Source organism: Cajanus cajan, chromosome 7 (genome assembly GCF_000230855.2).
Source record: "Cajanus cajan strain Asha chromosome 7, NIPB_CcT2T_4, whole genome shotgun sequence".
NCBI classification, from domain to species: domain Eukaryota; kingdom Viridiplantae; phylum Streptophyta; class Magnoliopsida; order Fabales; family Fabaceae; genus Cajanus; species Cajanus cajan.
Window position 1 is genome coordinate 12,241,726 of NC_138523.1, and position 72,089 is coordinate 12,313,814.

At 29.7% G+C, this 72,089-nt stretch overlaps 2 protein-coding genes and 1 non-coding gene across 3 annotated transcripts; all 3 read right to left on the bottom strand.

Annotated features, from left to right (window-relative positions):
* Nucleotides 1–24,515: 24,515 nt before the first annotated feature.
* On the bottom strand, nt 24,516–25,436 carry LOC109805848 (dehydration-responsive element-binding protein 1B). The gene has a single exon (XM_020368101.3). It carries the CDS (start codon nt 25,376–25,378, stop codon nt 24,854–24,856), a length of 525 nt encoding a protein of 174 aa, XP_020223690.1. The 5' UTR covers nt 25,379–25,436; the 3' UTR covers nt 24,516–24,853.
* A 7,841-nt stretch (nt 25,437–33,277) lies between these two features.
* LOC145950196 (small nucleolar RNA R71) lies at nt 33,278–33,384 on the bottom strand. The gene has a single exon (XR_014428303.1). It is a non-coding gene; the product is annotated as a small nucleolar RNA R71 (small nucleolar RNA).
* Nucleotides 33,385–49,449: 16,065 nt separating this feature from the next.
* LOC109807282 (uncharacterized) lies at nt 49,450–53,302 on the bottom strand. The gene is made up of 3 exons (XM_020369801.3): nt 52,478–53,302; nt 51,029–51,224; nt 49,450–50,169 (listed from the first exon to the last, which is right to left on the bottom strand). Exons 1-3 carry the CDS (start codon nt 53,129–53,131, stop codon nt 49,694–49,696), a joined length of 1,326 nt encoding a protein of 441 aa, XP_020225390.1. The 5' UTR covers nt 53,132–53,302; the 3' UTR covers nt 49,450–49,693.
* Nucleotides 53,303–72,089: the final 18,787 nt, after the last annotated feature.

The following is a 72,089-nucleotide window of genomic DNA, read 5'->3' on the forward strand; positions in this document are numbered from 1 at the left end:
CTAAAAGTCTTTCATACATTACAAAAGAGCTCAAATCACTTAAACTATGGAAAAAGCAAGAGTCTCTTCAAAGAGAAAGAGATAAAATTGAAAGGGAAGGACAACTTGCTTATCTTGAGGAAGAATTGAGAATTCTTAGACAAGAAGAAGAAAAATTGAAAGAAGATATGAAAAAACAGAGAAAAAAAAAGTAGAAGCTTACACTCCTAATACACATCTCCTAATGAAAGCCTTAATGTGGGTAACCATTATCAACCTTCCCCTAGAATAACTATTAAACCTAGGGAATCCAAGGTGGATCTCCCTCAATTTTTTGGGAAGGATGATGTGGAGGCCTACCTTGATTAGGAGATGAAGGTAGAACAACTCTTTGCTTGCCATAGGGTAAGTGAAGAAAGGAAAGTTCCACTTGCAACCCTTAGCTTTCAAGGGCATGCAATGTATTGGTGGACCTCTTTGGAAAGAGAAAGACGTCTCCACAATGATCCTCCTATCCAATATTGGAATGATCTTAGGAGTGCATTGAGGAGGAGACACTTTCCCTCTTACTATGGTAGGGAGCTTATGAATAATCTCCAAAGGCTCCAACAAAAAGATATGACTGTTGAACAATATAGGCAAAAAATGGAGCTATACATGATGAGGGCATGTATTAGAGAAGAGGAAACCACCACTGTAGCTAGATTCCTAAGTGGTCTTAACTTAGAGATTAGAGACCAAGTGGAGCTACTACCCTACAGGGACCTAAATGACTTGGTCCAACTTTGTGTAAGGGTAGAACAACAAATATTGAGAAAATCTTCTAAAAGAGAAAGCTCCCACTCTAGATCTCTTAAGAAAGACTACATGGAGGAGGAAAAACTTTTTGAAAAGAAAATTATTTCAGAACCCTCCAAAGAATTGGCTAAAAAGAAAGAGAAAAATAAAGATTAGGATAAAGATCTCATCACTCGACACACTAGCACAAAAGCTAGTGATATTAAATGTTTCAAGTGTCTAGGAAGAGGCCACATTGCTTCTCAATGCCCTACAAAGAAAGTCATAATCTTAAGGGGGCATGACACTTATAGTAGTCAAGAAGAGACTACTACCTCCTCTTCTAGTGAGAGTGAGGTCGCGCTTCAAAGGTCCAAAGTGGAGCCAGTTTATGCTTATGAAGGAAAGCTCCTAATGCTTAGGAGAATCCTTCATAATCAACCTAGTGGTACCCTATCACGAAGAGAGAACATTTTTCATACAAGATGTAATGTTTTAAATAATTCTTATTCTCTCATTGTTGATAGTGGTTCATGGTGCAACTGTTGTAGCACTAGGTTGGTTAAAAAGTTGAGTTTAATTACTATGCCACATCCTCAACCTTATCATTTGCAATGGCTTAATAAGGATGGCGACATAGTAGTTGATCAACAAGTGAAGGTTAAGTTTTCCATTGGGAAGTATAAGGACCAAGCTTTATGTGATATAGTACCAACGGAAGCTTGTCACATTTTGTTAGGAAGACCATGGCAATTTGAAAAGAAAACTATACATAATGATCTTACTAATGAAATTACCTTCACTCATAAGGAAAATAAATTTGTGCTTTATCCTCTCTCACCTCAACAAGTGGCTGAGGATCAAGCACAAATGAAAATCAAAAGAAAAAGTGAGAAAGTAGGGAAGAGTAAAGAGGAAGAAATGTCCTCTAAGGGAGTTATGAATAAGGAGAATTACTTTATTACTAGAAAACCTACGAAAACTATTCTCTTTATTCATAAAGACCTTAACTGTTACCCTCACACTGCCACTAGTCTTGAAGAAGAGATTCACAAATCCATTATTTTTAAAGAAAAAGAATCTCAACTTCAAGATATTGTGAAGGAGAAGTGGACTTCACTTAGTTTTACTTCTCATGCTACTTCCTTGGTGGTGCCCAAGGTAGATAGCCTTACTTTGCGTAAGACTTTTCCTACTTTAGTTGTGTTAGTAATGCACCCAATTTGTGGAATATATTATTTGTTGGATATAACATATGAACCTTCAAGGTTCCTTGTGACAAATTCTTTTCATAACTATCCAATAAATAATATAATCCAAAATTGTTTAGGAAATTTCTTAGTAGTATTTTCCTTATTTTCTAGGAAATGCCTAGGTTACCACATAGGGTACTTTAGGTAAGATGTTCTAGTTTTTAGGATTGAGTCTCTAGTGTGCTATAGTTTTAGTTTTAGCACATTTTTAGGATTTAGTAATATATCTAGTCTATGTTTAGGAGAGGATCCTATTCATTATATTAGAAGGTCTAGTTTCATTGATTTCTTTAGGTTCCATGAAAGGGTTCCTTCTAGGATATACCTTTCACATTTATTCGTTGATAATATCACCTTTAATGAATGGTATTATATATTTGTAGGAGTGGCCAATAATCATGAAGACTCTTGAGATTTGAGGTCAAATCCTTTTCAAGAGGGAGGGAATAATAGACTATGGCCAAGGCCAATGAATCCAAGAGGTGATATCTTAAAAGAACCAAGAGGAATAGGATGATCTTGAAGACCATTTCATATATTTTGTGCATAGTTCCTTTGTATAGGTCTAATTTTGCCTTTGTATTTGTGAGACACTTTACTTGCTTTTAATTAGTGATTTTATATTGATTTTAGGGTGGGTTACTTGGAGAGTTTAACTCCATTTAACCTCCTTTGTTGATACATTCATTTTATATTTTTTCAGTAGGGAAAAAGGGGTGTCATTTAGCAATGCTTGAGGGTGTGACTAGTAATTGGGCCAGAACTGGGTCTAGGCAAAATTTTGCATATTAGACTCATTTTGCTCCTAATTTTTCATAGATTTGATTTAGCTAGGTCTCATCATCATATGATGAACCTAACTAAACCAAATCAAATATTTTTGAAATAAATCAAGGAGCATTTTGGAGCCTTGGCCGCCTAGCCTCCACCTTTGTTCTTGGCCGAAAATTGCTAGCTTCTCCTTCAAGCTTTGAAGCTTGCTTTCCAAGTTTCTAAACCTTGGTAGGTTAGGCTGACCTTGACCATGGTTGACATTACCACAGTTCTTAAGTGAACCATGGTCAAGGTTAGCTTCTCCTACAAGTTTTAGAAACCATGGATGGTTAGCTACACCTTAACATGGTTCCTAGTGAACCATGGTTAAGGTTAGCTTGCACTACAAGCTACCTCTCCCTATATATTTGTAATCTCTTCACTTGTATTCACTTTTGGACATTTATGAGAAATACAATTCAGAATTCTCTCTCATTTTTCAAGATTCAAAACCGTGAAAACCTAGTTCCTAGTTCTCTCTCAAGGTTCCTTCTCCTAGAAGCTTGGTTCCTCAAGCTTCTTCACTTCTTCAAGAGGTGACCGAACCTCCTTAGGTGCATCTCCTCCATTGGAGACTTCTTCAAGGAGCTTCCGCTGTTTTGAAGTGTTCAACCTCATTGAGCAAAGGTCTTGGACGGTAGAAATGTTGAAGAACATCAATCTTCTTCAACCTAGTTCCATCAAAAATAGTGCACAACGCACAAAGGCACACTATAAGGCAAATACACAAACCTGTGTCTCACGAGCGACCTCTTCCACGGCCACCCTAGGTGACCCCTCAGGCAGAGGGCTCCCGGTGAGATCGACCGGGTCGGCGTCGGTGGCCCTCGAGGTCACCTCTTCAAGATCGCGAGGGGCCAAGGTCTCCCCGACCCTCTTATCTCCCCTTTTCCTCTTTCGGCGAGTCTCCAGGGGAGCAACCTCCTCCTCGCCAGGCTCAGGAACCTCGAGCTCCTCCGTGTTGTAATGAGCCTTCATCTCGCGCCATTTACTTTTTCCCATTATACATGCAAACACAAAGAGCCCAACACATAAGAAGAAGAAAAAAGACAAAGAATCTAACAACTAAGGATGATGAGGTACTCACTCTCCAAACCCCTCTCCTTATTCGCCAAGTTAGCAAGCGAGAGGATGAGCTTGCATTCCAAGGGACGAGGAAGCGCGGCCAAGTCAGCGATGGTAGTAGTATCAGAATCCGACAGTTGAAGGCTGCTCGACCCATTAAACTTGATCGGATTCTGCTGCCAGAAGAGGGGAAACCTCGGCAACCCGCCGAAATGGAAGACTTCGTCGACCAGCGGGTCGGCCTCAGCAGGCCGAACTTGAAAGAACTCCTTCTTGAAGCTCTTATACGACTGGGAATAAAGCTGGCACAACCCCCCAGCCTTACTCCCACTCAAGACACCCAACCTAGGGGAGGTTCACCCAATTTGAGCTGGTAAAAATGAAGAAAAATGAGCAACGACACCCCTACCCCCAAGGCCGAGCACAAGACTTGAAAAGCCCTCAAAATACCCCAACTATTGGGGTGCAGTTGACAGGTGGCCACATTGACAAAATTCAAAAAATCACACTCAAACTATGTAAAGGGAAGACACACACCTAGATCTCTGAAAAAGCATTGGTACATGTAGAAAAAAGGGGTATTCGGAGTACCCGCCATGTACACGCGCTCACCGAGTTGGCAGGGCTCAACCCGGATGAGCTTGGAGATGGAAGACTGATAGATCCTATGCAATTTCCACATCGCGTTCACTTCAAGGAATGACCTGAACACACTCTCAAAGTCTCCAACATCCCCCCTAACCCACTCGTACCTAGGGACAGAGATGGAGGGGTGCGAGTCCTTGGGCTACGAGGCGATAAATGAGGCCCATAATGACGGGTACATCCCATCATTATAAACCGTCACCCCTCATTAACACACCGCCCATGCGTTTCGGGAAACGAGGCGACACTTATGACACATGGCGTTTCGCCAAAGAAGCATAAACGAAGCGTCGCGACCCTTCACTAAACTAGGCATTAACTCCTCGACCCACGGTCTTCGAAGCTTGGAGGGCTAGTGTACTATCCATATTACAGAACCGAGCTTGAGCTCGGCACTGAAGTGCTAAACGACATCGGATGAGCGCTACAAGACATCGGCCAAAATAAAGTCCCACTTATCTGAACGGATCATAACCGACCTCAGGCCCAAGGCCCAAATAAACCCTAATTCACACTAAGGTACGTGCATTACATATACGAGACCCATACAACCACAAAGCCTAACTTTAGCATCAGAGTCTCTTTTGTAGGTATCACCCCCACTTCGGAGCAGCCGACGTACCTAGCGAAGGAGGGTCACCAATCTTGCCTAGCAGATCGTCTCCCTTTGACTGATCTCCGATAAGAACAATATATATATATATATAGTTATAATGTTTGACTATATGCCTGCGCGTGTTGTTGAGCGTATCTAGCGAATCTGGCAAAATGGATGTTTATTACAAGACAATAGGTACTATATGATGATTTTAACATTTCTTTACCTATTTATGCTATATTGGAATGGATTTTTCTCTAAATATTTATAAAATAAAAAATGAATTGAACATTTCTCTTAAACTTTTTTTCATTTTCTTATAGGTATTCTCATCCCACTTGATCATAAACTAATTTTGTTCACAGTAATATATCAGCTGCTAGCTGAATGAGTTTTACATCTTAGAAAATATTATTAGAAAATGAGAGAAAAATAGTATTATATTTATTAGTGCAAAAATTAGTTTTAAAATTGGGGTTTTAAGATCAGTTAAGAGATAACCAATCTTAATAGTGGCGCGGTGACAATTTTTTAAATAATGTGAATACTTTTAAGATCGATTAAATTTTAATTAATCTTAAAAATACTTTTAAGATCAGTTATTTTATGACCGATTTTAAAAGGTATGTCTGATACAACTTTTAAGATCGATTACAAAAGAATCGATCTTAAAAGTGGTATACAAGATCGGTTCTTTTAATATCCAATCTTAAAAGTTGTATCAGACATAACTTTTAATATCGGTCATAGAAGAACCAATCTTAAAAGTACTGTAATTATTTATAAAACACAACGCTCTCCCTTAGTCATTCTTCCTCGCATGCGCCTCCCTTACTTGACCTACCTTGCTATGCAAACACAGGTGCACCCTTGCGCCTCCATCTCCCTCGTTAGTCATTCTCCCTCACACACGCTTCCTTCACTTCACAAGGGTAGCCCCTTGTGTCTCCGTTACTTCGTTGTTCCTCGTTTTAATCATTCTCCTTCGCTCTGCAAACGCACCCCTCACGCCTCCGTCGTTCTCCTAAGATTGTTCTCTCTCGTGCGCGCTTCCCTTAGTTGTTCTCCCTTACTCGGCAAATGTAGGCCCTTGTGCCTTTATCGCTCCCCCTTGTTCGTTCTCCCTTGCACATGCCTCCTTCTCTCAGTCTCCCTCACTCCATGAATCTTACTTGATAGCATGTTTTTCATCTCTGACAATGTTTCACCCAAAGCAACCCTCCATTGGCCACCGTCGTTCTTCTTAAAAATTGATACTTTTAAGATCAGTTATTTTGTAATCGATCTTAAAAGCTGGACTTTTAACATCGATTAAATAACCGATCTTAAAAGTAAAAAATAACCGATCTTAAAAGTCTTTTTTCTACTAGTGATTGTGACACTAATCATTATCTTAAAAGTAAATTTTGGTGATCTTCTAGTGTAATCCAAAATCCAATTTTAATCCCCTAGGTTTACACAACATCGTGTTTGAACTCATGTACTCGAGGTCAAAATATGTTGGAGTCTCATGCACAATACCTAGAACAATAGAAATAGAACAACAGAGAGTATAAAAGAAAATTTAGAAAAATATATAATAGTCTATCACTCTATCACCTTTTTATATAATGTAAAAGGAATTAGTTTGTTGGCAAATAATTAACAAATATTTTTAATACTAACAATAACAAAGTAATTAATATGTCAACGGTAACATTGAAATAATTAGCACTTACATATCATTCTTCTCACAATTCTCCACTAATGACAGATAAGTGAAAGAGAGATGAATCAAATTTTAGACAAAAAATAGGTACATCAAATCAAACTACTTAAATTGAAAGGTTAAGTTATTGACTATTCACTATGTTGTTGATATAAAACATTTATCAACAAAATTAAAGTTAAGAGAACGAATAATTTTATATTTTTTATTTAGTATTTAAATGATGAATTTCTACTTTCATTTTATTTCTATGAAACTGCTATCCTATTACACAATTTAATATACACAACTTGTAAGAAATACCAGCAATAAGAGTAATTTTTCTTTTCTCTATTCCTGTACATTAAACACAACCATTTGGTTCTTTCTTTTTCTTCATATATGACATTGGAATATCAGATTTTTCATATTGCAAGTACATGAAGTAGAGCTAGCTAAGACTCTTAACTTGAGGATCCGTTATCCAATTCGTGTCGCTTTCAACAAATTTTAATTTCAAGAGGATAAAGAGTGAACTTTTATTCCCATCGATCTCCTTTTACTTGATTATAGAAGAAATATCAAAACTGATGTGCTATCATTTTGCTATCAAATATAGTAATCTTAAAAGTATGATGGGCCCTTGGCTAGTTGTAGTTTGCTGTTCGCAAAAATGTTGAACGCACTCCTTAGTTTTAGTATTGTTAGGGAGTTTTTAATATTTAATTGTATGGTATCAAAAAATATATATATTTAATTGTTTATTTTCGTCGGTAGAGGGGTGCGTATTTAATATTTATTTTGTCAAGGTGACAGACTGGAGCAGAAAATTAAAATTTATAATTTATAAATCCAAAAAACATGATGGACCTTGGTTGCCCAACAACGGTTAGTTTTTTTTTTTCTTCTTCTATACAAAAATAAATAAATAATAAAAAAATATTTACTTTAACTAATTCTCGTTTTATTTATGTATATGAGTTAATTGAAATTTAAATTTAATATGAAATTAGCAGTTTTAGAATCTAAAAAGAGATATGATAAAAAAAATTAATATCATGAAGTTCAAAAATTTAATATTTAATTAGCTTCTATTAATCGGATAAAAAAAATTAACTTCTATTAATAAGCTTTGAAGATTAATAAACTACAAGTAAAGAATAATTTTAATGATGATCAAGATTTTTCCAAGAAAATTTATGAAGACTCTTTTATATTTTTTTATTATTAAATTAATTATTATGTTTAGGCATTTTACGACTTACTCTTACCACAATTGAAATTAAAATATTTGTATTATTATTAGTAAAACTTAACTATATAGATAAACTCACTAGCTAAAATCCACTTAAAGGTATAGGGATTAAATAATATGTATGAGATCTAAAATTTTAATTTTATTGTCCAAATTATGAACATAAAAAAATTATATAATCAATTTCTTTGAGACAACTCATTTAAGATTATCTTTTTTGATCAATAAGAACAATTTTTTGTCAGTGTGAATTTGTTTTGATATCCATAAAAAATAACTTACCATGAGTCTTATTAGGATATATTAATTATTTTTACATTTTACAATTTATAAGTAATTATTTTTCCTAACAGTGTAACTTTATAAAATCTATTAAATCAGACTAATAAATTATCTTCCATCTTTATTATAGTATTATTATTATTTATTTATTTTGTTAAACAAAAAAATTATTTTTTTTATTTCCTTATTTTTCTCACATGGAATCATACCTTATAATTTTTTTATACATAAAATTATAGATAGAAGATGACATCACAATATTACTGAATTGAGAGTCAATAAAATATTAAAAATTTTCAACTAAATATCATTATTTACTTAGTTATTAATGAATTATACATATAAGATGTAGTTGTTTAATTATTTGGGTTGTCACAGGTGAGATAACTCATTAAAACTGTTTTAATAGAACTTATGTAACAAGCCAAGGGTATGAAAATTTTCAACTAAATATCATTATTTTCTTTATTGTTAGTGTAGACTCTTTTCGGATTCACCATTCTGGTGGTGGTCATTTTTCTAAAAAAGTAAAATAAAAATGTCTACTACATAGACCTTGTAAATGGTTTGAGATATCACATACTAGACACTCAAACTAAATCATATATGAAGAAGGAATAGTGGGAGCATGGTATGACCGAGTTATTTTCTTGAAAGAAATAAGAAGAAAATGATTTACGATGGATGTGTCTCAAAACTACGAGCTATATCTAATCACAATAAATGAGTTTAGGTACAAAATGAGTGCAGCAAATATTTTACCACTGATTAAGTGTTTATTGTTATGATACAGTTGTAAAATGGGTTGTACAAATCTAAGAAAAGGAACTTGTCATTCGCGGCCATGAAAAGAAAGCACAAATAATCATAACAATATTCAATAATGGAACGGTGATAATTAACCTTGGTGCTTAAACCATTGCTTATTACCTAATAATTACATCTTTTGACTGTGTCCATTAATTTCTATTCCACTGTTCATGTTCCGAAAAGGAATTAGATAACATACAGCAGAGATTCTCAAGGTTTTAAGTTGACGCACTAACTCCTTCAGTTGGTGGAAATTAATAATGATTAATGAACTTCACTTGGTTACCGGGTTTAGGCAAATTTATAGTTTTATAAGGATTGTTTTATGAGTTAATCACCTATACACTGCCAGTGTAAAGATTTTTTATACTGACAACCAATTATATCTTTTAATAGTGTTATGTCAGCTATTTATTTAATGAAATAATAATAAAATAAGTAATTTTAAAAGATATGATTGGTTATTAGTACATTGATAGTGTGTGGATGATTAACTCTTGTTTTATTTGATGTTTTTGAAGGAAAAAAAAAATCTCTTTTTAATTATTATTTTAGAATATTAATGAAATATTAAATATTTTCTATTCTATTCTTAAAAAATATAATTAATGTACAAAAATAAAATGAAATTTCATAACAAGTGTTATAAAATCTAAAATATTACTTACATTTTTTTAGTTCATGTGCCAAAATGTTAAACTATAAATGTTTATTTAGTTGTCAAGATAAGATGTAAAATTAAATAAGAATATAATAAAATAAAAGAAGGACAAATTTTATTCTTATTCAATATTTGTCATACATTATATAACACTAATGTTATCATGATTTGTATTTTACATAGATCAAACAATAATGATAATAACGTCTAAGAGTTGAAAAGTTTTTGAAGTTACTAAACTAGTTCATTGAATAACTAGTATATGAAAATATGTTAGCTTAAAAATTATTAGCTTTTATTTTCTCACTTATTTGAAAATTTGTCATACATTATAAAACATTAGTGTTATCATGTTCTGTATTTTACAACAACACCAATAATAATGATAATAGTGTTAATAGTTATATGTTTAATTAAGAGTTGAAAAGTTTAAAATTACTAAACTAGTTCATTGAATTACTAGTTTATGAAAATATGTTAATTTAGAAATTATTAGTTTTTATTATCTCACTTATTTGAATTTTTTTATGTGAAATAGTTAAATATGTTATTTTATGTAGTTTTTCATTTATCAGCTAATTTATTAATTAATATTATCATATAGAACATGTTTGGCAAGTTATTTTAATACTTTATAAGTTGCACAACAAGAAAAGATCACATTAGTGACTGAATTTAATCAGTGAAAAAAGTAATTAGCTATTATGAAGAAAAAAATAATTAAAAGATTTTAGTGAAGGAAAAAGCGATCAATTTTGTCGTCACGATCAACTAAAAACATATTGATCACTAATTCTAAATGTTTGCGTCAGCATTAAATATTTTGGGATCCATAAGTTCAGTCGTCAAAAAATATTAATTTTGAAAATAGTTAAATTGATCGCTAAAGACAATAAAAACAAAAACAAAAACAAATGTAATACTTTGGGACTGATAATTTAGTCGTTAAACCAATCATCAAAAGAGAATATATTTAATATAAAATTGAATATATATTTAAATATTTCATATATCTATCAAACATAAATAAAAATAACATAATAAATATATTTTATTCTAGCTAGCTAGTACATTTTTTTATATTATATTTTTATTTTAAAAAACTAACATAAAGATATCGTATATTATATATATATATATATAATATCTTTTATAAAGAATAATAATAATAATAATAATATATAATTAAAAATATCAATATTAATAATAATATTTTACAATATTTTTTATAGATCAAAACTCAATTAGACCTAATTATTACAGTAATTGATTACATTAATGATTGAACAAGACCTAATTAAATCAAAGTATTACAATGATGATGATCCAAGGTCCAACCATAAAATTCATTATTAACTAAGATCAAATTTTGTCTAAGTGTAACATTAGTAATTGACTCAAGGTATATAAAGTGCAAGTGTAATAATCAAGGATCAATTAGGTTGAAATGTTATACAAATGATTAAATACGGCCCATATATGCCCGATTGTAACACTACTGATTGACCAAGACTCAATTAGAGCAAAGTGATATTTTAACAATAGACTAAGGCTCAAGTGTAATGTTGGTACAATAGACTAAGGCTCAATTAGATTGAAGTGTAATGTTGGTGATTGACTAAAGCTTAAATCTTTTGTTTCCTTTTCTTTCTAATCATTAAATATTTTATTAATTTTTTAACTATTATAGTATAATAGTTGAAACATAAATTAGTTGCTAAATTGGTACATAATGATTGTTATTGGTGGCCAAATAATGCATTTGCCTACACCATTAGTCATTGAGTAAAGCCAATATAACCATTGATATGTTCAACTACAAAAATAACTACATTTAGCGACTAATATAATTTCTATTTCTAATCAGTTAGTGACTGAGATTTTAGATACTATTTTTCAATTGTTAAATAGGTCGCAAACACATTTAGTAACCCAATTTATTAAATTTGTGACTGATTTTGCCAATGGCAAACCAGTCGTTTGTAACATTAGTTTGATTAGTTTATAAATTAGTTTAATCAAAATAAATTTGGTGTGTGTGGATGAAAAATCTCTTTACTCTAAGAGTAAGTTTTTATAGAATTTAAAAGTTATTTGAAACTTTGTTACAATTATTCAAATTAACGTATATAAATAAAAATATATTGTACGTTAATTTGAATTTATATATCGAAGTATTGTATATTTATCAGAATTTATAAAAATTAGTAGACTTGATTTATTTATTAAGAACTTTTAATTTAATAAGAGAGAGACATAAAATAAGTTAGGATTTGTTGACATCAGGTGCTAACCTAAAAACATACACCAAATATTATGCAAAAAATTATTGAAGATGTAAGATTTAATGCATGTTTTTAAACTTATACTTAGTGTTCATGAATTCTGACACACACACACACACACACACACACACACACACACACATATATATATATATAACATAGATAGGACAGATCTATTTATTCTAGGAGTAAGTCTAATTAGACTTACTTTATTTAATAACTCATATTTTACATCAAATTTCAATGATCTAACTTCTAACCATTGAATTTAAAATTCTTAATGCATAGATCAAGTTTACAAATTTTATAAAAAATTGAAAATTATTTGATACTTTGTTTCATTAATTCAAATTAACGTATAAAATAATTTTATGATTTTATGTCCATTTGAATTAACAAAATGAAGTATCAAATGATTTTTAAATTTTAAAAAAAAATTGTAGATTTAATCTATGCATTAAGAATTTTAAATTAAATGGTTGGATCATTAAAATTTGATATAAAACATAAATTATTGAACAGAATAAGTCTAAGTAGACTTACTTATAGAGTAAATAGATCCCTCTTCATATATATGTGTGTGTGTGTGTGGGGGAGAGAGAGAGAGAGAGAGAGAGAGGGGGGGGGGAGGCAGAAGGGATTTACTTACTCAAAAAGTAAGTGTTGGTATATTTACTCCACTTAATAACTTATGTTCTACATCAAATTTCAACGATCCAACCATTAAATTATGTGTTACTTTGTTATATAGATTCAAATCAACGTAAAACATATTTTTTATGATTATCCTATAGTTTGAATTAATGAAATAAAAGTACCAAATATTTTTCATTTTTTAAAAAAAATTGTGAACTTGATCTATGCATAATTTTTTTTTAATTAAACGGTTGAATTATTAAAATTTGATGTAAAACATTAGTTATTTAGTAGAATAAGTTTATCAAAACTTACTCTTGAAATAAATAGATCTCTTTTCTCTCTCCCTCCCTCTCTCTCTCTCTCTATATCTATCTATCTATCTATCTATCTATATATCTATCTATCTATCTATCTATCTATATATATATATATATATATATATATATATATATATATATATATATATATGATTATTCATATATTTACTAATAAATAAAAATTGTAATATTTATTATTAGTATATGTATAGATAAACTAATGACTTAATAAATATAAATTGATATACATTAATATACTTTTTTTGAAAATATAATACATTAGTAGGAGTTAGTTAAAAATATGTGAGATATCTTTAAAAGTGAGGTCTTTTTACCCTCAATTAATTTTTTGGTTGGTTCATCTTTTTATAGTTTAAAAGTTATTTTAACTTTTAAATTTAAGATATTTTTAAAAATAAAGTAAAAATCATTTCACAGCTTTAACTTAAAGTTTCTATAAAATTAAGATTTTATTTTTATATAACACAAAGAACTGACTAAGTATAAGGTAAATAAATTTATTGTTTTAGACCTCCTTAAAAAAATTATATTAATATTTATATAATTTTCATAATTTAAAGTTACTTTTTATATTCTTAAATATTTATTCTAAAAGATCCATTTATAAAAGATATACAAATATATATTTTTAAAAAAAAAATTATCTCTAAAATATTTTTTTTTAACAAAAATATTATTAATTTTATAAAACTTAGCTTTAAAAATTGTTTTGCACTTAATAATACGTTAGACAAGTATTGATCACATATCAATTAAGTCCAAATGAAAAGAAGTCAGAGATTAAGATATTATTCTTAAAAGTTACTTTTTTAAAAGAAAAAACTATTTTTCTTCTCTTTTCATTCATTAAAAAAAATATCGTTAATTTTCTTAAGAATTATTCTTTAAATATGTGTAACCCAACTTTTTCTTTAAAAAATATATATATATATATATATTTTTGGTGTAAAAAAAAAAAGAGATATTTTTTCGGTCCAGAGAACAGATCACCCAAGAAAAAAAAGGCCCAGGTGATCCACTCTCCCCCTCGTGATTACAAATGAACCTTTTAAAAAAAAAATCGTAAATGAATCTTGACTAATTTCTTAAATGGGCCTCTTTGTTTAGCCCATATTCTTTATATAGTCCAATATTTTGCTAACAATTTTCAAATCAAGAAAGTTACAATTTTTAGGTGGTTGAGTAGTTTATGTTGAGACAACTCAACCTAATGTTTTCATCTCACCTGGATTACAAAACTTCTAAAATATAATCTATACGATATTTAAATTAAATATATAAATATAGACATCATGCAAAATTAAATTTTAAAATTAAAATTAAAATTAAGAGTATTATTTACTATATATGACAAATTTGATAACATGGATATGAATGTCAAGTTATACAAAAGTTACTGATCAAAATTAAGAAAATTTAATAATCGTGAAAATGTTTTAAAAAATCATGCCACTAGACACGGTTTAACATTAATTGTTGAGAAATTAATAAATAAATAAAAATCAATCATCAATGCATCTATGTAAAAGTCAAGATGTGGATTCCAAAAATATGGTTCTTGCAAAACCTCACTTTCATAATGAAATGTAAAGTAAGGAGTCATGAATGAATAGTCAATAATGAAGGATCTTTCTATCCCTGTAAATAGGGAGACTTCAAACTTGTGATGAGAGTAATTACCACTCAAAGGGGGTCATAGATTTCATCCAATCCATTTTAGACTCCTTTTTGTGAGAAAGAAAGAAGTAGATTGATAAAGTTCTTATATTCCTATTTAAGTGAAAGAGAAAGGTGTTTCCACCACACTTGGTGAAAATTGAAACGTAGACCTTTGAAAGGGATGAAATTCTTAGAGTAATTATCTTAGGGGAGGTTTTTTATTAGATTAGGTCACATGTTTTTTTTTCCTTACTCACATTGAAAAGGTTTTCCATGTAAGAATTATGGCATTATCAAAGTCGCTTGTTTGGATGAGGTTTTTAGCCTATGTAACTCAAGATGGAGGAAGTCAAGTGGCAAGTCCTAATATTATGGTGCAAATTTTTGTGTCGAGAGTCTTCTTGACAATGGGTTCAAGCGATGTGTCTTGGAAGCTAACGGTGGTGCAAGTGTAAGAAGTGCACCATCAAATAATGGTGGAAGAATGTTAAGATTAACAAGATGTTGGAGCCTTAATCCAACATTGGCCTTATATGTGAATAATTATATATTAAAGACACTTAAGGTTATGTCAAATTAAAGTGATCTAATGACATAAATTATTTTGGCAATTATGCATCTGAAAGATTATGAGACTTTTAATATATTATAACTAAAGAGTAATTCTATTTTGTGATGGGTACAAATAGAAATATCAAAAGACCTTATGATTGTCTATAAATAGGTTAGGTCCTCATATTACACTACTTTCTTTTCTTTCCTGACATCCCACTATCAAAGAGAAACATAGAGATAACTAAAGGGTTCTCTTAAAAGAGTATATGTTGATGTAGAAGGCCAAACTGCACAATTCTTTTATCATCGTGAGTTCAGATACGCTTTCACTTATTGTTTCTAGTGATTAACATGATAGATTTTGTGTTTTATATAGATGATAGTTTTCATCAGAGATTTAAGTTTGGTTTTAGCACAAGATGGTTATGAGCACACAAAATTTTAAGGAATGGAAGCATGATGTAATAATAAAAAAATGTGAAGATGAATATTTGGAAATTGCAACTGAAAGAAGAATTGTTAGGATATCAATAAAAAAAATTGAATCATGAATGTATGTATGTGAAAAGTCAAGTAGATTCCAAGCGATATGGCTCTTGGAGAACCCCACTATATCATAATGAAATATAAAATGGAGAGTTATGAATGAAAAGTTATAAATGAAGAATCATTTTATCCACTATAAATAAGGATTAGAGTAGTGACAACCCAGAGGGAGTCACCACCTAGAAGAGGTCATAAATTTCATCCAAATCCATTATAAACTTCTTTAATAGAAAGAAAGAAGTAGCGTGAAAAAATTCTTATATTCTTCTTTGAAAGAAAGAAAGAGTTGTTTCACCATAATTAGTAAAAATTTAAAGATGGATATTCAAGAAGGGTAAGATTCTTGAGTGATCCTCTTGAGAAAGAGAGAGTATTTATATTCTTATTTTCATAATGGAGATCTTTTATTAGATTAGGTCTTTAATCTTTTCCTGACTCATCACAATAAAAAAAAGTTTCACATAAGAATTATGATGTTATTATTTTATTTTTTATTCTTATTTTCGCTTTTGTATATAATGCCTATTTTGCATTCAGATAAAAAAAACTAAATATGTTAATTCCAACATTAACTAAATTAGAAAGGTGAACTAGTTTATCTCAAGCATATATACTCAGTCTAACTTTCACTAAAAAGGTAAAAATAGTGTAATTAGCTTCAGGTGGGTTAAGTTACGTTGCAAGTGGATATTTTTAAACTTGTATCGTCTTGATATTTAATCGAGAGTCCCTACGACAATCACTTCACCCTTTTGTACTCAGAGTTGGGGGTAAGTGGACTGTCTCATTATTTAACTAAGAGACTGAATGATAGTCCCTTCATCTTTACATACTCAAAAATAAAAAGGCAAGTGGATTGTCTCGGTGTTTAACTGAGTAATCGTATGACAATCCTTTTACCCTTACGTACTCAGAACTCAAGGGCAAGTGAACCATCTCGATATTTAACCGAGAAACTATATGACAATCCCTTTGCCCTTGCGTACTCGAAATTGGAGGGCAAGTGAATTGTCTCGGTATTTAAACGAGAGACCATATAACAGTGGGCAAGTAGACCATCTTGGTACTTAATCGAGAAACCATATGACAATTCCTTTACCCTTACATATATACTCAAAACTCAAGAGTAAGTGTATTGTCTTGATATTTAACTAACATACTAATTAACACCCTGTTAGGTCCAACAAACAAACTATGATCATATATTGATTTGGAGTTGATATGGACAAGATTCATTGGGAAAGGGGATCAATTTATTGCCGATATAAACCCTTTATCGGGTGAAAAATCTAATTATTAATATTAACATACGATATTCCTTATCATGATTGTTTTCTCCTTGAATTTTAAAATTCTCGAAACTCATAACCCATAACTATCAAGTATAAAATCTCTAACTCTAAAGTAAAGACAAACATCTAGACACTTAAATGTTTTGGCATTAGTCTTACACTAAGTCATGTCCCTAGTTGATGCCCTTTATGGAACAAAACCCATAATTATAATAATGTTCATAAAACCTTGATGTGGAAATTTAAATTGTGTAAACATACACAACAAACTATATACAAAAGTAATATGTATAAAGAAAAGGATAGAAAATTATGTAATAAGAAAACTAATGTAATAGAAAGAGACAAAATGATTAAAAAAATAATATTTATGTAAAAGTTATTATAAAATTTATTGTGTGAATAACATTATTATTTTTTTCAGAATAAATTTGATTTGATGGGAGGAAGGGAGTTTTAAGTGAGAATTGAATAAGTGGTACCAAAGATTATACATATAATCTCATAATTTCCAAGAGTAAGATGACCAAATTTGTAGAGATATTTCAAGATCTCAGATAGACATGCTAAAAGACGTCTTATAATGGTTTTATAATTGACATCTTATAATCAATGGATGGAAACAAAGCAGAGAATGAGAAAAGAGAACAACTGAAACACAAGTTTGAAAGCTTTACTTTTCACCTGTGCGTGCATGTGGAGAAAAGTAGAACATACACGAAGATGAGAAACTTGGAAGATTGAAGTTTGAGGGTCACATGTGATGACAACTATATTGCTATCTCAATATTGGCATCTCTGCTCTTCGTTCCAATGTTTGGACTATTTGTCAAACAATGGAAGGAAGAGCAAAAATGACAATACTGACACAACGCTTCAGGATTTTGAGCTAATGCCCACTTTCTGTTGCTGTTACTTGCCATATATAATGTTGAGGTTCAATATTCAAATCAAACACTATTCTTTTTTAAAATACATGGGGTGAAAACCACGTAACTTATTTTTCTCGTAATTTTTATTCATAATAAAAAATGAGTAGTGATAGTTGACATTTTAACTGCTCCAAACACTTTGTTAATACCAAATTACCAACTATTGTTTCTCCATTTTTTTAATCATATTGTATTGTCCATTATGTAAACACTTTTTTTCAAATTCCGTGTGGTTCAGCGGTAGGGGTTGATTCACGCTTAAGCAAAGTTAGGGGTTCGAATCCTACTATCGACAGTGGATACTCCAGGACGAACCAAAAAAAAAAAACACTTTTCTTTCTCTTTCTGTCTTTTAAATTGTTATTTAGGTTTTGTACATATATAATTTAGTAGATAATTGAATTTTTTAAATATGTATATTATATGAGTCCAATTTTCATTTATGTATCTTATTAAAAGAGACAAAATTTATCTCGATAATTTTTATATATTAAAAGAAATGAGACTCTAACTATTAATATTTAGAGATATCACGTAAAAAAAAATCTAAAATTTGTAGTTCAACGATTATTTTCATATGAAAAAAGTATATTAAAACATAAAAACGAAATAAATTAATAATTAAGACTCCTCTCAAATCATGTTAATTAACGAAGTTAAATAATTAATTAGTCTATCAAACTTAACTCACAAGGCACTGTTGTGAATTATATACATCAAGGACGTGTTCAACAAGTCGGCTTCTACGGGTGACTCTTTCTTGATGTTACTCTCCTACGTTTATATAGTGAAATCTTTTAAAAATAAATAAGAATAGGTATATTTATTTTTAATTTAATTTAAATTATAATTAAATTTAATTTTGTAAAACTATAAATATTATTACTTATCCAATTCAAGTTTAAATATACATAATATTTGTGTGTGTTCCAAAATCTTATACCACAGTATATCATCAAATTTGTTTGCCGGGTTTTACTACAACAGAAAAAATGTATAAAACGGTTTAAATTATTTTCTATATTCTCAAATTGCCTTCTAAATTATATGTCTCACATAATTATAGTTAAATTTACAGAATTTAAAATTGTTTTACTAGGTCCTTGTAATTCTCAAATTTTGAAAATAAATCATAGGAACAGAGGCTTATGAAGAATGGTTGAAAATTTCTAGCTTTGCTGACAAATCATAAACGTCGATCGACGTGTTCAATGTAGGGGTGGGCAACGGGCGGGTTCGGGTTCGGGTGAAAAATGTTCAACTCGTTGTAAACTGATTTTGGAAAAATGTGACTCATATCCGACCGACTGAGCTTCCGGTTTGAGGCGGTTCGGGTTGCAACGGATTCGGATTTGTGCGGGTGGGTACAATCGGGTTTGAGATTTTTTGTGGACCAAGTTATTTTAACGAAGGTGAAGCTTAAAACGGTAAAAAAATATTTTTAAAACAGTGTACAAAAATAGAATGAAGGTAACAATGGATGATGTAAGTAGATTTGTAGATGAAACATTTACAAACTAAAGAAGCAAAAACAAAAGATAACAAAATCTATAATTGTTACATGCAAAAAAAATCTAAAGTTAGATTACAAAATCTATAAGAAACTACTGTCGCACAAGTTATACTCAAAATAGAGATAGGAAGATGGAAAAGAAAGATATATAAAGAAAGAAACAAAAAGAAAAATCTAAAAATAGACTAGTGTGTTGAGAAATTGAATGAGGAAGGAGAAGAAAAAAGAAATATCTAGATTATGAAAAAAAGAAAGAAAAAAGTTATAAATTGATGTATATATTATACTTGAAATAAAGACTTTTAAATTTGGACCATTGTTGTTTAGTTATACAAAAGTAATAAAAATATAAATTTATCTCATTTTCGGTTGGATTCAGTTTTTAGCGGGTTTAAAAATTTAAAACCAAATCCGCCCAATATAACCCGTATAAAATCAAAATTTTAACCCGATTTACCCGTAAAACCCGCCCGAACCCACCCAAAAGTAATATTTTTTTTCGGGTTTTCCGGATTCGGTTCGGGTCTCGGTTTTATGCTCACCGCTAGTTCAATGTCATGTCAATATATTAAAACTTGGCATAATTTTCACGCTGTCATAGACGTTGAGGGGCTTATTTAAGAAGAAAAAAAATAATACTACACATGATTAAAATAATTTGTGCTACATATCACGACGTTTCCAATGAATAAAAAAACATATAGCACTACGTTATCAATGAATAGACAGGTGTGACAATTAGGAATTGATTGACACTTATGGAGATGGGCTCCAAATTATCCTTTTTGTGGACGGTGGGAGTGTTGAGGAGTGGATATCATGTGATGAACGTAGTGGGCTTGATTAAGAAACAAGGCCCGAGATGTTCAAGGTTGATTAAGGGTTGTGGGCCAATCCAGCACTGGACCTTGTGATGATAGTGATTGATGGTGGATTGCTTAGCATGTGGGATCCAAAAAAAAAACATTAAATTGATATCCTTGTCTCTTTGGCTTTTTGGGAGCATGTGATTGGTGGACTTAAAATAGCATATTTTTAATAAGAAAAATAATGAACATTAAAAGAGGACAAACCTTGTACACAAGTGTCAACTAGACGGAAGAAATACATAAATTGGGTACACTAATCCGAAAATAAACATCGAGACTATCCTATGGGAAATTTATTTTTGAGTGATATTTATTTAATTAGACGAGTTAGAACACTTAAATCAAGTGACTAGTAAAGTTAGTAGGAGCTTTAACCTTAAAATATTTTGCTTAAAGATTTGATGTTTAGAAAAACACTAGAAGTTTTTTTTTTGTTTGTTTGCAAACTTTAATACTGTGAGATTAAATATTTAAAATGATTAAAGGTCAATTTTAATAAGTTATTAGCCTTTGTAAAAAAAAATATTGGAATAAGAAGTCTACAAAGAAAAATATATTAAAGACTAAAGAGGGCAAACTGGAAATTTGTAATTAATTTCAAATGTGATTTAAAATATTAAAAACTATTATTTTAACTTTCACAATATATAAAATAAATTTTTATTTTATAAAATTAAAATTTATAATAAATAAATACTTTGATATATAAATTATATTATAACTTAAATTCAATGGTGCTATCATGGACTCATGGACTCATTTCTTACAACACAATAGTGCTTTTAAGGGGAAGAAACCGAGAAATGTAATGTTGTACTCCATACTAGATTAATAGTATTTTAAGTCAAAATAATAAATATTTTTTAAGTGACCCATTTCGTAATTGAAAAGCTCATCAATGAACAAGGTTTAATTTTATTTTCCTATTTACCTTCTTCATTTGCCTACTCTGGTGGAGTGGCAAGTATGGGAGAAGTTATAGACTCCTTTCCATATTTTGCATTTGGAGTTTAACTTAATTTCTTGTGCAGGTATATGTTTGCTTTGCTATAGTTTGATTATTATGAACACATAGAAATAATATTATCTTCAAAATTGAAACACCTGACCTAGAACATTTTTTCTTTTTTTTTGAGTTGATAGAATTTAGGTCTCGGTTATGGTTGGACCAACAAAATGAAGGAATTTTCTTTCTTTTTCTTTGAGTGGTCAATGAACCCAATGATATGTTTGAAAGGTCTCTAAACAACTTTTTATGTACAAGGATATGCAAGCATTTGGATTGAGCACATATTGTATATGTACTATGTATAAGGTGTGTGACACCCTCTACCCCAACATACATATAGAAAAATTATAATTAAAAAAAACATATTCTTGAGTTAAATAAAATCTTTAGAATTAAAACAATAGTTCCATTAACATAAGAGTAGAGAATTCACATTCATAAACTTAAATCATGGTCAAATGCAGAATTTATAGCAAAAAGAAACATGAGTCTTTCTAAAACAAATACAATAATGAAATCCTAAACTAAGCCTAACTATGCCCCGATGTCACATATTCTATCAGAGCATATCCAACTGAAGCCTAAGCTTCATCACCAACATCATCATGCTGATGAACACCTGCAACACAATTTAAACACATACAAAGAACAACAAGGGAGTGAGAAACATCTCACTCGGTTTCAGATGTAGAAATAACAGTTATGTAACACACACACAAATCATACAATCACAGTCATAGCTACTCATTAATCAGATGCAAATTCAATTTTTACATATAATACTAGGGATGAGCAAAATGAACTGAACTGAACTGAACTTATAAAAATTACACTAAACTTAATATTAGTTCAGACGAACTAAACTAAACTAAATATTAGTTCAGACGAACTGAACTGAACTATTTTTTTGTGTCATTGAATTGATCTTAACTATATTATAAAAACTTGAACTTAACTGCAATTTAAACTGCACTGAACTGTTATGATATTTTGAATTGAACAATTTTGACTCATTAATCTATCAAAAATAGGACACATTTGCCAACTTTACTTTATTTTCCATTTTATTTAAATTTTTCAAAGAAAAATAAATAAAAATTAAGTCAAACAAAATTAGTGAATTTTAAGCCTAAAAATAAGTAGTCCAACATAGCTCAAATGATCCGTTAAGTTTGATAAAATTGATACAATTTTTTTATCACTTTTTTTCTAAGGTTTTGATTATTATACTATCGAGTTAATCCATTAAGACATAACATGTTAGACACATTTAATTTTTATCCTTTTATAAAAATAGTTTAATTTTTATAATTCAGTTTAGTTTTATAGTTCAATACAGTTAACTTTCCAACAGTTCAGATCAGTTTTTTGCAATATTTTAATAATTTTGCTATGTTTTTTGTAAACTTTATAAAACAATAATTAATATTAATTTAATAATTTTTCTTACAAGTTTTTTAAGGTTGAAGATATGCTTCTTCTTTTTTTATAGGTGGAGATATCATAAGTTACTTACTATACCAAATGTGTGTCCCATATCAAAATTTATTTATTTTAAATGTCACCCTATAGCTATATATACTTTTTTTTTATCTATTATTCTTTTATTTAAGGTGAGACTTTAGTTTTGAAAAACAATTAGATATTATCTAAATATATTTTTTATATGTTATTTTTACTCGATGTGAGATTTAATTTTAAAAAATAATTATAAAGAATAATATTAAGATAAAAAAAAAGTTATAATAATCTATTAATTTAATTTATAATAATATTTTAAAAATATAAATAAACAAATATTGCTAAAAAAATGTGAAATATTGTAGTGTAACTATGAGATATAATGTGGAGAATTGGGAGATCTAGTTACATTATATGAGATATAAATAACAACAAAAACGTACTTAGTAGAACTATGGAATCAATGTTTAAAAAACGTATATAAAATTAACAAAAAATAAAAATTCATTTACGTTGAAAATAAACACTCCGCAAAAATCTTTTGTTCGTGCGGTTACAGAATTTGGCATGCTCCAAATGTCGTCTGTTTTATAAGACTTTTTGATCACACTAAATTTGTATAAATCGATAGCAAATTTATAAGTGCCTAGTAGTTGATAGGAATTTCTCAATAGATTATCTATAATAATACATTTTATGAAAAATTATAAATTTCTGTGAATATTACTTAACAAATTTTGATGTCATTATTCTTTTGTAATTTAACTAATTAATGAGGTGTGTTAACTGTTAAGAGTAGCATGATATAAACAAATGTGTCGAGAAGACCCCCTTTTAGACTTTAATAAACAAATTTTGTAATTTAAAAAATATAAAAGTAAAAAAAAAAAAATTATATTAGCGTAGAATTCAAGCATAAAATTAGCTTGTCGGCACTATTCAAGAGTTTTCTAAATCCAAACTAAACTAATCAATTCATTTTAATTAGGTAGATATTTTTTCTTCAAAACAATCTAACTTGTGGACATCCCTTGTCTTAAAGGAGGGGAAGAGCCAAAAAGAAAAAAAAAATTAAGATTAAAAAAAAACTTCCTTATTTGATTTGATTAAAGAGAACAGAACATAATTTGGATAGTTAAAGGAAGGGAAGAACCGATTTCCATTGTACTACCTTTTGTGGTCCACGGTACTGAAAGGCGAGGAAGTTCTTCGTCTTGTTTAATTTGAGACACAGTGGACAAGACCAAGTGATAGAGACGATGACTTTATCTAAACTCCAAACCTCACTCGCCCCTTCCATATGCTAAGTTCTAAGTTTTAACTATATTATTGGCCCACCTCTCAAAAACATATATATTAAATCATATATATATATATATATACAAATAATTTGTGGTACATATTATTATTTATATTTTATTTTTTTACAAAATCCTCAACAATACAACAAAAGCTAATTGACTTCTAAATTTGCTATTAATTTACAATTATAACAATACTGTATTTAGTAGCGATACACTCATTCTAGAGTACACCTTTTTGAGACATTTTTATCCTCATACTACCATCAAATCCCTCTCTCACACTACAAATCATCCATTCCATAACTTTTATTATATTGTTTCAAATTTAAATAAATACAGAGTGTCTCATTCTTCCAGTTTATATAATGAACTACATCTTAAATACATATTTTGCAACAGAATTGAAGTTCCCTCCAGTAGTTGGCATGGAGATCACACTTTTTTTACCGTAAATATTACATCACCTTATAAGAGAGTTTACAGTAAACATGTATATAATAATACACTTGAATGCTTGATACAGTATGAAAGTATAGAAATTAATCTGTCTGGAGTGGAACGTGATTGGCGTGTGAGTGTGCGTACTTTTAGATTTAGGGTTTATTAGTGGTTTACCTAATTAAAGTTCAGTTTCCCCATAGAGTCAAATCCACAGTGGTTTCACTTTCCCCAGCAACCCAATTGAAGCCATTCTGCAAAGCCGGTGGCGTCATGATCAACGCCTCGGCCATGCTGTTCAACAGCTCCGGCAAGTTAAACACCTCCTCCTCGTCCCAGAAGAAGCTTCCAGAAGCTTCCTGGGAGGAAACCTCGGTGGGCATCAAAAAATGGCTCTCGGCCGCCTGAGTGGCCGCATTCTGAATGGCCCTGACGGAAGACGTGCGCGAGTTGAGGCGCGGCAACGAGGTTGCCGCATGCGGGAAGTTCAAGGAAGCGCTGTCGCCCTTGAAGGCGAGCGCGGCAACGTCGTAGGCGAGCGCAGCCATGTCGGGGCGCGTGAAGGTTCCGAGCCAGACGCGCGCGTTTTTGTGGTTGGGCTGTCGCAGCTCGCACACCCACTTCCCGTTCCTCTGCCTCACTCCTTTGTAAACTGGGTGACGTGTCTCCTGGAACTTCTTCCTCCCCGCTTTTCGTTTCTGCGTTTTGTTCATGCTTCAACGTGATTATGGCTTTCTCACGTACTACTACTACTACTACGTAGCTAGCGCAGTGTTTGGTGAGGCCGTTTTTATATGTGCGAAAAATTGATGAGTTGGGCGACTTATGTGGCATGTTGCGGCTCCACCGTTGGCATTTAGCAAGGCACGTGACAGAAGAACTACAGCGACCTTTTGTGCCATCAAGATGGTGTGAGAAGCGTGCTTAAAATGCTACTATATTTTATCATGCACGTGTCTCACTCTCAACCTTCATATTCACAAACCCCACGTGGACCAAAACAAAATAATTAAAGTTTATTATCACTCCAAGTTGTTGTTTGTTACAGGCAAAAAGTGATTGTTTCATAAAATCTGTTTCACATTACACAAACAGTAAAAAAGATAAATTAAATCAGTTTATATACTAGTTTTAAAAAAAAATTAATTCAATTGCTTCGACATGTGTGTGAGTTGTTGTAGACATTTAAGCCTCAGTTTGATTTCAATAGATCAAATAAAAATGGACAAGTTAAAAAATAAAGTTTTTAAAGAAGTTAATATTAAAACTATTTATATATATAAAAAATGTAAAATTTATATATAATTTATTAGGTGCAGATAATTATATGATTACTTTTTAATCAAAATTAAAATTTTATTTAGATAATATATATCAAATAAATTTTATATTAAATATAAATATATATTATTAAGGTAAAATTTTAATTTTAATTATATAAAAGTACCAACCAGTTATAGGAAATTGAAGTAAAATTTTCCTTTTTAAAAATTAATTTATATATAAATTAATTTTAACCTATAATTTTATATATATATATATATATATATTATAAGTGTTTTTTTAAGAAATTTATTAAAAGAGACCGATATATAGTATATTAATAATATAATTTTTATACATTATTTACAATAATGTTTAATGATACTGTTTAAGTATTTTATTTTTAAGTGACTGATAAAATATTGATTATGGGTAGGTTTGGTGTCATGATTGTTCATTAATGATATTATTATAGTATAAACAATTCGATAAAAGATTGGTGAATGAAGTGTGGGACTTAGAGTTACACGTGCCTTGTTAAAATAACTAAAAGGGTAGACTTGCTGACTTCACAGTTCACACGTGATGATGACAAGAAGACCACAGGGCACTTTCATTTTCTTTTCCTGCATTTTGATATCCCACATGGCACAATGTACAATGAAATTGTTAGAAAACTTAAAATTTGGAGCAACTCTAACGGGAGTTGCTTGTCCAATGAAGTAACTCAAGTCCGGGTTTCTTACTATTAGAGGACTCTGACGTGGTAACATGAGTTGCTTGAAGAAGAGAGAGAGTTACTTCCTCAAGCAACTATTTTTTACTAGATTTCAAGCAAATCTTATTGAACATATTTGAGAACGTTTCGGAAATAATAATGATGAAAATTAATTTCGTATAATGTCTATGTATTTATTATTATTTTATTTTATTTCTAATATCTATTTATTATGTATTTTTTCTCATAATTTATTTTCTTTCATTGTAGTACAATTACCCTTTTTAATAAAAATTTAAAATTAATTCATAAATGATTAGAAAAAAATTCTAAAAGTTGAATTTCTTAAAGTTTCTTACCATTGGAGTAAATTTGTGTTTGAGTTGCTTAATACTGACATGACACACTTGGGATCACTTTTTTCATTTTTCAATACATGAAGCAACTCAAATGAGTTCCTTCCATTGGAGATGTCCTTAGTTATTTGAAAAAAAAATTCTCTGTATTTTAACGAGTTAAAATTAGTTCTGCTAAATATTAATATTATTATTTTTAGACTTTAATATGTTTTTATTATATATTTAATAAGCTAATTTTAATTTTTTGTCTATTATTTTTTTTTTCATTTAAAATTTGTAAAATATTATTTTTCATTTTTTTTATAAAACGAGTAAAATTTTATTTTATTTCTGTAAAATAATTTTTTTTATTTTATCATTTTAAAATATAAAATAATTTTTTTAGTTCTTAAAAATTGTTTTAAGATAAATAAATAAGATTTATTTTAAGAAACTAAAAAAAAAAAATTATGAGTGTCACCTTACATGGTATTAGTAAAAATTGCATCTAAAAGCATGTTAAGCGTATTTTATATTTAAATTGTTGTAGTACTTAATTAAGGACCATAAAAATATATTAATATTTTAGTACATTAAATGTTTATTTTATAAGAAAAATGTACAATAAAGTATATAATAAATAATTATTTTAAACATATAAATTATATTTTAAATGCATCATAAATAATTTATATGCTGGTTCCAATTTTTTTAGTTATTAATACTATATTTAAAATATATCATTTAATTTAAAAATAAATAAGTGATTAAAAAATTTTAAAAAATTTCTTACTAAAAATAAATTCTAACTGTTGGAGAAGAAAAATTCTTGAAAACATTGTTGTTCGAAATAATTATTTTTGATGAGTGTCATTATACAAAATATTTTAGTTTGCACAACACACATACATATATATATATATATATATATATATATATATATATATGGGACTAATTGATTAAAGGGGAGCACATTTTAAAATTATTTATCAAAATAGAGTTGTTTTAAACTTATTTATCATGCATTAGTGGTCAACAGTATAAAAAAATTAGTCAAAGTAACTTTATTTTTGCTGTCATCATTTCAATCTATATACGTGGCCTAATGTGTGCGTCACGTGTAAGGCTACACCGGTAATTTCCTTTGCACCAAGTGAAATACTACGATAGTACTGGCATTTTTCTACAATAGTAGCGTTTTGTATTGCTTGTTTCTGACCAACATTTTTAATCCTTAGTCTTCTCTATTTATACCTGGACTTGGTATATTTTATTCAGTTTTTTCTTTTTCTTTGTTGTTACTTTCTCCCTAACCCTTTTTGTATTTTTAATAAGTATTTAAATTTTGTTCTTATGTATTACATATAATGGATAGAACAAAGTATATATATAAGGAATTTATTTATTTTAAGAGTAAGTTTATATATTCTTATTTTGTTTAATAACTCATATTCTACATTAAATTTTAATGATTTAACACTTGAATTTAATAAATTTTTTAATATACAGATTTTTCAAATTTTTTAAAGATATAAAAATTATTAGATACTTTTTTCATTAATTTAAATGGATGAATAATCATAAAAGTATTTTATACGTTGAATTAATTAATGAAATGAAGTATCAAATAAATTTTAAATTTTTTAAGAACTTACAAACTTGATCTATATATTTAAGTTAATAAAATAAAGTATAAAGTGATTTTCAAATTTTTTAAAATTTTGCAAACTTATCTACACATTAAGAACTTAAAGTTCAACGGTTGAATCATTGAAATTTGATGTATAACATACGTTATTGGATGAAGTAAGTCTAGATAGACTTACTCTTAAAATCAACGAATCATTCCTATCTATCTGTCTATCTATTTATCTATCTATCCATCACTCCAATTGGAAATTCATAAGAATGACATTCTTTACAAAGAGAGTTATGTAGTGTTGCACATGCAAAAAATTATTCTAAACAACATTTCAAATTTTTTATAATTTGTGATTTAAAATATTTCATTTATAAATTTATAAATGATTAAAAAATTCTGGGACAGATACCCTACTCTCCTATAACTAAATATGTCCCTTCATTTTATATTGGTACTGAAGTAGAAATTTACAAACATCAACTAGGAGAGAAAAAATCTGAAATTTGTTACAAGTACAAAATAATTTTTAAAATTTTTTAAGTACTTTCAATTATTCACTTTTGAAGAAATATTTTTAGTATTGAATTCTAAGATACTGTTATGTCTTATGTTAATTTTATTTTTTAAAATATAAAAAATCCTAATTTCATAATATAAAAATTAAAAATTAAAATTCATAGTAAAAAAAAGAAATAAAATAATTGTTGAGTTATAAAAGGGGAAGGATAACAGTAACAAATTCAAGAGAAGGAGAGAGATCGTAGTTTTTGTGCTGAGAGGGTTCTTCATCCCAACTAATATTCATTCTTATCTCATTCTACTCATAGAAATCCTAACTAGTATTTAATATTTTTAATATTCTTTAATTAATTAACTTATTTCTAGTCGATGTACGACTTGTAAAATGAGTACAAGTACTATTTTAATTACCTTTGTCTTCTATTTATATATTCTTTAATTTCCTTATTTTTTTAATTTTCTTATTCTTTAATTATTTTACCAACTTAGAATAATTAATAAGTTATAGGTTTAACCCAACCCAAACTTGTTAGCTAAGAGTTATCATCTGCTTATATACTTTTTAATTATCTTATTTCTAGTCGATGTAGGATTTAAATTTTTCTCAATAAATAATTGTCGCTAATAATAAATTTTGATATGATGTAAATATATTTTTAGTGGTCATTATATATTAGTCATTAATATTTTTATTAAATAATAAAATAGAGATAATTAATTTATTTCCATTAAATAATTATCAGTAATAATAAATTTTGTTGTAGTGACGTAAGAACTAATTATAAAAATAATTAATACCACGTATAATTATAACATAATAAAATAAAATAGTTATATTATTTTATAATTAAATATTCATGTCTTAATTTGTGTTTACAAAAATTAAAAATTGATTAATAAAATAAAAAAATTACTTTAATGTAACATTATCTAATTATTAGAGTAAAAATTATCTTAGATTTCTTTTTTTTTTTTTATTAAGAAAATCGTATCAAATATTAAATAATATTTTAAATGAGGGTGATAGTCATTTTGAATTTTCTTCCTATTTGATTAGCATGAAACTTTTTATATCAAATATTAAACAATCTCTTAAATGATAATAATTTGGACATGATAATCATTTTGGATCTCTTTCTTGTTTGATTATTGTTATTGATTTTTGCTAAAAAATATTAAGTAGGTTCTAAAAGTAAGTATTAGGAAAAAATAGTGACAATCATTTTGGATCTCATTCCTATTTGGCTATTGTGAAAACTTAATGTTGAGTATGAAGACCATTTTAGATATCCTTTTTTATTTAATTATCTAAATAACTCTTAAAATGAAAAATATCAACTCACAAATATTTTCTACCTAAAGAACTAGGTAAGTTTGACTCCTTCCCTGCACTTGAGAGTATGATAGGAGTAAGGATTCACCTTTATCAACTCAAAGGATATATATATATATATATATATATATATATATATATATATATATATATATATATATATATATCATAATTCTTCCTTTTTCTTAAAATAACACAATTCATTCAATGTAAAATTTAAAAATAAAATACTTTACAAAAAAACGCTAAATAATTTTATTTTTTTAAGAGCTAAAACAAAGAACTTTAAAGTAATATTAATTTTGCACATTTAATTAAAGGTAACCATTTTTAACGGACACCATAGGATGTTAATACTTTCTCTATGTGTAAATGAATTCCAAACTCAAAATTTGGTTTCAAAGGCCTTCCTTTCCTTCAAGAGGTTTTTTCCAACTTTTTTCTAAAAATAAATATTGGTGACGACTTCACTTTATTTCAATTTTTGTTGTCTTGCTGCAATTTCCGTTGCAACAATTGTTGTGAGACTCTAAGGATTTAAGAATCCTAATGAGTTTTGTTGTTTAGGAGTTACTTTGTACAGAAGTCAAGTAGACTAACAGAGAATTGTAATTGAAAGATTTGACATCATGAAACTCTTAGAAACTAAGAGTTGGCGCTAGTAATGAAAGATTAAGATTCTAATTGGACCTTGTGAGACTAAGAGTGAAGATTTTAAATGCTCAGTTAATTCTTGATGAATTTTTTTTTCAAAGTGCTAATTATTGTTTGAGGACAAACAAAAGTTCAAGTTTGGGGTTATTTGATGTTGTGAATTTTACTCGTATTTTAGCACTTTAATTCACAAGAATTCATAGCATAATCATGCATATCTTTCATGTTTTTAATAAATTTTTATATCATTTTCCTATTTTATGCTTTTCTTGGTATGTGTTGTGTTTTCTCTGAGCAGGATCAAGATTTAAGAATTAAAGAGGAAATGCTGAGCTACAGGGAAAATCACGGCCGTGATTCTAAATCACGCCCGTGATTCACCAGAGAAAATCACGGCCGTGACTCCCAATCACACCCGTGAACGCCACTGACCCTTCATAGATGTGCTCCAGAGAAGATCACGGTCGTGATTCTCAGCCACGGCCGTGATTCACTTCGCGTCCCAGCTTTTTAAGTTTTATGTTTTATTTTTATTTTATCTTTGTAATTTTTTATCTTGGTAGTTTTACCTTTTTACCCTTTTAGGTTATAAATTAGATGAGGTTAGCCTAGAACGGGGATTTTTGTTTCGGAGACAGTTTTTTTTAGTTTTTGACACTTGGAGAAGGTTGGGCGCCTGTGCCATCGACTCTAAGGTTTGCTTTTCTTTTATTTTTTTTTTCTTGGAGAACTACTATGAACTCCTGTGAGTAGTTTCCCTTTTTCTGGGATCAGGGCTTAGCCTCTGAGAACCTCTTTATTAATGCATTATTCAGTTTCTTAATTTTATTCCAATTCTTGATCTGTTCTTTTATATTTTATATATGAACTTTAATATTATTGTTTTCATAATAACATTAATTAAGGATGAACTGAGAGGAGAACTTGATTATAATTATGATAAACAATTAATCTTAATTTTCATAATCATAGATAATTAGGGATGAACTGAGAGGAGAACCTAATTATCGGAACCTAAAGGAACAGACTTGAGTGTTAAATCACGAGAGTTGATTTAAGCTTTCGAGGAGCAATAGATTAACAAAGATCTTAATGGGTTTAATTGAACGTAATTACCACGAGAGTAGAGATTAGTTTTAATTAAACACGTCCTCGTAGCCTGAGAAGGTTCAAGGATTAAATTAGGTTAAGACTACCTTCAAGATGGAATAGAATTAATTAATGAAAATAATAATTCAATAATGTTGGAACTCTTTGTGCGAACCCTAGATTCCCGGAAATCTCCTTATCTTATCTTAAAGTTTTATCTTATTCATTAATTGCATTACTATCTCTTTTACCATCGAAACTGATCTTATCATCTCAAAACAAAAATTCCATCTGTTTTAAAATTCAAATTAAAATACTAGTAATTCTAGGTCAAACACGTAGTCCCTGTGATTCGATATTTATTACTTGACGACAACCGTACACTTGCGGTTTTCCATACATCAAGTTTTTGGCGCCGTTGCCGGGGACTACGTCTCTTGATTTAAATTACAATTATTTTAATTCGAATTTTTTTTAAAAAAAAAAAAATTAAATAAATAAATAATTTTTTTTTTTTTTAGTGTTTACTTCTCCAATTCAGATTTCACGGGTCACTTTCTTTTTTTTTGCAGTGTCTTAGGGTTAATGCAAAAGAGATCTCTACGTCTTGGGAAACCAACACCACTTGATCCTGAGATTGAAAGAACTCTCCTGAGAAGGAAAAGAAACCTTTCTAGAGAATTTGACATGGCTGCACAACGAGATAATTTACCGCTTCGGGATTACTCTGCACCCGTAGCTCGTGGGATACCTGGAGGGGAGATGCAAACTGGAGCTACTGTACCAGCTTCTCTGGTGAATATGCTCAAACAGAACACCTTTGGAGGACTACCATCAGAAGATCCTAATGACCACTTAGAGGGGTTCTTGGAAATCTGTGAGACCCAGCAATTTGATGATGAAGTTTCTGATGGAATGCGACTCCGCTTATTCTCACTCACCTTGAGAGATAAGGCAAAGGTGTGGCTAAGAACAATGCCTAGAGAAAAGATAGCAACTTGGGAATTATGTGAAAGAGCTTTTCTAGAGAAATTCTTTCCTCCTTCTAAAACTAAAGAATTGAGGAAGAAAATCACTAATTTCCAACAAGGCACTGGAGAGACTATTTATGAAGCATGGGAGCGGTTCAAAGGATATCTTCAAGCATGCCCACAACATGGCTTCAACCGTTGGCTTACCATCCAATTTTTCTTTGAAGGATTGGACCAACAAAGCACCATGATATTAGACTCAGCAGCTGGAGGATCTTTCATGGGGAAACCTATTAATGACTGCATGATTATTTTGGAAAATGTAGCCTCAAATCACAGCCAATACAGTGAAAGAGAAGTCACAGCAAGGAAAGGAACTCCGGGGCGATATGAAGTGAACAATATTGAGTTACTCTTAGCAAAATTTGATACTCTTAATCAAAGATTAGACAAGATGGAAAAAGCTAAGGTTAATTCAGTGGCTACAAATCAAGTATGTGACCTTTGTAGGGAACAAGGGCACACTGCAGTAGATTGTACCTCAATTTTTACTGGAGAAAAAGAAGATACTACTGAACAGGTGGCAGCTTCTCATAATTTCTATGACACTCCTCGAAGAGAGAAGAGTAATCCATATTCCAACACATACAACCCTGGTTGGAAGAATCATCCTAACTTTTCTTGGAAGAATAACCCAGTTCAAGGAACTAGCAATCAGCAACCTAATTTCCGTCCGTCCAATCACTTCATTAATGGGGAAGGAAATCCAGTACAGACACCCTCAATTCAACAAAGTGTTTCAAGATTAGAAAACCTTATGGAGAATTTTGTCACTAATCAAAAACAGACCAATGATTCAATGGCAAATTCTATTCAAAACCTTGCTGTCAAGGTTGAGAATATTACTCTCCACAACAAGATGCTGGAAAATCAAATTGCACAGTTGATGCCTAGTTCAAACAATTCTCCAGGTAAGTTCCCAGGTAAAACAGTTGCAAACCCAGCTGAAAATGTTAATGCTGTTACTTTAAGGAGTGGGAAGAAATTAGACAGACCTGTGTCTAATCAAAATGATAATATTGAGATTGATGAAGACGCTTCTCCTATGGTTGAAAAACCTGAAAAAGAGAGATTAGAAAAAGAAAAAGTATCTTCATCAAAGCCTCAAACTGTTTATCACCCTCCAATTCCTTTTCCTCAAAGGTTAGCAAGGACTAAACTTGATAGACAATTTGAAAATTTTTTAAATATGATCAAACAAGTGTATGTAAACATTCCATTTGTAGAAGCTCTACAACAGATGCCTACATATGCTAAATTTCTTAAGGATCTTTTAGCTAACCGAAGGAAATTGGATGATAGAGAGACTGTTACATTGATCCATCATAATTTGCCCAAAAAACTTAAGGATCCTGGTAGTTTCTCTATACCTTGTCTCATTGGAAATCTAAGGTTTGAAAAAGCCTTATGTGACCTTGGGGCAAGTATCAGTTTAATGCCTTTATCAATTTGCAAGAAATTAGATATGGGAGAATTAAAGCCTACAGCAATGTCAATCCAGTTAGCAGATAGATCTATAAAATATCCCATAGGAATTTTAGAAGATGTTCCAGTTAAGATAGGTAAATTTTTAATTCCGGGAGATTTTGTTGTTTTAGAAATGGAAGAGGACAAACAAATACCAATCATACTAGGTAGACCATTTTTGGCTACAGCAGGCGTGATAGTAGATGTCAAACATGGAAAATTGTCCTTATCCATTAATGATGAAACAATGGAATTTAATATTGCTAAATCTGTTAGACAACCTTCTCTTGAAAATATTTGCTGCAGGGTTGATATATTGCCTAAAGACATGGAGGAAGAAGTCATGAGATCTATTTTGAGGGATCCCTTGGAGAATTTTCTAGTTGGAGGAAAGCACATAGATCTTGAGGGGATTCAACCTAATTATGCTTGCTTGATCGATTCAAGTCCCCCGTGTAAAGAAAAAGATCCTCTAGTAGAAAGTCTTCTTGAGTCTTCAACAGATTGGCAAGAAGAAAACTCTCCAAAGTTAGAACTTAAACCACTTCCTTCATCTTTAAGGTATGAGTTTTTGGGGGCTAATTCCACTTATCCAGTCATAGTAAATTCAGCTTTAAATGAAAAAGAAACTGAAAAACTTCTCAATGAGTTGAGAAAATTTAGAAAAGTTATTGGATATACTATGGCTGATATAAAGGGAATTAGTTCTTCATTTTGTATGCATCGCATCTTCTTGGAGGAAGGATCCAAACCTTCTGTTGAAGCTCAAAGAAGACTAAATCCCAAGATGAAAGAAGAGGTAAAGAAAGAAATTTTGAAATTATTGGATGCTAAGGTAATTTATGCTATATCTGATAGTCCTTGGGTAAGTCCAGTTCATGTGGTTCCTAAGAAAGGTGGGATGACAGTAGTTAAAAATGATAATAATGAATTAATTCCCACAAGAACTGTGACTGGGTGGCGTATGTGTGTTGATTATAGAAAATTAAATAATGCCACTAGAAAGGATCACTTTCCCTTACCTTTTATTGATCAAATGCTTGAAAGGTTAGCAATGCATTCATACTTTTGTTATTTGGACGGATACTCCGGTTTTCCTCAAATCCCTATTCATCCATTAGACCAAGAGAAAACTACTTTTACATGTCCCTATGGTACTTTTGCTTATAGGAGAATGCCTTTTGGCCTATGTAATGCACCTGCTACCTTTCAAAGATGTATGACTGCAATCTTTAGTGATTTATTAGAAAAAGAGATGGAAGTTTTCATGGATGACTTTTCAGTTTATGGTATTTCCTTTGATGACTGTCTATTAAATCTAACTAAAGTATTGCAGCGTTGCTCTGAAGTGAATTTAGTCTTAAATTGGGAAAAATGTCATTTTATGGTACAAGAAGGAATTGTCTTAGGACACCTAATATTTGGGAGAGGAATTGAGGTAGATAGAGCAAAAATAGAAGTAATTGATAAATTGCCTCTTCCAATTGATGTTAAAGGTGTTAGAAGTTTCTTAGGGCATGCCGGTTTCTACCGAAGGTTTATTAAAGATTTTTCAAAAATCTCTAAACCATTATCTAATCTACTTGTGAAAGAGGTACCTTTTAACTTTGATGTTTCTTGTAAGAATGCATTCTACAGGTTGAAAGAAGCTCTCACTACAGCTCCTATTCTGCAAACTCCTGACTGGAGCCTTCCTTTTGAAATCATGTGTGATGCAAGTGACTATGCTATAGGAGCTGTATTGGGACAAAGAAAGGACAAGAAGGTTCATGCTATATACTATGCCAGCAAGACTCTTGATGAAGCCCAAGCCAATTATGCAACAACAGAAAAAGAATTGTTAGCAGTCGTCTATGCTTTTGAAAAGTTCAGATCTTATCTTGTGGGGTCTAAGGTTATTGTTTACACAGATCACTCTGCCCTAAAGTATCTTTTTAATAAAAAGGATGCTAAACCTAGGCTCCTCAGATGGATTCTCCTTTTACAAGAATTTGATTTAGAGATTGTGGACAGAAAGGGAGTAGAAAATGTAGTAGCTGATCATCTCTCTCGACTTCCACAAGACCAAGCAACAAAGGAGGAACTCCCTATTAATGACAGCTTCCCAGACGAAAAGCTTTTAGCAGTTGTTGTGAAAAACAGTCCCTGGTATGCAGATTATGTGAATTACTTAGCATGTGGAGTCCTTCCTGAAGACTTTAATTATCAACAAAAGAAGAAATTCTTTAGTGACCTTAACAGCTTTATTTGGGATGAACCTTACCTATATAAGAGGTGTAGAGATGGTATCTACAGAAGGTGTATCTCAGAAGAAGCAGCTCCTCACATCATTCACTCATGTCATTCTTCCGCATATGGAGGGCATGCTAGTACGTCAAAAACTGCAGCTAAAATTCTACAATCTGGTTTTTACTGGCCAAACTTATTTAAGGATACTTGGAAGATGGTAAATTCTTGTGACCAATGCCAAAGATCAGGGAATATATCCAGGAAACATGAAATGCCATTAAATGGGATTTTAGAAGTAGAAATTTTTGATGTATGGGGAGTAGATTACATGGGACCATTCCCAAGTTCTAAAGGTTACAAGTTCATATTAGTTGCAGTTGATTATGTGTCCAAGTGGGTAGAAGCGATTCCCGCTCAAACGAGTGATTCAAATACTGTCATTAAACTCTTCAAAAGAATTATATTTCCAAGATTTGGGGTCCCAAGAGCTGTGATCAGTGATGGAGGCTCACATTTTATTGAAAGAAAGTTTGAATCTCTCTTAAAAAAGTATGGAGTCACTCACAAGGTTGGTACACCTTATCACCCTCAAACAAGTGGACAGGTAGAAATATCCAACAGAGAAATCAAAAAGATTCTTGAGAAGACTGTATCTACAACAAGAAAGGACTGGTCTTTAAGATTAGATGAAGCTCTTTGGGCCTACAGGACTGCTTACAAAACACCTATTGGCATGTCTCCATTTAGGCTGATTTATGGCAAATCTTGCCATCTTCCTGTAGAGCTAGAACACAAGGCTTTGTGGGCAATAAAATACTTCAACTATGACCTAAAGGATGCTGGAGAAAAAAGGAAATTGGAACTCAATGAGCTTGATGAAATCAGATTAGACTCATATGAAAATGCTAAGATTTACAAAGAAAGAACAAAGAGGTGGCATGACAAGCATATACATAGAAGAGAATTCAAGCAAGGGGACTCGGTGCTATTATTTAATTCCAGACTCAGATTGTTTCCTGGAAAATTGAAGTCAAGATGGTCAGGGCCTTTTACAGTTCAAAAAGTATATCCCTATGGAGCTGTAGAAATCAGAAACGATAAAGGCGACATATTCAAGGTCAATGCACAGAGATTGAAGTTATATTTCCATGGGGAACACTTAGAAAAATTATACTCTATGGTTCTTCAGGAACCTACTCAAGCATCATGAAAAAAAAAATAATAAAAAAAAAAATAATAATAATAATAATAATAAAATAATAAAATAAAATTTCAGAGTTCCAGAGAGAATCACGACCGTGATTCTAAATCACGGGCGTGATCTTCTCTGGAAAATTTTGGAAAACCCCAGAGAGAATCACGACCGTGATTATAAATCACGGGCGTGATCTCCTCTGTTTGAATTTTTGAAAACTCACAAAGAGAATCACGGCCGTGATTTCCAATCACGCCCGTGATTCCCTGCTGACGCTCAACAGATACAACTCGTGATTTTTGAAATTCCCCTTTCCCTTATATATTTTTCCCCCTCCTTTTACATTCTCACTTCTCTCAAACTTACGAACTCTGCCCATTCTCTCTTTTCTTCTCTCCCAAACCCTAGCTTCTCACTTCTTCTTCCTCTTCTTCCCTCTTCCTCCCACATTCACTCCTTCCGTTCATCCATGGCTCCCAAGCGCACCCGTACCGTTGGTTCGTCCTCCACCGCTTCCGATACCCACAGTTACGAGGAAGAAGCAAGTGAAATTCCGCACCTTCCTCCGAGGTTCTATCGGAACGATGAACAGCGTGAGCGGAACGAGGTATTACGCTTCCGCACTATCCATCCTACCGCCAGCAGCATTATAATTACATGGTTGATCAAATGTATCAATGGCACATTCAACGGTATCCAGATGATTTTCCACCACAGTGAGATCTTTCTTATTCCTTATTTTACTCTGATGCTTAGGGACAAGCATTCCTTTCTGTTGTGGGTTGGTTGCATATTCATGCATTTTATAATTTTGTCAAAATAATCTATCATGCATTCATTAGCTCTTTGCTTCGGGACAAGCAAATCTTTAAGTTTGGGGTTAGGAGGATGTACGCATTTCATTCATTCATGCAAAAAAAAATAAATAAAAAAAATAAATAAAAAAAAAATCATGCATATATACATATTCAGTTAATCCCAGCTTGAATTTGTGTTTGAAAAGTAAATATTTTTAATGAAATTGTTCGTCTTTGAAAACACTGAATGTGATGAATTGAATCTTGAAGTCTCAGAACAAAAGGTTGAAAAATTAGCTAGTTTTGTGGCTAGCACTTGGTTCTTAGTATTGAGGCTTGAAATGATCGAGAATTATAAAAATAGTCTCTTGAAGATAAATTCTTTTTAATTCGTGCTTAAAAGCTTTTGGGGGGTAAAAAAAAAAAAAAAAAAAAAAAATCACCTAGCACCCCTTTGAGGTCATAGGTTAGAGGGAGAATATTCTTAACCTTAGAAAACTAAGGGAACTAATTAGCTACTGGGGAATTGTTTAGTAAAATAGCTAGCCCCCCTTTGAGGCTACGTGTTCTTGAAATTATCATCCTCTCTACACTGATTGGCTACTGGGGAAATGTTTTAGGTGAGACAAAAACAAAAATAAAAATATTACCCCTATTTGTGTCACAAGCATTGAAAAATTATTTCTGTTAAATTATCTTCGTTCGACTAATGAGCTTTACAAGATTTGACATCATGAAACTCTTAGAAACTAAGAGTTGGCGCTAGTAATGAAAGATTAAGATTCTAATTGGACCTTGTGAGACTAAGAGTGAAGATTTTAAATGCTCAGTTAATTCTTGATGAATTTTTTTTTCAAAGTGCTAATTATTGTTTGAGGACAAACAAAAGTTCAAGTTTGGGGTTATTTGATGTTGTGAATTTTACTCGTATTTTAGCACTTTAATTCACAAGAATTCATAGCATAATCATGCATATCTTTCATGTTTTTAATAAATTTTTATATCATTTTCCTATTTTATGCTTTTCTTGGTATGTGTTGTGTTTTCTCTGAGCAGGATCAAGATTTAAGAATTAAAGAGGAAATGCTGAGCTACAGGGAAAATCACGGCCGTGATTCTAAATCACGCCCGTGATTCACCAGAGAAAATCACGGCCGTGACTCCCAATCACACCCGTGAACGCCACTGACCCTTCATAGATGTGCTCCAGAGAAGATCACGGTCGTGATTCTCAGTCACGGCCGTGATTCACTTCGCGTCCCAGCTTTTTAAGTTTTATGTTTTATTTTTATTTTATCTTTGTAATTTTTTATCTTGGTAGTTTTACCTTTTTACCCTTTTAGGTTATAAATTAGATGAGGTTAGCCTAGAACGGGGATTTTTGTTTCGGAGACAGTTTTTTTTAGTTTTTGACACTTGGAGAAGGTTGGGCGCCTGTGCCATCGACTCTAAGGTTTGCTTTTCTTTTATTTTTTTTTTTCTTGGAGAACTACTATGAACTCCTGTGAGTAGTTTCCCTTTTTCTGGGATCAGGGCTTAGCCTCTGAGAACCTCTTTATTAATGCATTATTCAGTTTCTTAATTTTATTCCAATTCTTGATCTGTTCTTTTATATTTTATATATGAACTTTAATATTATTGTTTTCATAATAACATTAATTAAGGATGAACTGAGAGGAGAACTTGATTATAATTATGATAAACAATTAATCTTAATTTTCATAATCATAGATAATTAGGGATGAACTGAGAGGAGAACCTAATTATCGGAACCTAAAGGAACAGACTTGAGTGTTAAATCACGAGAGTTGATTTAAGCTTTCGAGGAGCAATAGATTAACAAAGATCTTAATGGGTTTAATTGAACGTAATTACCACGAGAGTAGAGATTAATTTTAATTAAACACGTCCTCGTAGCCTGAGAAGGTGCAAGGATTAAATTAGGTTAAGACTACCTTCAAGATGGAATAGAATTAATTAATGAAAATAATAATTCAATAATGTTGGAACTCTTTGTGCGAACCCTAGATTCCCGGAAATCTCCTTATCTTATCTTAAAGTTTTATCTTATTCATTAATTGCATTACTATCTCTTTTACCATCGAATCTGATCTTATCATCTCAAAACAAAAATTCCATCTGTTTTAAAATTCAAATTAAAATACTAGTAATTCTAGGTCAAACACGTAGTCCCTGTGATTCGATATTTATTACTTGACGACAACCGTACACTTGCGGTTTTCCATACATCGGGGACTTGCGCAACACTTTACAATTTCACTTGTTATACTAACTAAGCTACCGAAAAGCAATAAGAGTTTGATTTGTTGCAGTAAATAATGTAAACAAGCAATAATAATTCTTTTTGGAATTTTGGTAAACACTTAGAGTGCAAAACTTGATTCTAATGCAATATTAATAAGTTGTTGGGGTTTGACTTCACTAAACCTTCCTCTCATGCTTATCACTAAGTTCACAATAGTTATTATTCATAATTTATCAATCACTCTCAAAAGTAACCAACCCTAATCTCTTACAAGTTGGCATCTAAGTTGCTAGCTTAAACTATCAATCTCTTGCATAGTTTAACCTAGAAACCAGCTTTAAAAACAAGAGCTTAAGAAAGACCAATGGCATTTACTCTATATCTAGCAATAAACACCATTAGCTGCTCTATTTCAAGTCAAAGGTTTAAAATCATTTCTCAATCTCTTAAAAACCTTAAGTTCAAGTTAAGGGTGATCAAGCCATAACAAGTATTATGCATAGAAAAAGAGCAATAAAACTGAATAACAACTTAGATTGATAGCTTAGAGTTTACACATGAGAATGGGTTTAGTTACATCAAACCCCAACAAGGGTGAGTTTAGCTACACATAGACATGTAGAACTCTACAAATGAGGAAGAAAGGAAGAAGCTTGATCTTCAAGATTCCAGAGCTCTCCAGCCGCCACACAAAGTCCAAGAATGATCCTCCTTCCCTCTCTCCTCGAAAATCCCACTTTTAGGTCATAAAAGCTTTTGTCTTATGTGAATAATGACATGTCAGCACAATCCACGCTGAGCGTCAGTTCCACGCTCAGCGTGGGGATCAAAATTCTGTTCAGGGATTCTCTGCCATGCTGAGGCTAAGCGTGGATCTGGGGCTTAGCCTAGGAACTTAACCAAAAATTCCTTCAACTTCAAATTCACCACTTTGTGCTTGACTTCCTTCCTTCTTTCCTAGCTTTCTCCTAAACTACAAAACAACAACCAAATACTTGTAAGTTACCTAAAAACATGATTCAAAAACAAAATGTAATCACCTAACAATTTAGATATGTTTTGAGTTAAAAACAAAGTCTAAAGCAAGGAAAATTGATATAAGTGCTTCAAACTAGGCCATAAACTTAATGAAATCATAGCACTTATCAAGGGCCAAATTTATGATTCTACCAAGTGCAAAAATTACCATCGCATTGGGTTGTACTTCTAGGCATCGAACATGATGTAGGTTAGAGGCTTTCTACCTCATTCTTGCTAAGCACACAAGATTGGTGGCACCGAGTGTGAGTTAAAGGAAAGTTCTCTAACTTGGTCACACCAAACGTGCCCTTGGAGCTCTTTAACTTGGTGACGTTGAATCCTAATTGAGTGGCGTTAGGCATGATCAAGACAAGAGCTCTCTAACTAAACAATGTCGGACACTAGTGTGGTGATGTCAGGCTTGGGTTAGGTAGAGGCTTTGTACTTGAATGAGGCTAGGTGTGAGTTTAGTCACGTCAAACGTGATTGAAACAAAGACTCTACACCTTATTTACACTAGATGCAAGTAGTTTGATGTCGAACATGAACAAGGCTGTAACGACCCACCATAGCTGTCACACTTCACAACACAATACTAACCGCACATATAAATATATACTGAAGACAGTAATATAATATATGTAACATCATCTCCTGAATACATATAAATATCTACACAACTATGTTGCTTGTCTAGAAACTTCCTACAAGTATCTACACAAAATGTCTACCCACAACCGAGAGACTACAAAATAACACCCAACTCCGAGCATTACCAGCTGCTCTACTGCTACTCTCCAACCTATCTCTCTCTGCTCCCATACATAGTATGATCATAGTAGTCCAAACCACATGGAAACATGCAGGGGTAAGCTAGTGAAAAGAATCAACAAATATTTTAAATAAGCAACTTTCAACATAACAGTATTATCATCATTCTCAACAGGATCAACATACAACACATGGCAACACACAGCTCAATCACAACTTCACAACACAACAACATATATACAACTCATATCAACATCAATTCAACTCATCAACAACTTATGCGTCGTCACGTATTTACAACTCGGAGATCTCTTACAACATGGGTGAGCAGTCTAAGTGGCTAGGTCCTACCGAACCGACAACACAAAACCTTTTTAGGCTTGCTAGGTAAACAATAAATTTGGATATCAATCCATAACACAATAACAGTTTCTCAGACTTTGCCACTTAAACAAGGAAGTATAGTACTCTATCAGGATAGGACAGCTGGGTTTAGGCCTACCACGAAATTAGCTAGCTTAACTAAGCCACCTATGGGATTAGCCTACTAACTATCCTCCAAATACTACAACCCTCCGATACTCGGTTAGGAACTAAGTTCCCGACTTTGTACTTTACTCGAATTGGCCGCTTGTAATTAGTATAGTTCGACCTGGCCCCTATACCGTGGTCGCTTTGTACACGTGTGCCTTGACCTTGCCCACACACAGGACCAGCTAAGTCCTAGAGGAGAACAACACATCATCCACTCCAATGGGCAACTTCCCAAATGAGGGTTTTCAACAAATTGGGCTCTAAGAGCACCACAACTATCTCAATCCACACAATGAGATGAACAACTTCAAAAACATCCTCTCTAGTCCTAGTGATCAACAACTCATCATCACAACTCAATCAACTTATAACTCAACAATACAGCTCAGCTCAACAACTTAAACAACCCACAATTTTTCAACTCATCATCTAAATCAACTTCTAACTTAAACAACGTAGTCAACTCACAACTTTTAACAGCACAACGACTTCTCAACAATGTTTAGCAACGTGATTTTAGCAACAAAGTAACTCATTCGAATCATACATACGACATTTCTACACAAATACACAACTATATCTTCTCATCATACCATAATATTCAACATTTCTTAATCATAGAACCAAACATAATCACGCCCGGGGCAAGTAAACTCACGCCAGGCCTGAACTCAACCCGAGAGCTCTCAAGCTCTTACACGCTCGACGTAATACCACCACGCCTGACGCACTTGAAGGTAGAGACTCCCAGGAGTCTCCCATGCCTGGCGCACCCAACTCGCACCTGGCGTAAAATCAGGCAAAGACCTTACAAGGGTCTCACGCCCGACGCACTCCTCTACGCCTGGCGTCACCCCAAGTAGAGACCCCCAAGGAGTCTTTACGCTCGGCGTGCTCAAAGCACGCCCGACACCATATTAGTAACCAAAAACATTTGATATCGCGCCCGACGTGGTTCTCCCCACGCCTAGCGTGATTCATCTAGAGGCTTCCATTCCTAATCTCACCTGGGTTGACCAACCTCGAGCCCGTCATGATTGAACAATGGAGTTCCCTGATGAACGCACGCTTGACGCCAAGAACTGCGCCCAGCGTGAACTTAAACAACAACCCTCACAACTTCGAAAATTTCAACCAAAAATCTAAAAATCAGCCAACTCAAACACATGCAATCCATGAAATGAAATACATTTACTTCATACAACTCAAAAACAAGCTTAATTTCAACAAGCAATCATCAAATGCATCAAAATCATCAAATTCCCAATTTTCCCGAAATCCCGAAAATGAGAAATTCTTCAAATTAATCAATGATTCTCAACATTCTTACTCCAAATGAGTTCCTAAACTCACATACAACCAATAAGTTTACAATCTAACTTCCTTCACCTGAAGATTGACTCAAAACGGCCAAGAAAAAGAAGAAGAAGAAGATTTTCCTCCGAGTTCAACCCACAAGCTTTCAATTCTCCAGTACAAGCTTCTCCGCCTGAATTTCAAGAAAGAAAGAAGGAATTAATGATCTAGGGGAGAAGAAGAATCAACTAGAGAAGTTTGGGAGAGAAAGGAGCTCACGGACCAGAGTCCTTCTCTCTAAAACCTCTTTCTAGGTTTCTTTGAGAATGGGCTTATGAGGCTCTGTTCTTAGAGAAAGCCTTAAATACTTTTTTCTCTAGCATTCACTAACCTTGAACCAACCTACTACGTCACAAAGACTCTCTACCTCAATGATGTTGGGTGTGGAGAATGGCGTTAGGTGTAGGTTCTTAAATGAAAAACTTGATGTTTTAATTATGAAGTGTTGAACATGTGTTACTAGATTGGATTGCTCACATGATATAAGTTTAATATCTCATTATGAGTATATGGTGTTGTAGTGCTCTGAGAGTCCACTTGTTAAAAAATCCTTCTTGAAAAGTTGACTCTTGAAATAGATTGTTGAGTCTCATCTATGACCTTAGTTGATGCCGTTTAGGGTTAGGTCGAGTGTTACATATATAAAGCGATCAGTAAAAAATAATATAGGGGTCAAGTTGAGTTATACTGATTATTAAATGACCAATGTAGATTTGTATAGGGGAAAGGTCAAGGCATATGTATACAAAGTCATCAAATTGGGTCAAGTATAAGATTGGGGGCCATAATACCTAACTAAATACTCAAAAGGGCATAACATTTAGGGGATAGTTAGCAGACTAATCTCATATTAGGCTTAGTTATGCATGTTAAAGTCATGACAAACTCATACCCAAGTTATCTTACCCTGACATGAATACTGGACTTTTTTAGTTTAAGTGACAAAATCTGAGAAACTATATCTTAATTCGCTATTAATCTAGTAAGTCCAAATGTGTGAGATATCTTAATTAGTTGAAAATGTGTGACGATACATAATTGTGTTATACATATGATGTATTGATATTTTATATTGTTCATATGCTATGTTGAAGAGTTGACATTACTGTGTTGTGCATATGATGGGCAAAATTTTACCTTAATATTAATGTTGTTGTGCAAGAATGATTTTTTTATATTTTATTTCTATAATATTTTTAAAATTTTATATTTTTAATCTTTTATAATTTACACATTATTGTAAATTTATGTACAAATTTTGCATAATTTTTTTGTACGTTAATGTTATAAGACATAGTAAGATAAAATTATTAATTTTTATGATAAACTATTTTAATATTATTAATTTTAATTTGATAATAATTATTTGATTGTTTAATGATTATTTTATTTTAATTAAATTATACTTCTTTTTATCATTTTATAATTATCAATCTATGATTTTGGTTTTTTTTTATAATTATACAATTTTGTCTTCTCAATTTTTAAAACTACATAATTTTCATATCTTTTGTCAATTAAATCATGACGTAACATTAATATTAAGATAGATTAATGTCGTGTCATTATTTCTAAAGTCTAACCAAACTATAAACATTTAAGTAAATTGTATATTTATTTTTAAAATACAACAAATTGATAATTTAAAAGTAAGAAATTAAAAGTAATAAATTATTGTTCATAAAATATTAAAAATTAAAAATAATTATAATTACCTTATTTGTAAAACAAAATAACTATATTATTTATTTAATTTATACTAAATAATCTGATTATTTAATTTAAAACATTCTTTGATGCTTTTATTATTTTAATTAATATACTTTATTTTTTTAATTATGTCGATACTAAACTGACAAAAAGATAATAAGACTAAAAATGCTTTACAAATGTCGAAGATTCAAGAATATAATAAAATAATTTATTAAGACAAAAACTACATAAAAATTATAGTAGCACGGATTTAAAACACATTCAAATTCTTTATCAATTATTATAAGTAATTAAATACTATTACATAAAGTGAAAGATATTTTAGTTTTCAATATAATAATATTTCATATCCATGGTCATTAATCTCATTACGTCAAGTAAATAGTTCTTAGTTTTCGGGGATACGTTGGTTAAAAATGTTCATTAATCTCTGTACACTAATCATAAGTATATAAATATCAATAGATACGTAATAGGAATGGAAAAACTTAATTTCAGTTATTTAGACGAGATTGATGTTATTTTTTTAATTAAAACTGATTATTTATTTTAATGATATGTTTAAATATATATTAATAAAATTTATATTAAATAAAAATGTGTATTATTAAAATAAATTTCTAATTTTAATTGATTAACAACACTAACTAACCGTAGTAAGAAATAATATTTAATTTGTATAAGTAATTAGTTAATTAATTTTGTGCAATGATAGTTTTTAATCTGGTTCATTATATATATACCTCCTTTTTTTTATAAGTACACTTTTTTTTAAAAAAATAATTAAAATTTTAAAATATTTTAATATTTTAATTTTACACCCATAATATTTAATTTAATACTCTTTTTTCACACTTCTTTCTTTCTTTTTTCAATTTTTACATGTACTCCCTTACCTTTCCTTCACCCCCACTTATTTTGGTAAGTGGTTTTAATTCTTTTAATTTTACATAGTCTCTTCCCCTCTCCTTTTCAATTTTCTTACTATTATCTCCTCTCTCCCCGCTTTTAGTTTTCACACATGCAAAACGTAAAACTAGTTTTCAATAATATTATAGGGGTGTGTGTGGTTTTCTCGACAATGTTGATTGTGTTATTTTACATATTGTTCCGGAAAGTACTTTCCAAAAGTATGTAAAAATTACAATAGAAAGATCTTTCTAGAACATTAATTTCACTATCTCGCACAGTACTCTAGAATAGTAAAAATATTTTTTTTCATAACACTAAACTTAATATTAAGGTTTTTGGAAAGGTGAAAGGAGAGGAAGTGTTGAAAGAAAAAAAATGTGTCTAGTTCGATAAAAACTGTCGAAAAAGTCACATATACCTACAATGTTGTCACGTACTAGTTCTATGGTCTAGGTACATATGAAAAAGTGAAAAAGGTGAAAGAAGAATAGAATAATGTAAAAATTAAAAGAGTTAAAATTACCTACTAAAATAAATGAGAAATTGGAAAAAGACAAGATAATGCATGTGAAAACTGAAAGAGAAAAAAAAGTGTATGAAAAAAAAATAACAAATTAAAAGTTAGAAATGTAAAATTAGAAAAATTAAAAAATAACTATAAATATTTTATAATTTTTTTTTAAAAAATAAAAGAGATATACTTATAATAAAAAATAAAAAAAAAGGAAGTGTATATATCATGAGCTTTTTAATCTTTAGGAGGTGTATGATATGACATTTTAAGGCCATGCGTGACAAGTCTTGCTCCAATGGACTTGGATCACTTGGATAACGGGCCCAAGTCAGCTATCAACATCTAAAGTCTGAACTGTATCACAAGGAAAGTGAACAGGTTTTTTTAATTTCATGGGCTTATTGTTCAAAATTGTATCAAGATTTACGAATTGAACCTCAGTAAGCGACTTGCATCTATAATAGATTGGGTTGGGCTATTAAGCCATATGACAAATGCAATATTTGATTACTGCCGAAAATCTGAGAGGAAAGTTTGAAATATATTTTTTAATGCATTCTTTATTATTAATTTATTTTTTAGAGATAAAAAATCACACTCTATAAAAAAAGTGACATGTTTTTGAAGTAATCAAATATCAGTGATATTCTTTGTAAAAAAGTGACATGCTTAAAATCATTCTTATCACACCACTGATAGTTGGAAAGAATAACTGAAAGCTGAGTGCGAGGACACGGTGAATAACACTTTGGAAAAGGAAAAGGAAAAGGTAAAATCACAAAGCAAAGTTGGTTAATTGATAATTGGAAAACAAAAATAACACAATAAAGCAGAGGGGATTGGACTGATTAGTCGTTGTCAAATTGTTCCTTTCTTGACAAGGTCCTCTAACTACATCATTCTGTCTAGTATGCAGTATGCACAATGCAATTCCTTCTCTTACTTCACTGACCTACACTCTTCCATTTAATATTAAATAGCTAGATAATGGCCAACAAAATTCTCCTCTCTAAGACCAAAATCTTCAACACTACCAAATCTCCAATACGTGAATTGAACTTAAAGCCATAATCTCCCTTTCTAGGCATCAACAAAAAACCCATAATCCACTTAAAAGAGTGATCATGAAGAATGCCACAAGAGACCAGAGTCACTCTTTATTTAATAAATACTAGTTTCTAAATGATTAATAATAAATCTGAACAAATAATAGATGTTATTTTAGGGGGTCTTCCTAACACATTCGTAAATCCTCCTAAACATATATACTCACTAGTTTTGCATGATTTATTCGGTTCGTATTGCTGTTCAAGCGTTTTCTTTTACCATCTGATAAGGTGGTGGGAAAGACAGAAAGATAAATATGAATGGTAGTTAGATAGTATACTAATATGAATACACTAGACAAATTAGAACATAGCAATAAGTGCAAAAATTATAGTATTTTTAATTAATAAAGGTGATTTACAGCATTCCCTGACAGCTACATACACGAATCATGTACATATCCCCCAAGTTCTCCCTCCAACCTAGATCATCTTTTTGGGTCCCTTTTTATCTAACTAGTCTATTCAAATAAGGTGCAAGTTAGACTATACCCTTCTAATTAAAAGAATAAAGATAATTACTCATACTAAATTCTTCAGCTGCTTCAAAATTTGCCCACATTAACACACTAGTTCCTCCACTAGAAAGCAAAAGATAGCATGTTCAAGTTCCAAAGCTATCTCCCTTGTCTGGTCAGCATTTTTCTTCCACATACCTTCCTCTCTAGAGAAGTCCTCTTGTATCATCATATCAATAGTGTTGGACTTTACTTCTTTCCATAACTCCAGCCTCCTACAAACCCTTTTGATTACCATGTTCCTCTCTTCTGAAGAGTTAACTTGGGTCTCTTCCTCCATGATGAGATCATAAACCAGCCTCTTAAGGTCTTCAGGGGTTTGCTGCATGTCATTAACTCTTGCATGGCAGAGGATTTCAAACACTTTTTCTCTCAGAACCTTTTCTTCACATGTTTCATCTTCAATAAATGTTTCATACTCCTCTTCTTGGTCTAACATTCTTTTCTCAAGCTCTATTGGATCTAACTCTGCAAGCTTCTCAAACCTTTGAAGCCTGTCTAATAGCTGCAGCTTAGTCCCTGAAAATTTAATACACAGCATAGTAAATTTAACACATGTTCCTTCAACAAATTTAGTAAAATTGCTTAAGCATTCATTGCAAACAGACCAGACTTCAGCTATTCAATTTTTGTTACAGAACTGAGAAGCTTTCTTATATATATGATTCTCTTACAAGTTCACAGGCGCATTCAAGTAGCTCAGCATGGATAACAGCAATAAGTACATGATGCATAAAAGCTTTAGCAGCTATTTGAAGCATAGAAAATTTACTATGCCTAAATTTGACTCAAACCGCTAGTACTCAATATACAAAAATGTTCTCCCCACTTTTTTACACATTAGATAAAATGCTGAATGATATGAAAGAGAAAAAAAAAAAAAAGAGAATCGACAAAGGAGACTTTTTTATAAAGTGTTAAAAAAAATGATGTTATGACTTATGAATGTGCCGAAATGCAATTTGAACCATCTTCGGCAAATTAAATATAATTAAAGTTGAAAAGAGTTGGATTGCTGAAACCTGCAGCACATTGAATGGAAGTAACACAACTAAGACAGCTTTGCTGACACGAAAAAATTTGTGGGACATGCTGAAATTTATGCTGAGTATGTGTGGTTGTGAACAAAGAGTAGGCCAATTGAACATTCAATGCGAAATGCATGTTGGATGATGAGGTATTGTAATCTTTAAATGGAACCCACAAAGATAGGTGGCATTAGCATAAATCATATCAGAAATATAGCCCCCCGTTATGGTATTTTGTAACAGACAATCAACTTTGAAGAAGCGTGTACGATGGCATGTTGATGGAAAACGACCATACAACATAAAATGTTAGAAAATAAATCAAAGAAATATGTTAAACAATGACATACTTTGTACATTGGCATAGCTACAGTCCAAATCAAAACCATCCTCTCCATGGTCATTTTCATGCCCATCATCATCATCATCATCATCATCATCGAAGGGTGGGTCTAAAACGGATACTGGACTGCACTGTTCCTTATCTTCCTCTTCTTCCCCCGATTGGAATTTGTTGACGCCATCAGCACCATTCATTTCTTTGTCCTATGAAAATTCACAACCACCATAGTTAGAATATTGTCCTAATTGGGTAGTTAACATAATTCACTAATCATTCTTGTAATGTCCATGGATTTAGACTCAACACTTACTTCATAATTGGGTGGTGGTTGTTGACTTTTACAAAAATTGGGTCTTTTTTGTTTACACTACCCACACCACTATACAAAGGAGAAACTAATTTTCTAGAAAACCGAATGCCAGGGTCCAATAATTCCATGAGAACAAACAAAACCACGATTCGTCTTTTTTTAAAGAAAATTATTTACTGAATAGCCCCAAAAAGTAAAAAAGAAAATTGAAAAGATTGCATGGCAGACACCTGAACGAAAAATACAACTAACATAATCGACGAAAAACCAAAAGCCTTTAAACGAATTGACCTACGTGACCCTCTCCTAGACGAATCTTTAACAAATTTGGGAAAAGTGGAAGGGTAAAATCGTCATTGTAAAGCGAAATTCCGGCCAAATTTCCAGACCCCGAATCCGGATCTTATTTGCCGACAAAAAACACCCCAGGCAACTATCGCGGTTAACTCACGAGCTCAACTCGGTGCTCCAACTCACCACAGTACCGAGTCAAACCACCGAGTTGAACCTGCTGGCATTAATAACCAGCTGAATTTACTATTTTGAGAAATTTAGAATTTAATTAAAATCTACATGTTGACATCTAATCGCATATTTATACTATGTTGTACGAATATATTATTAAGCTGGTATTTTAGGGTTTAGGGTTATTTTGTATTTAAGTGTTATTATTTTTTTTTTTTGTAAATTAAAAAATATAAGTGCATAAATTCCCTAATAATTTCTGTTATTTTATGGGACACATAAAGTGTAAGCATCTGACGCTGTAGGGCATTTATTTTAACACTCTTTGCACATTTATTTTATATTAATTAAAATTTTAAAAAAAATCGTAATTTCTAAATTTTAGTAACAAATGTTAAAAGAATTAAGACAGCATTGTAAACATTTCTCTTATGCAAAAAGTTGAAAAATAATATATGTTACTAATGTAAAAAAAATTACGTATATTATTAATGATAATTATCATGTATAATAAATTTATTAATTTATTAATTCAATACATTTGTAATTAAGTGATGTTATAAAAAGTAACAGCTAGCAGTAGTACACATATAAATTAGAGTGGTAAATGGTATATAGCAAGTACATAAAAAATAATAATAATAATAATAAAAATAGTAATATGTTTGGGTAGGGAGAAACCTGTGGTGTGTGGCGAGTGGGAGACGGCGGCGACGGGGAGAAATCCGGAGTGTGAGGGGCGGAGTAGTCGGGGCTCCGTTGGGGGGAGAAGCGGAAAGGGGTGTGACAGAAGAAGGTGTGATGATGAAAAGAAAGGTTGTGAGAGTTGTTTTGTTTATGTTTGTTGAGAAAGTGAATGTCTTCGAGGGAGTCGTCAGTGCTAGAAGTTTCCAAGTCGTTGCTCTCCGACCAGACGGCGCTGCTGGGCCTGGCATTGCAAGAGCACGTGAGCCCGACCTCACAGGAAGGCTCCACCACGCGGGCCTCTATTTCCCTCTTGCGGGCGGTGAGTTTCTTGAAGAGCGAGCCGAAGAGGCCGAGGCGGAAGGCCCTGTTGGGCTTGGACTTGGGCTTGTGGATTCTGAGCGCGGCCTCCAGGAGGAGCGTGGCGGTCTTGGCGTTGGAGGGCCTGAGGGGAGCGTTGAGCGGGGATTTGGTGGCGCTGTGGAGGGAGAGGAGGCATTTGTTGAAGCCCAGGTTTTTGTTTTTGTTTTTGTTTTTGTTAGTGAGAGTGGAAGGGCTTTTGAGATGGGTGCGTCGCTCGGAAATGTAGTGCTTTAGAAGGAAGGGCTCTTGCTCCTCCTGTAGCAGCTCTCGTAAGTGTTTCTCAGCCATGGTGAGGTGATACACGAGGACGCTCAAGAAGTGCCTTTTAAGAGAGAGAGAGAGAGAGAGAGTGGTGATTCAAATCTAGAGGGGTTCGAATAACGAGGTCATGAAGGAGCCACTTATAATTAAATAATAATGGAAGGGGGAGGGAGCTATACAACACTGTTCAGAGTTCCATTTTTTTTTTTTTAAATATAAATAATGAAGAAAATGGCTGCAAATGCAAATGGTAGGTGTGTTGTGTCCTATAGTGTAAGACTCTCACTGTAGGAGGAGGCTTCTTGTCGTCGCTACACGTTTAACGAAATTTTTACTTAAATAATATTTTTTTTAAAAAAAATTACAAAAATATCAACTGTGCAGGTTTATTTACCAATGTAGAACTGTTTACTGTTCATGCTCAGAATTCGGTTCCCGGGGAACCGAATTCTGAGCTTCAAAATCTTATTTTTTTTGTTTTTTCAACTCAGAATTCGGTTCCCGGGGAACCGAATTCTGAGTTGGTTTTAAATTTTTTTTTTTTTTTTCGTGTATGGGGCAAATGTGGGCTGATCTGGGAAGCGGAACGGTCCGTTCCAAAAGCAGAACGGGCCGTTCTGCTTAAAAAAACAGAGTGCAAATTCTGAATGTGAAACGGCCCGTTCCAAAAGCAGAACGGCCCGTTCTGCTTAAAGAATTTGCACTCTGTTTCTTTAAGCAGAACGGCCCGTTCTGCTTTTGGAACGGGTCGTTCCGCTTGCCAGATCAGCCCACATTTGCCCCATACACGAAAAAAAAAAAAAAAATTTAAAACCAACTCAGAATTCGGTTCCCCGGGAACCGAATTCTGAGTTGAAAAAACAAAAAAAATTACATTTTGATGCTCAGAATTCGGTTCCCGGGGAACCGAATTCTGAGCTTGAACAGTAAATGGTTCTATCTTGGTAAATAATCCTGCACAGTGATCATTTTTGTAATTTTTTTTAAAAAAAATATTATTTCAGAAAAAAATTCACGTTTAACGCGGAAGTAAAATATTCTATTATATATTACCATTTATGATTTTTTTTAAGATACAAAACATTATAAAAATGGTTACTAGAATAATGAATTTGAACCAGTTTTAATTTAATCATAATTTAGAGAGTCTTGATGTTGCATATAAGTAAAAACAAATATAATAATATTATAGAAAAGTAGAATCAATTATTTATCGCGTTGTCTTCATCAAATAAAATTTAATTATTTATCGTTATAAAGCCAATTCAAATAGGACATACTGGGCCAGTAAGTAACTAATACAAAGGTTACTAGCATCATAGGTACACCCTCTCATCTTTTTGTCAGAGACACTCAGCTACATTTTAAGTGTCCTCATTCTTCCTACCAGGGTCCAGAGGTTTGGTCTGATTCAAAGTTGCCTAATAATATAACATTTTCGCCTAAATTTACCTGTGATTAAAATTAAATTAATTAATTAAATACTGTGTATATTTAGCAAGTATTTTTAATTACTTTCTAACTTTTTTACTTATTAAAAATGTATTTGATCTTATTACCAATGTTTGATAAACAAGCTTTTTCTAATGGCTTCTAGTATTATTTTTAGACACTACTTCAAATATATATATATATATATATATATATATATATATATATATATATATAAAAAAAAACTAACTTCTAGCTTGTAGCTTGTATTTTCATTTTTTAACCTAAAAATATTTATTAAATTTCTTTATTAACTCTTTCTATATAAAACACTGTTTGTTTTAATTATTACATTATTTTGAATATTTATTTTATTACTTTACTATTATATTTCAGGATATTGATAATGATATATGATAGGTTTATTTTATTTTCTCCTTAAAATTATTTTTTTTTGAATATTTTTATGTTGTATGGATTATTTTAACCATTATACTATTGACATATTTATCTTGTTATTTTAAATTTATACTTTAGAACATTTCAACCATTACAGTAATCAAGTTAATGAAAGTTTAATCTCTATTTAAGTGTATGTTAATTTATAATATTTTAAACATAGTTTGAAATATTTTAAGATATAATATAATATTGATATTAGATTTCATATTATGAAAAATATATGATAACCAAAATTTAAAAATATGTAATTAAATAATTGATTTATGGAAAAACTATACAAGAGTTTAAAATTAGTAAAAAAAAATTATAATGACCCCCAAACTATTTTTAATCTATAAAATTAAATTAAATTTTATTTTAAAAAACACATAAATATTTTTTTTCTGTTACTTTACATTTATTAGTTAATTTAACTCATAATTTTACCGAACATTAACAATTTAATAAACTAACTTAACAACTTTCAGATTCCAACCATCAAGTTTTAGCTACAAATTAACTTTTCATGTTTCAGCTAACTTGACAAAGATAATCAATAATAACTGAAGTTAACTATTTATATGTTTTAATGCAAACTTATTATCATACTTTGATATTGCTTGTGTACACACTCTCTGAACCCCTTCCCACTCCTCATTGATGAAAACTTTTATCCGGAATTGTCTCAATTTGGTAAATATTTGTTAATTTATAAGTTAAATAAAAATTAAAAAAAAAACTATGCATATCATATGATTAATGATAATGTATGTTCATTATATTATAATGGATCTCTGGTATGAAAGAGTCCACTTTTTTTTTAATAACGAGTGTTCTGATTAATATTCTAAAAGGTATTTTAAGCATTCATTTGTTTTTTTAATTTTAATGTTTATGTTGCGACAATTGGGGTAATTATTGCATTATTAGGATTATTATTAGTATGTGGTGACCGAGAAACAGAACAAGGAGTCACTTCACAGTAGTTGTGTTGTGAGAGAGACCCGGTTCTGGTTCTGGTTCTGTTGTTGCCTCTTCTGTCCTGTCTCTGAACCCAAACCCTGGTTTTCAGTTTTTACCTTTCCATGCCTCTCACTTCTTTTCTTTCTATTTTAATTTGTGCACGATTTTCCGTTCTTTCAAGTTTCAAGTATCTTTTTTTCTTATTATTATTTTTATTACTTTTCTAACATGTTTTCTGCTTCCATTTGTAATATTGAATGGATGTTTGGATTGGATTTTAAAACTTGATTTTACACTCTCTCTTCACGTTGAAGATGGATTTTACGTGAAAATAAAAATTTTTTGCTTCAACTAAACGTGAAATTTCACGTTTGCGTTGAAACCCAAACATGCACCGAGCTGACCAGGGAAATGGGAATTGCTACACCAGCAATTGGCTCCTTTTAGTTTTTTTTTTTTTCAACTTGATTAATATGTTAATTAAATAACCAATAATTTTCTTTTGATCGTATTTTTTAGTAAAATTAATTCTTTTTATCTTGAAGTAGAGGAGAAGGGAGAATGTCTAAAAATTAATTAATTAATTAAATTGTTTACATAGAGAAAAGTGAGAAAATAATATATAAAAAAGAAAGTGGATGTATGTTGAATAGTCACATTTACTCAATAATATATTTATATAACACAATAGAAAGATAAATACTTTATTTATTTTCTATTATAAGAAAAAAAATACATATTTTTTCTCTTAAATATAAAAAAGATCAATTATTTTTATATTATTTAATGATATATATATTCAATAAATTATCCACCTCTTATGCGCAATTTTTAAATTACACTACTTTTTGTTACATTTATAGTAAGAATAATTTTAAAAAAATATATATAAAATTAATAAATTTTAATAAAAATAACTAAATTTTTTAATACATGTAAAATCAATTTTTTAAAACTTATAATAGAGAAGAAATGAAGTATATGATTTAACTATTTAATGGGTTAAACACTTTATTTTTCCTTTTTTCCCCCACAAATCTCTTCAAATGTAGGGAGATTTATATTAAACTAGGATCTTACATCTTTTCTCTCTTCTTTCACTTTTTTAGATATGGGTTCTCTGATAGGGGATCTTTCTGTGGCTCTCTCTATCATCTTTATCTCTCTCAATTTATTTCTTGTACTTTCATCTTTTGTTTTCTTTCTCATTTTTATATATATACTCCCTAGTTTAATTTTTCTATGTACTAGAGGCAAGAGGGCCGCAGGCGATCCATTCACCACTTTTCTCATTTTCTTAAATAATTAAAAACTGTATTATCTCTCCAATTTCTATTTTACTTACTTCTTTCCCTTTAAAATTGTCCTCAAATAAACTTTTAAGGATGCTTATGAGTATGGGCACTCATGAACCTAAATTAACCCAACTCAATTCAAACAAGTTGGGTCAATTTTTTAATCTCAAATCCAAACTAATCAATCTTTTATTTTTCAAGCTGGATTCTGTGTTTTGGCATTTAAAACCTTTGACAGATCTATGAGCAACGGTGTGGTGGCATATTTCTTAATGTAATATATATATATACACACTGTATTTTATTATTTTCACCCAAATAATGTATATTTTAATATTATAAAAAGTTAAGTTATTAAATCATATTGCATCTACTAGCTTATATAGGGGATATTTTTGATAATATTAAAAATAAAAAATTATCCAAATGTCTTTTTTTATATTTATTTATAAATAATAATGTACAACTCTTTCTTATGAAACTGGTCCTATGAAAATAAAATGTTAAATTTGATCGCAATTTTATATTTATGTCAAAAATTTAATGCTACAAATTTATGCACATAAATAATCTCTTCGTTACTTACAATTTCAATTTTTTTCACAACTTAAAACCCAACCCAAATCATTGAAAAAATTAAAATTTTAATATATATATATATATATATATATATATATATATATATATATGAGGGATCTACTTACTTTAAGAGTAAGTCTATTTAAATTTATTTACTCAATAACTCATGTTTTACATTAAATTTTAATTATTTAATTGTTAAATTAAAATTTTTTAATGCATAGATCAAATTTAAAAATTTTAAAATAATTTAAAAATTATTTGATACTTCATTATATAAATTTAAATCAACGTATAAAATATTTGTATAATTATTCGTCAACTTGAATTAATGAAACAATGTATTAAATAGTTTTTAATTTTTTTTAATATTTACAAACTTCATCTATGCATTAAGAACTTTTAATTTAATGATTGATCATTAAATTTTAATGTAAAATATAAGTTATTGAATAAAATATATTTAGGTTGACTTACTCTTGAATCCACACATATATATAGGGATCCACTTACTCTAATAATAACTTTTAATTGGTAAAATTATTTTATTCAATAACTTATGATTTATATTAAATTTCAACAACCCAACCATTAAATTAAAAATTCTTAATAAATATATTAAATTTACAAATTTTTGCAAAGTTTAAAAATTATATACTATTTTGTTACATAAATTCAAAAATTAATGTATAATATACTTTTTACAATACATATATTTTTAGACTTTATAAAATAAACAAGTTTTTTTTTTGGTTTTATAATTCTTTTTCCTATATTTCGTACGTCCTTCAAATTATAGACATTTTTACGCAAAAAAAAAATCTTTCTTTAGTATTATTGTTTTTTTTATATATATTTTTTTAGTTTTCTAAAACGGACAAGATAATTAAAAGAATAATAATTCACTTGATTTTCATTTTCATTTATACGTTTATTAATAGTATCGATTCATTGATTCTTCATTTTCATTTATACCTTGTGTGTATGAATTTTTCATATTTATTCGAATGATTATTTTTATTAAAAATATTCTTTTTACCGAATATAACCAATCCAAACCATTATTGATCATATTGTTTGGATTAGATTAATAACCATTCTTTAAACGGTCCTTAGTAATATATAGTTTATTTATTTATTTATCTGAATAAATTAATGAACTATACCAGTTTTTTTTTTTTTTCATAACTGGATCAACCCTATAAAACTCTAGGGCACTGAAAGGTCGATATGATATTTTTAAATTTGATTCTCATAAAATAATATTTAACTAATAAAAATTATATCTATAAATATAACTTAATCTTTAATTTAAGATATCGTGTAGATCATATTCATAAAGGAAAAAACCTACAAAAATAAAATGATGACTACTCCATACTCAAATTACAACTATGTAGTTCATTAACTAACATGCATATATCACCATCGCTATTAGTTATTGAAATGCATATTCTTTTCCAAAAAAAACATATATATTTGTTGGAAGAAACAACAATTTTGAGATGTTATAAAAGGTATGATATAGCGCGTTGAGTTAGTATATTATATACGATGGCATATGAACGTAAGCGAAGATATAATCGAATTAATTGTGATTGTGAGAGGAGACAGAGAGAGGAGCGGAAGGGATGGAGATACGGTCAGAGTTCTCTCGGCGGGCGCTAGAGCCGAAACGGAGAGGAAAAGGACGAAAATACTTAACAGCGGAGAATCGGATCTTGATTCTTGACCCTCTTACCTATATGCATGCATGCATGCTTCCTATATATGATCCTATCTTTTCATTATCATCTTCTACGTTAAATCACACATGCTATGCATGCCTCAACCTGAATCATATATCTTATCACTTCTCACCAAAACACTGACTTTCCAGACCCTACGTACTGCTGATCCTCCATCTTCCATTTTCTTCCTTCATCGCTCTAATTTACCACACTCCATCAGGTCCTTTTCACCTTCCACCTTTAGGTCAATTAGTCAAATATTTAAGAAAATAATTCATGGCCAATGTTCGAAACTAGGATGAAAACAATACTTGATTTCTAAGACAATTTCTATCGATTCATCAGAGGAGAGTTAGTCAGTTAGAAAGAAATTCCCATAGGATATCCACGATAACTTTCTTTCCGAAACAATAACAAAAAGTTTCAATGTCATTAAAGTATGCTTACAAATAAAATAAACTAAGATTAAATTGTAATTTTGTGGTTTTTATTTTTTTTATTCACAATTTTGATTCTTATATTTTAAAATAGAAACACTTAATTTATTTAATTTAAAAATATGAAATTTAGTCATCACTCTCTTCAAATTAACATTTATTAATCGTTAAATTTTAACATTTACTCATATGTAAATAATGTGTTAATTAGTAACATGACATTTGGAGAATAAAAAAAATCTAAAAAATAACATTTATATAAGATTTATTAATAAAATAAATATCAGTCACTCATTAATAGATACAAAAGAAAATTTTTTGCACATTTTTTTTTTTTTTTACATATCATATGGTTAAATATTACGTCATTTAAGTAATAACAGATTATTAAATAATATCAAATTTTAATAATTAACGGTCATCAAATTAATAATATAATTTTATATTTTGAAGAAAGAAAGGGCTAAATATCCTTATTTTTAAAATTAAGAATTGAAAAAAAAAAGTAGAAGGACTAATAAAAGTGCAATTTCATCATAAACTAACTGTTTTTCTTCTTTACTTCAGATTAAAATAAAAAAAGTTGCTATTGCTCGTAATGTTCATGAACTTATTACTAACAATAATATGATTAATTTACGTCTGTGCTAATATATCAATTTCAGTTTTATCCTCTTAGCAATTTTTTTTTCCAATTCAATAAAATATATAAAAAAAATTAGCTTAAAGATGTTTAGTCTTACAAATTAATATGAGGTAAATTTATTTTTAGTTTTTTAAATTTAAAATTATCTCTTTCAGTTCACAATATCTAAATGAGAAGAGTTCAAACAATGCCAGCATAACTTTTATTATGTATTACACTGTTCAATAATTTTATATTAAATATGAATTTTATAAATCTAACTGTTAGATTGAAAGTTCTTTACTCTTAGATCATATATACAAAATTTTATATTAATCTAAAATGATTTGATACTTCATTCTTATAAAATAAAATTGACGAAATATATACATTTTAAAATATAATAAAATATGAACACTTTGATTATCTTCAAATTGTTGTTCAATTTTAACAAAATTTAATATAAACACATAAAGTAAAATGTTATAACTCAATGGTTGGATTTAAAAAATTCACATTTAATATAAAATTATTGAGCGGTGTAATACTTAGTAAAAATTACACTGGTATCTTTTGAACCCTCCTATATATATATTAGTCTTTTTTTCAAATTTCATTAGTAAATCTGGAAGAAAAAAAAAAACTCACTTATCACTAGATATGTGACACAATATATTTGATTACTAATGTTATTTTTAGTGAAAATATTGTATTAAACTTGATTGGTATCAATTTGTTAATATTAATTATGCTATTGGTGACCTTAAAATGTTAAAACAAAATTTTTTGAAATTATAAAAGTTAAAAATATCAATTTTAAATTTGAGAGATCAAAAATAATTTCTCTAAATTTAAGAGACTATGAACATATCCAAGCTATAAAAAAAAATTGTCTTTAGCCTTTTCTTTCTTGTTCATGCAATTTTTAGTTTCCATCATGGCATAGGATAATCAAAACAAGTATGAGTTTATTTAGGTAAATTTTTTTGGAAGTACTTGTAATATTATATATATATATATATATATAATGAAATAATTTTTTTTATTGGTTAAAATTAACTTATGTATAAATTAATTTGTAACAGTTTTCTTATATTAACTTTTAAAATTAAAATTTTATTTTTAATTTATACATATATTAATTTTAATTTATAGAAAAATTCATTTCAATTTTTTTCTCTTCAAAAGTGTTTTTAAAGAAATTTATCTCAATATACTCTAAGATGAAGATTATAAGGATGAAAAACTACGAGTAGTAAAAACAAAAGGTTCAATATAAATTAATAGACAAAAAGGATAAGGAAGAAATTAAAAAAGTGAATAAATAACAAATATATTCTTGTTACAATTAATTTTTATTATATTAGAAGTGTTTAATATTATTTAACATAAATGTATTTTTTCTTTTTTTTTTTTCTTTTTCTTCCCAATATTAAAAGAAAAAGAATCCTTCACTTTATTTTTAATTTTCCCTACCCATTCATTCAAACAAAATTTTAGTAATGTTCATGTGATGACCAGTTTGATCCCAAAGTTAATTTTGACATGTTCTTAGAAATCAAACACAATATATTTTAAAGAAGAATTTGAATTATGCTTCCAAGTGTTTTAATAAGTCAGCAATCGATCCTATATATTTTTAAATATATAATTTTTTAATAACTATGTATATATAATAAAAATACATAACGTAATATTTGTATTGATATTATTTAATTTAAATATCATTTTATAAATATAATATACCATAATTTTAGTTCTATTTATATTTTTGTTTCTATAGTTTAACTATAATATAACATAATGTATTATATCCATAAATTAAACTATTTAGTTTTGTTTTATATAATATTTGGATAAAGTTCTTTTATATTAACTTTTTTAAATGTGTTTTTTTAATTTATATATAAATTAATTTTAATTTATAGAAAAGTTATTTGACTTTGTTTTCTCAAAAGTACTTTCAATAACAAAATTAAAAATTCGAGTCAAATAAAAAGACTCATGTATGGATTTCACACCCTAAACAGAAAAAATAATAAATAAATAGATACATCATGAAGATCGGGTCGAGTATTTATGTCTGGCCTAGGGAGGTGTAATGCTTGAGCATGATGAGTGCATGACCCACTTGATTTAGTACAGTTTCAGAATTTTTGTTCTTCTTTGTGATTGATGACAAAACTTTAATTTCATAGGGAGAAGTGTGGTTAGTGTTGTGTAGCTCTTGCTCGCTGATTGGCGTTAGAGTTTTGACGTATATAGCTTGCATTCAAATGCAAACAAAGTCAAATTATCACCAAAAATGCCTCACCAGCATATTACAGATACTCTTCATGGATTTTTTTTTTCTTGTTGACCAAAAATTTGGAATTAAGGGCTTTTCAAGGGAAACTAAGGACACCTTCCTGTGACTATCATTCAAGACTACTAAACTAAACAATACAAGTGGACCTGTTATTAATTGGCACTTTGCAATCAGATATATTAGGGTTAATATATTGTAACGTGTACTAGTCTATTGTTACAAGTTTTGAGTAACTTGATCATGGCTAGCTAGATCCAACCAAGCTACGGATAAAACAAATATATCGATTAATTAACTATGCTCAATAATCGCTTTTGCGTTACTTTTAACAAATGTCATATAACCTGTCCCTCACTACGTGGAATTAACTTTTCTAGTTGTTTTTTACACCTAGCTAGTCTCACGTTTATAAAGAAATGAAATTAGCAAGCTCATCGCACATGCAAAGATGTGAACAAAAATGGAGTAATTCCAAACCTTGACTTACCCTAAAGTACTAGCAGTCCTCTTTTTTCTTTTCTAAATGTAATCGATATATACTTTTGTTTTGTACGTACTAAATTTAATCAACGTGGTGGTTTGAATTACGTGAAGCTGAAAACAAAGAAACTTATTAATATATATAAGCACAAGTGTAGTTAATTACTACTAGTAACAGGGTATAAGTTAGAACAAAAGAAACAAAAGCATAATTTAACCAAGAAATAACAAATCTCATGCACGCCCATGTTCTGTCCCTGGATTCAGGATGCTGAAAAGACAAAAGAAAACCCATCTTCCTCCCCCGGGTTCATAATAAATTTGTTTGTATCTGTATTGTATAAGTACGTAATCTACCCTTCATTTGTCTTTCTATGACTCATAATTTTTATTCACACTCACTTCCATATGTCGGGCATAACCCAATTTTTAATTAATCCATGCACAGTATATATGTATATATTAGTTACTACAAAATTAACACAAAGAAACTTTGTTGTCCTAATTATATATATGATTTTTAATTAATGGGTAATACATCTCTTTCTTTAGGTAAGAATATGGGTAAAATATTAATCCATCCACCTGTACTCCTGTAGATTCATGACAAAGTGGCATAATTATTGAATTTGGAAGTAATTAAACTTTTTTTTTTCTGATTTCTTATTATTTTCGTCCTTTTCTTTCTTTTCCTTTCTATGGGAGAAGCGAGGAATCCCTTTTGCCTGCCTTCATTCACAGCTTTCGTGCTGGAAAGTGGCAGAATAATTGCATCAGATTGAATTTAGAATAAGGTGATGATGACTCAGTTCTTTAAATTTTCGGTCTCATCCTTGGTGTTTATTCTTATATATAACGGGTAACAAAATAATTATCAAGCGTCCTCGAGCGTAGCGTACGTTCGTGTTATAGTACGGCACAAACACACATTTGGAAAACAAAATCTCTGCACCATTGAAACATACTTCAACTCACATATATATATAGAAACAACAAAAAACTCTTTCTAGTTATCTTTTCTGTTATAATTTATGTGAATCCTGATAGATAAAGTAATTTCTGTAATTTCTTTAACTCAGCAGAATTATTCTCTAGAAGACATACCTCATATTAGGGTCAATGCAAGATTTATTGAGACATGTTTGTCTTTGTTATCATCCGATAATGCGTGAGATAAAATCGGATTAACTTAATTTATTAACCCACTATATCAATTTGAATGTTATATATAATTATATTTTTTATAGAATAAAAGAAGTATAAAGGGTAAGAGGGAATCACTAATTATTTAACTTTTAGAGTTATAATAATTTTTAGTCAAAATTGGTTTGCAAAATTAATGAACCGATAAAATGATATCCCTGAAATTATAAATTATTGAACAACTTAATTCTTGAATTAAATTGTTATAATTGTTCAAATTAGCCTCTAATCTTTTTTATCTTGAAATTATAAATATCAATCGATTTAGTTTCTCTATTACTAAGTTTTAACTATCGACATCGATCTAATGTTATTAAAAAGGTTGAACATAGATACTAAGTTTCTATGTGGAAGTCAACAACGCAACCATACGTGGTTGTCATAGAACAAGGATGAAAAGTACTGAAATATTGATGAAATAATGAACGGTTTTGTCTTTGTTCATCCTTTGCCAATTAGTTTTTCATTAATCTTCTGGTCTATTTATTGAAGAAATGTGGTAATTATTCTCTTGATCTTTCCATTGAGAAAATATAACACCATAATAACCTCTGAAATAAATGAGTACATAAATTATTAAACGAAGAAACTCAACCTTTCTAATGTTTTTAAAAATCGCACAACTTAATTTTAATGGTTATTGTTATGACATTTTATCAATTGGTAGATAGGAAAACTAGCGCGCCAGGGAAAAAAGAAGACACAAGGAAGGAGGAAATTTTATTTTTGGTCATTTTCATTCATTTCATGTGCAAACGCATATGTGTACTTATTTGGTTGTTCCTAAAACACTTTCCTATTATCGAGAAAAACATATATCAGCATGTTTATTAGGAGATAATGTTTCTTACGGATGGTTATATAGGCTTTGTCAACGAATCTACATGTAAAACATGTTACTTACATGATTAATCAACCTATTTTTTAACACATAATTTTAATATTTAAAAAATATTCTTTCAAAATCTTATTTCTCAGTTACAGAACTTTTTTACCAAGTTCAATTAACGAATCTAACTTTTTTTTAACAACATTGTGTACACTAACTAATAACAAAGAGACTAAATTCAAAGACGATTAATAATTTTTGGGATTATTTTGTCCCCTTTTATTTTAGAAACTAATTTGATCAATTATTATTATAATGTTTAAAAGCTCACTTAACTAATAATTTATAAATTTAATTGGGTCACTTTACCTTTTATTAATTTTAGGGATTTGTATTATAATTTTAGCGACTAAATTGGATATTTAGTCAAATTTAAAGTAAAGTATATTTTATAATATATTTTAAAATAAAAAACATTATAATATAAAATAATATTTATTAAATTAATTTTGTATTATTAATATATATTTGATAAAAAAAACATATTATTTTAAAAGAATACATGATACTAAGTTAAATTGAGATAACTCAAAGTATATATAACTCAAACTCATCTATAAAATATACTGAGTGTAAAATATTATAAAATGCAAATTTATTAAAATCAACCTCAAATTAAACAAAATAGTTAAATAAGTTAGTGACTCTTATCGCTTATAACTCATATATATATATATATATATATATATATATATATATATATATATATAGATATATTATTTAAGTAAGTATAATTCTTTCACACCAGATTAGTTCTTATAAAGATTAAGTGATATATTTTACCTGATTACTTAAATGATACATGATCATTAAACTAATAAAGCTACAAATAAAAATAGTAATTGTTATATATTATTTAATTTAATTTTAATGTATATAAAAGTAAACCAGATATATATATATGGTAGGGAAACGAATATACGATCCCACATGTCGATTCAACACTCGTTAGCCCATTAGGTTCAATAGGACTCCTCTGAAAAGTAAATTCAAAATTTCTCGTAATGCGTAGTACTCCATGGCATTTATTTAGAGAAAGCAAATGGCAACTTGTTATTCGTGTGTTGAAATGCAATGCATGTCATCTCTGCATAAGGGTTCCCTTGATAAGACTTGTTTACTTTTCTATATCTTCTGTAAGAACATTGTATTGGTTAAGAGTTATTTAAAATTCAAATTGTATGCATTATTTTGTGAAAAAAATTTAACATCGACGTAGATTGTGTATTATCATATGAATAAATTATATATGTGATGATAGTGTAAAAAATTTATATTCTCAGTTAATTACAAACTATTATATACTTATGTTAAATGTATTAGAATTTATTTGAATAATTTTTTTCAAAAATACTTTTAGAAGTCAAAAATAAAGAGGAAATAACTTTTTTCAGAAATTATAATTAATTTGTCTATAAGCTAAATTTGAAGAAATTTTCTTGTATTAAAAAATTTTAAAATTGAATTTTTAATTTATGAAGAAATTAATATTAATATTAACATGCAAAAATTCATTTTATTTTTTTTATTCTCTTTTTACAATAGTGTTTGTGGACAAATTTATGCAAATAAATTCTTAATTTTATAATAATTATCTTAAAGATTACACTAATAATTATTTTTATTGATATTTTAATTTTTTTTATACTATATACCAATGTATGCCTATTAAATTCACTATCATATCACACCAATGATGATTTTTTTTTACTTCTCAATAATTAAACAAATTGATATCGTCAATGTATACCTACTAAATTCATAATCATATTATTAAATGATTTTAATAATTCATATAATATCAAGTTTATTAAATAATTTGTTATAAAATAACATCAGATGATATACAACTTTTTTTTTTATAAAATTAAACCCAATCATTTTCCATTTTATAAAATTAATTAGGGAAAGGCCTGCCTCTATATATATATATATGTAAAGTCGACGAGGAAAACCATCATCAGTGAGAATTTATAATGAGGTTCATATGTCTAATAATAACAAGTTATCTTAGAATCAAATCAAAGTGTTAATTGTGTAAAATTAAAGTGAAAGGCTAACTAAGTAAGCCAACCTATGTTGATGATCATTTATTTTTCTTGTAATGAATATATAGCTCATAAGTACGTAGTTGACACTTTTCATTATGCATAGCATCTATAGTTCCATATAAAACCCTTATCCCTAATAGATCAATTATTGAGACAACTTCTCGGTCGCCAATAATTAGTTTAACAAATTTGCAAAACCCCCTTTTAGATGGATTTATTTATTTATTTATACTTTTTCAGTTTGTTCATATTTAAAATCCCATTCCTGTCATTCGAAAGCATATACTTCTATAATTATTTCAACTCTAGTTTGAAAGATGCATTAGCTAATTAATCACCAATTTTCATCAAGAAAAGTAATATATTAGATATATAATAACAGCACATGCGTGTATGCACACCTACTTGATTCCAAATTTTAAACGTGCATTTTTTTAATCGGCGGTTTTTGAACGCATGTTAATTCTTCACAATATCAATTTATTTAAACACCGAAAATAGAATAAAAATTAGAAAATGCAAATCAAATTAAGGCGTTTGTTGATTCTTGCAGGTTGGTAAATTATAAATATGAATTATTTGCCACATTGCCATGGGACAAGGCGACCATTCCATGCAGCTTGAATCTCATCAAAACTGTATTTCCTTTATATTATAATTTTATTTAGAAAAACTAAAGTCTCATCTACTCTAAATTAATTGGAAATAACCACTTACCATTTATCTATTATGAAGTCAAATAGTATTAAATGTGAGAGATATATTGAAAAAATTCAAAAGCACCAATTAAAAATAAAGTCAAAATAAAATATACAAATGAAGATGTTCTTATTTTATAAATTGATTTTATAGAGATTAATTAAGTTCAATTTCACGTTTTTAAACAAAATTTTGTTTATGCTAGCTAGGAAGTTATATCTTAAATTTTCACCATGAATAACAGATAAGATCTTATTGTGTGTTTCCTACAGCTTGCAGTCTCCAAATCAATTTGGAATTAAAACAACAAATTATACAAATACATTTTTGCCGTGAAAAAAACAGTGCATATATGCTTGCCTCGAATTTGAAAATTATGGTTTATATCAGTGTAAAAATATACTATTAACCCTAATTTTCTACCATATAAGATTAAAAAAAGTTATCAATATTTATTTGACACTTAACATAATTCACACTACTTTTTAATAGAACAAGCAAGCGCGTATATGATTCTTCGCATCGTTTATGAAAAAGACAGTTACTAATGATGGCAATTACTTAGCCCGTAACATTCACATAGCTAAGAGACAAGGTAGCATGCACTTATTAATTTATTAATTATATATATAGTCTTGATTTAACTTGAGATGGTAGGGTTGAGGTACCTTCATATATGTTAAAACTTAAAAAGATAGCTTGTTAGGATATTGCAACGTGGATGCCAGGCAAATTACGAGATGCACATTCAAACACGTACCTTTAGTTAAAGAGAAGATGGAAACAAAATATTTTTCATCATACAAGGTTTGAAAGAGAGTGAATAGACTAATTAACCGTCAGATTGGATAAGGTTTTAAGAAACTTGTGTTTGGCTTTTCCAAACAACTTTTAGGAACAGAAAAAGCTTTTTGCATGTTTATTTTCTGGGTAACGAGTCAACAAGTGCGGGTTAAAATTAAAAGAAGAAGAAAAAAGGTTGAATGCACATAGGTGAAAGAAGAGAAAAATAAAGATGAATGATTAAAAGAGAGAAAAACTGATAAATATGTGACGAATGTTGTGATGTAAAATAGAAAAAAGATGGAAAAGAAAAGTGAACAGGGTGAGTCATAAGAAAAGTTAAATGTATATTATGAATATAGTATAGCTTAAAATTAAAACAATTATTATTACTTCTCATATAATTTAATATATTAGATTGCAAAAAAGTAATAGTAAAATGCTGAACAAACAGGTGGTTATCCCTTTGATTAAAGATTAACGCGTGGTAACTACGGCATTAGGAAAAAAAAACTTTTTATGAGAAATTTATGTATATTATTTTGAAATATGTTATAAATTGTTGTCTATAAGTTTGAATAATGATTCATCTTCATAATTAATCTTGAACTATAATTTTTCTTCTAATATAAAATTTATATAGTAATAAAAATAAATAACCTAAAACGTGTGATAATATAATCTTCTAAAAATTTATCCGTATAATTTGTAAGTCTTTCAAAATATAACAAATTCTTTTCAATAATAATTAAATAATAAAATTAATAAATTTTATAAATGAGAATAATTCAAATAATAAAGAAGATGTGTAAAGAAACATATATGCACTACTAGAATTTCTCTTATTACATGCGACTTTTCCTGCGAATTTTTCATAAAAATTTGCAGGAAACGTTATTCCTGCAAATTTTTCTATGAAATTTTATTTGTAGGTAATACCTTTGTGAATAATATATTTTTGCGAATTTTAAAATTCGTAGGAAATTTTCCTGCGAAATTTCTTGCGAAAAAAATTCGCAGGAAATTTTCCTACAAAAAAAAAATTCCCAGAAAACTTTTCTGCGAATTTTTTCGCAAGAAATTCAGCAGGAATATTTTTTACAAAAAAATTAAAAAAAAATTACTATAAATTCTATATTTTAAGAATTCATAATCTTTTATTTTCATGCCTCATACATAATCTTTTAAATTCTAAGATTGTAGATTATAAGTCTAACACTCAACCATACAATTCAACTTGTAAGGTAAGTGTTACTCCAACTTATATACTCTTTAATTGTTTTATTTTCAATCGACGTGGGACTTGAAGATTTTTTAAAATATTAAACTTATGAATTTAAATATATTTTTTTATTTTTCCTGCGAATTAAAATTTGCAGGAAAATCTGCAAGAAAAGTTACCTGCAAAATTTTTCTACTATTTAGTAAACATTACTTGCGAATTTATTTTTGTAAGAAAATCTGCAAGAAACAAAATAAAATTCTTACAATGTTTTCTGCAAATTTTTACCATGGAAATTTTTTTTCCATGATTATTAAAATTGTAGCAAAATTTGTAAGAAATATCTGTAAATTAGTTTTTGCAGGAAAATTTGCAAAAAAAATTCTACGAATTTCTTTTTACATGAAAATTCGCAAAAAATTTCTGCAAATATTTTTTTGCAGGAAAATTCGCAAAAACTTTCTACGAATATTTTTTTGCAAGAAAATTTGCAAAAAAAATAACACTTTTCTAGTAAAGATGTAAAAACTTTTAAAATAGTTATATTTATATATAAAAAAAATGTTTCACAAAATTATTTAAAACTAAGTCAACAGATAAAAAGATAAACTAATATTTTTTTAAATGATCAAATCATAAAGATAAAATAAGAATTGATTCTAATTAAAATATTTATTTGATAAAAATTAAATATTTTTTAAAACTCAATTTAACAAATATATAATATTTTTAAAATATTCACTCAAAATATACAACAAAAATAACATATCAAAAAAATAATAATAAATGCATTATTTTGCAAATATGTCAAATTTTTTATGTTGATTTTATTTTTAATTACATAAAAAGAACTTTTATATAAGTTGGACAAATAAATGATATAAAAGTATTTTTTTATTATGTCAATTAAAATAATAATCGACATATAAGTGCTCTATATCAGCACTGAAATATAAATTATTAACCATAATAATCATTGAATACGATAAGATTGATATTTTTACATATTTATGCGTTTAAGGTGACGTCATTTATAACAATAAAATAGTATAACGATAAGATTGATATTTTTAATTTAAGATATATTGTTTTTATTTCTTAAATTTAAAATTATTATTTCTAATTATTATAATTTTTTAAAATTTTATTTTAATTTCTTAAATTACAAATATTAAAAAAATGATAAATTGAGATAATTATGCATATCACAAAATTTACATATAAAAATTAATATCTAACTTTATAATTAATGATGTGAATGAAAGAAAATGGTTGAAGTACCAGAATAAAACGCCATTATTTTGATGTGGAAACTTGAAGGATATATCACAACCTTTTCCCCAATCCATTCACCATGGATTTGATATCAGAATTAGTCTGAATATAGATTATATATATAATTACACTATTATTCCATTTAATATAGATTATACGTGTAATTTAGTTTCTTAAATTTTTTAAAACATTTTGCTATATTAAATGGGTAGCAGATACGCTGAAGTTACAACTAAAGCCTTCTGTTAAGACGTACAAAAACTACATTAATTGTGTCACCCTATGTATATCCAAACACGCACCATATGCTAATAAATAAATAAAAACAACATATATTAATGGGTTTTTGAATCGAGGTTTTTATAAGAAAATAAACGATTAAAAAGAAAATCCACTCAAAAAAATAGCTAGTCAATTTTTTTAACAAAAATTAATCGTAAAGATACTTTATACAATAATCTAGTTTAAAAAAAGGCAGCAAATAGAAGTATAATTAATTAATAAAATAAGTGACAATTAAGAAACGGTAAAGTAAAAAATTTAGCCTAACTAAAAAATGGGCAGAGAAAAGGAT

Coding starts and splice junctions, on each gene's coding strand:
- LOC109805848 (XM_020368101.3), bottom strand. CDS start 25,378: ATGAACAAAACGCAGAAACGAAAAGCGGGGAGGAAGAAGTTCCAGGAG.
- LOC109807282 (XM_020369801.3), bottom strand. CDS start 53,131: ATGGCTGAGAAACACTTACGAGAGCTGCTACAGGAGGAGCAAGAGCCC. Junction 51,225..52,477: donor CCACTCGCCACACACCACAG/GTTTCTCCCTAC, acceptor GAATTTTCATAG/GACAAAGAAATGAATGGTGC. Junction 50,170..51,028: donor TAGCTATGCCAATGTACAAA/GTATGTCATTGT, acceptor TTAAATTTTCAG/GGACTAAGCTGCAGCTATTA.